We start from the raw sequence: 62371 nt of genomic DNA on the forward strand, positions 1-62371 counted from the left end.
TAAAACGAAAAACCTTCAAAAAATTTTATTTGCTAAGAAAAACATAGGACAGTAACGGTATGATCACACATGAATTGTGGTTACTCAATTCATATGTGGTATTTTTTTATTTGGGTCAAAGGTCATTAAGGGGTCACCACAACACGGCTGTGTTCGTGGTCTTAGACCACAGCTAAGTCTAGTTTATTTTGGGTCAAATGTCATTAAGGGGTCACTTCCGGTCTGAGACGAAAACCTTCAAAATGCCCCTTCTGCCTCAAGTAACATAGTAAAGTGGTGCCACGTGCACCCATGCATTGACATTAGCCAATGTCTATGGGTGTTTTCATATATTTTGGGGTCAAATGTCATAAGGGCTCACAACACGGCTGTGTTCGTGGGTTAGACCACAGCTAAGTCTAGTTACACAGCCGTGACGGCTGTGTCTTTTTCTTACAGGTTCTTCTTTACACAGCCGTGACGTTAGTCACGGCTGTGTCTTTTTTTTTACAGATTCTTCTTCTTCTTCTTCTTCTTCTGTCAACCATTACATTTGCTCTAGCACTCACACGCTTACATCGATTTTGACCTAACTTGGTCACAATAATTATTGACCGTGCCCCTACAGGTCACATGAAACTTGTGGGGTCAAAGGTCACGCAAGGGTCATAGGGGTCAAAACGAGATTTCAACTAAAAATGCATCTTCTCCCACAACTTAAGTATGACAGCAACGCCACTTGCACACATGAATTGTTATTAACCAGTGTCTATGTGGTGTACACAAATTTGGGGTCAAAGGTCATTAAGGGGTCACTTCCGGTATGAAACGAAATACCTTCAAAAATTTTTATTAGCTAAGAAAAACATAGGAGAGTGGTGGTATGTTCACACATGAATTATGTTTACCCAATGTATATATGGTTTTTTTTTTATTTGGGGTCAAAGGTCATTAAGGGGTCATTTCCGGTATAAAACGAAATACATTTAAAATGCATCTTCTCCCACAGCTTACGTAGGGCAGCGGCCACACTTGCACACATGGATTGTTATTACCCAGTGTCTATGGGGTGTACACAGATTTGGGGTCAAAGGTCATTAAGAGGTCACTTCCGGTATAAAACGAAAAACCTTCACAAATTTTTATTAGCAAAGTAAATTATAGCACAGTAACGGTATGTTCACATATGATCTGCAGTCACCCAATGTATATGTGGTATTTTGTTATTTGGAGTCAAAGCTCATTAAGGGGTCAAAGGTCATTAAGGGGTCACTTCCGGTATAAAACGAAATACTTTCAAAAAATTTTATTAGCTAAGTAAAACATGGGACAGTTACGGTATGTTCACACATGATCTGCAGTCACCCACTGTATTGGTGGTATTTTTATTTGGGGTCAAATCCCATTAAGGGGTCACTTCCGGTATAAATTGAAATACCTTTAAAATGCATCTTCTTCCACAGATTCTGTAGGACAGTGACGCCACTTGTACACATGCATTGTTATTACCCAGTGTCTGTGGGGTGTATACAGATTTGGGGTCAAAGGTCATTAAGGGGTCACTTCCGGTATAAAACGAAAAGCTTTCAAAAATTTTTGCTAAGAAAAGTTGCTAAGAAAAACATAGGACAGTAACGGTATGTTTACACATTAATTGTGGTTACCCAATTCATATGTGTTATTTTTTATTTGGGGTCAAATGTCATTAAGGGGTCACTTCCGGTCTGAGACGAAAAACCTTCAAAATGCCCCTTCTGCCACAAGTAACATGGCAAAGTGATGCCACGGTCAAAGGTCATTAAGGGGTATCATGATCTTTTAAATGTCATTTGTCCATTAGAAAAGGTCAGTTTTCTTTACAAATGACGAGACTCGAAATTGGGTCTAAATTTCGAGTCTTAATTATAACTCTCTAGGAGGCAAAATTTAATTAGTTATTTTTCGCCTACTTTATATTAATTTTTTCCAAGAAATATTATGAGTGGCTTTTAAATGTGATTTGTCCATTAGACAAGGTCAATTTTCTTTAAAATGACGAGACTCGAAATCGGGTCTAAATTTCGAGTCTCGATTATAACTCTCTAGGAGGCCAAATTTAATTAGTTATTTTTCGCCTACTTTATAATCATTTTTACCAAGAAATATTATGAGTGACTTTTAAATGTCATTTGTCCATTAGAAAAGGTCAGTTTTCTTTAAAATGACGAGACTCGAAATTGGGTCTAAATTTCGAGTCTTGATTATAACTCTCTAGGAGGCAAAATTTAATTAGTTATTTTTCGCCTACTTTATAATAATTTTTACCAAGAAATATTATGAGTGACTTTTAAATGTGATTTGTCCATTAGAAAAGGTCAGTTTTCTTTAAAATGACGAGACTCGAAATCGGATCTAAATTTCGAGTCTTGATTATAACTCTCTAGGAGGCAAAATTTAATTAGTTATTTTTCGCCTACTTTATAATAATTTTTACCAAGAAATATTATGAGTGGCTTTTAAATGTCATTTGTCCATTAGAAAAGGTCAGTTTTCTTTAAAATGACGAGACTCGAAATCGGATCTAAATTTCGAGTCTTGATTATAACTCTCTAGGAGGCAAAATTTAATTAGTTATTTTTCGCCTACTTTATAATAATTTTTACCAAGAAATATTATGAGTGGCTTTTAAATGTCATTTGTCCATTATAAAAGGTCAGTTTTCTTTAAAATGACGAGACTCGAAATTGGGTCTAAATTTCGAGTCTTGATTATAACTCTCTAGGAGGCAAAATTTAATTAGTTATTTTTCGCCTACTTTATAATAATTTTTACCAAGAAATATTATGAGTGACTTTTAAATGTGATTTGTCCATTAGAAAAGGTCAGTTTTCTTTAAAATGACGAGACTCGAAATCGGGTCTAAATTTCGAGTCTTGATTATAACTCTCTAGGAGGCAAATTTTAATTAGTTATTTTTCGCCAACTTTATAATAATTTTTACCAAGAAATATTATGAGTGGCTTTTAAATGTCATTTGTCCATTAGAAAAGGTCAGTTTTCTTTAAAATGACGAGACTCGAAATTGGGTCTAAATTTCGAGTCTCGATTATAACTCTCTAGGAGGCAAAATTTAATTAGTTATTTTTCGCCTACTTTATAATAATTTTTACCAAGAAATATTATGAGTGACTTTTAAATGTGATTTGTCCATTAGAAAAGGTCAATTTTCTTTAAAATGACTAGACACGAAATTGGGTCTAAATTTCGAGTCTCGATTATAACTCTCTAGGAGGCAGAATTTAATCAGCTATTTCTCACCCATTTTATAGTATTTTGACCAAGAAATAATATATGTGGGTTTTGAATGTCATTTGTCCTTTAAAAAAGGTCAGTTTTCTTAAAAATGACGAGACTCGAAATTGGGTCTAAATTTCGAGTCTTGATTATAACTCTCTAGGAGGCCAAATTTAATTAGTTATTTTTCGCCTACTTTATAATCATTTTTACCAAGAAATATTATGAGTGACTTTTAAATGTGATTTGTCCATTAGAAAAGGTCAGTTTTCTTTAAAATGACGAGACTCGAAATCGGGTCTAAATTTCGAGTCTCGATTATAACTCTCTAGGAGGCCAAATTTAATTAGTTATTTTTCGCCTACTTTATAATAATTTTTACCAAGAAATATTATGAGTGACTTTTAAATGTCATTTGTCCATTAGAAAAGGTCAGTTTTCTTTAAAATGACGAGACTCGAAATCGGGTCTAAATTTCGAGTCTTGATTATAACTCTCTAGGAGGCAAAATTTAATTAGTTATTTTTCGCCTACTTTATAATAATTTTTACCAAGAAATATTATGAGTGGCTTTTAAATGTCATTTGTCCATTAGAAAAGGTCAGTTTTCTTTAAAATGACGAGACTCGAAATCGGATCTAAATTTCGAGTCTTGATTATAACTCTCTAGGAGGCAAAATTTAATTAGTTATTTTTCGCCTACTTTATAATAATTTTTACCAAGAAATATTATGAGTGGCTTTTAAATGTCATTTGTCCATTAGAAAAGGTCAGTTTTCTTTAAAATGACGAGACTCGAAATTGGGTCTAAATTTCGAGTCTTGATTATAACTCTCTAGGAGGCAAAATTTAATTAGTTATTTTTCGCCTACTTTATAATAATTTTTACCAAGAAATATTATGAGTGACTTTTAAATGTGATTTGTCCATTAGAAAAGGTCAGTTTTCTTTAAAATGACGAGACTCGAAATCGGATCTAAATTTCGAGTCTTGATTATAACTCTCTAGGAGGCAAAATTTAATTAGTTATTTTTCGCCTACTTTATAATAATTTTTACCAAGAAATATTATGAGTGGCTTTTAAATGTCATTTGTCCATTAGAAAAGGTCAGTTTTCTTTAAAATGACGAGACTCGAAATCGGATCTAAATTTCGAGTCTTGATTATAACTCTCTAGGAGGCAAAATTTAATTAGTTATTTTTCGCCTACTTTATAATAATTTTTACCAAGAAATATTATGAGTGACTTTTAAATGTGATTTGTCCATTAGAAAAGGTCAGTTTTCTTTAAAATGACGAGACTCGAAATTGGGTCTAAATTTCGAGTCTTGATTATAACTCTCTAGGATGCAAAATTTAATTAGTTATTTTTCGCCTACTTTATAATAATTTTTACCAAGAAATATTATGAGTGACTTTTAAATGTGATTTGTCCATTAGAAAAGGTCAGTTTTCTTTAAAATGACGAGACTCGAAATCGGATCTAAATTTCGAGTCTTGATTATAACTCTCTAGGAGGCAAAATTTAATTAGTTATTTTTCGCCTACTTTATAATAATTTTTACCAAGACATATTATGAGTGGCTTTTAAATGTCATTTGTCCATTAGAAAAGGTCAGTTTTCTTTAAAATGACGAGACTCGAAATCGGATCTAAATTTCGAGTCTTGATTATAACTCTCTAGGAGGCAAAATTTAATTAGTTATTTTTCGCCTACTTTATAATAATTTTACCAAGAAATATTATGAGTGGCTTTTAAATGTCATTTGTCCATTAGAAAAGGTCAGTTTTCTTTAAAATGACGAGACTCGAAATTGGGTCTAAATTTCGAGTCTTGATTATAACTCTCTAGGAGGCAAAATTTAATTAGTTATTTTTCGCCTACTTTATAATAATTTTTACCAAGAAATATTATGAGTGACTTTTAAATGTGATTTGTCCATTAGAAAAGGTCAGTTTTCTTTAAAATGACGAGACTCGAAATCGGATCTAAATTTCGAGTCTTGATTATAACTCTCTAGGAGGCAAAATTTAATTAGTTATTTTTCGCCTACTTTATAATAATTTTACCAAGAAATATTATGAGTGGCTTTTAAATGTCATTTGTCCTTTAGAAAAGGTCAGTTTTCTTTAAAATGACGAGACTCGAAATCGGATCTAAATTTCGAGTCTTGATTATAACTCTCTAGGAGGCAAAATTTAATTAGTTATTTTTCGCCTACTTTATAATAATTTTTACCAAGAAATATTATGAGTGACTTTTAAATGTGATTTGTCCATTAGAAAAGGTCAGTTTTCTTTAAATGACGAGACTCGAAATTGGGTCTAAATTTCGAGTCTTGATTATAACTCTCTAGGATGCAAAATTTAATTAGTTATTTTTCGCCTACTTTATAATAATTGTTACCAAGAAATATTATGAGTGACTTTTAAATGTGATTTGTCCATTAGAAAAGGTCAGTTTTCTTTAAAATGACGAGACTCGAAATCGGATCTAAATTTCGAGTCTTGATTATAACTCTCTAGGAGGCAAAATTTAATTAGTTATTTTTCGCCTACTTTATAATAATTTTTACCAAGAAATATTATGAGTGACTTTTAAATGTGATTTGTCCATTAGAAAAGGTCAGTTTTCTTTAAAATGACGAGACTCGAAATCGGGTCTAAATTTCGAGTCTTGATTATAACTCTCTAGGAGGCAAAATTTAATTAGTTATTTTTCGCCTACTTTATAATAATTTTTACCAAGAAATATTATGAGTGACTTTTAAATGTGATTTGTCCATTAGAAAAGGTCAGTTTTCTTTAAAATGACGAGACTCGAAATTGGGTCTAAATTTCGAGTCTTGATTATAACTCTCTAGGAGGCAAAATTTAATTAGTTATTTTTCGCCTACTTTATAATAATTTTTACCAAGAAATATTATGAGTGACTTTTAAATGTGATTTGTCCATTAGAAAAGGTCAGTTTTCTTTAAAATGACGAGACTCGAAATCGGATCTAAATTTCGAGTCTTGATTATAACTCTCTAGGAGGCAAAATTTAATTAGTTATTTTTCGCCTACTTTATAATAATTTTTACCAAGAAATATTATGAGTGACTTTTAAATGTGATTTTTCCATTAGAAAAGGTCAGTTTTCTTTAAAATGACGAGACTCGAAATCGGGTCTAAATTTCGAGTCTTGATTATAACTCTCTAGGAGGCAAAATTTAATTAGTTATTTTTCGCCTACTTTATAATAATTTTTACCAAGAAATATTATGAGTGGCTTTTAAATGTTATTTGTCCATTAGAAAAGGTCAGTTTTCTTTAAAATGACGAGACTCGAAATCGGATCTAAATTTCGAGTCTTGATTATAACTCTCTAGGAGGCAAAATTTAATTAGTTATTTTTCGCCTACTTTATAATAATTTTTACCAAGAAATATTATGAGTGACTTTTAAATGTCATTTGTCCATTAGAAAAGGTCAGTTTTCTTTAAAATGACGAGACTCGAAATTGGGTCTAAATTTCGAGTCTTGATTATAACTCTCGAGGATGCAAAATTTAATTAGTTATTTTTCGCCTACTTTATAATAATTTTTACCAAGAAATATTATGAGTGACTTTTAAATGTGATTTGTCCATTAGAAAAGGTCAGTTTTCTTTAAAATGACGAGACTCGAAATTGGGTCTAAATTTCGAGTCTCGATTATAACTCTTTAGGAGGCAGAATTTAATCAGCTATTTCTCACCCATTTAATAGTATTTTGACCAAGAAATAATATGAGTGGGTTTTGAATGCCATTTGTCCATTAGAAAGGGTCCGTTGTGAATTGAATTTGAATTTCATTATCGTGAAAATGCACGTTTTTGTGAATGTGTGTGTTAATATGTATGTCTGTGAATATGTTGTGTGATTGCTTGTTTTGTTTGTTTAAATACTTTTTTGTATGACTGGAAACTCGATATTATAAAGTCAAAACCTGAAAATTTGACACTCGATATTCGAAATTTGAGACTCGAAACTCGATATTATAAACTTGACTCTCGATTCTCGAAACTCGAAATATAAGACTCGAAACTCGAAATATGAGACTCGAAACTCGAAATACAAGACTCGAAACTCGAAATACAAGACTCGAAACTCGAAATATAAGACTCGAAACTCGAAAAATTTAACTCGAAACTCGAAATATGAGACTCGAAACTCGAAATACAAGACTCGAAACTCGAAATATAAGACTCGAAACTCGAAAATATAACTCGAAACTCGAAATATGAGACTCGAAACTCGAAAATAAGACTCGAAACTCGAAGTATAAAACTCGAAACTCGAGACTCGAAACTCGAGACTCGAAAATTTGACTCGAGACTCGAAACTCGAAGATAAGCAACACACCCAGAATGACACCTGTCTATTGGTGTTAAGAGTATGCAACACTTGTCCTGTGTTGTCTACTATCTGTACGACATTACCATAATCACTGATGACAATTGTGTCATGTGTTGTAGCAGCCAGGTAGTCGGGGCGTATGTTTAACTTGATACTGGCAATGTGAGATCCATCTTGTCTATGTTTGCTGATATACTGAGGGCTCACTACTTGACCTACCAACAGGTGACCATTGCTATCTATTGTCAGACCACACAGCCGTTTGTTTTCAGAGTCAGAGGGTTTGTTATCAGGAGACATAGCTATCCATCTACCTTTGTACACACACTGTGCAGAATGCATCAGAACATATTTATTACTAGTCATATAGACAATACCATCAGCATTGACAATGATATTCCACGGATGTAGTGTCACTCCAGTATTCATCCTTTGCTTGAGGTTCAGATAGGTTTTGTATAACCCTTCATTACTAAACATACATACTCTATCAGTGAAGTAGGACACTACTGCTATGTCTGCATTGGGACACACTTCAATATGTTTAGCTCCCTTCAGCTTCCCAGGCCCATCTTGATTACCAAACTCATTCTCAAGCTCCCAGGGTCCAGAAATGAACTGAGACTGCTGTTCAGCAGATGCCAGCTAAGAGAGAAGGGAAACAAGAGAAAAGAAAATAAATATATAAAATAAAATCACTATCATTATAGTTTTCTGTTTGTGAACAATAAAAATCAATAAACCTATTTTGTATCGTCTGAACTATGCTCAGTGGGAGACTTGCTCCAGATTCCAGTAAAATACAGCGCAAACGTTTTGGGATTAAAAAAATATTATATCACTGGAATAATATTATCCTGTTTTGTCAAATAAAACATAGCTCAATCCTAATCCTATATAACCATAAACTGGTAATTAAAATGAAATTTTAGTATGTGATCATTTTTTGGAAATATGATCCAAAAACGTGCATTCTAGGGAGTCTTTTGCATGCTATAACAATCAAGCCTAAAGACTTGTGCAACATCTAATATCAGTCTATGCACTCTCAGTTTTAGCAAACATATTTTTCTATTTTAAAACCAATTATTTAAAATGACACAAAATAATATTGAAACAGATTTTAATTTAGCACCCCATTGAAATCAATGGTCAGTGAAACATAGATTTAACTACATAAGTCAATGAGGACCATCTCTCATTTTTCTGAGAATGGGCAAAATGTAGTTAAGTCTTTGTGTCACTGACCCCTCGACATGAGCATTTTTATAACTGACTGATTTGTTAAGGACAAGCCGAAACCTGAAGAAAGGTGGAGCCAAACATATAATTACATTTTACCTCCATGCGATCCTGTCTTGCCGTTCCTCGTCCTTTCCGAACTTTTTTCTCTTTCTGTTGTTTATTTTTAGTCGTTGGTACCTCTTTCGTTGACTGTTTCTTCTCTTTCTTCCATTTGTTTCCAGTCGTTGGTTTCCCTTTTGTTGCCTGTCTGTTACCCGTCTTCTTTCCATCTGATCTCATTCCTAAGACGTGAGAGAATAAAAAAGAGTTACCACATCTAGGTCTACATGTACGTAGTATTGGTTTGAAGAACCAGCAGCTGGTACCGGTATATCGTCCAGACTTTCTCATTACGTTTCACTACCTGGAGAGAATTGATCAAAAATTGAACTCCCTCCTGAGGTTTGTATCTGTCAATGAGTTGACCAGATCACAAGGATGTCAATATAGTTAGAGGCAGTATATAACACAAATGGGTCAATGAGTTACATTAAAATGACCTTGTGTGGTATTTAGTTCCCAGGAAGTGAGTTTTGCCTGAGGTAAGTTGTGGTCAAATGTTGATCCCTCACTACAAGATTTATTACCGTCGATTTGGTTGAAAAAAGGAGGTGAGATATGATCAAATCTCTCCAGGTAAAAAAACGTAATGTCAAAATTTGATGAGGGAGGCCCTTTTTATTTGTTAATTTGTTACGTATTTACTATTCATTTTTTATGTAAAATTGCACACATTTTCCAAAGGCTTTATCAACACATCATAAAAACGGAGAGGCCCCTAATATTTTTGTTATTTCCCCAAAGCGCTACCCCTAGCTTGAAGAAAGTGTTTGCAATGTGTTTATAAATGATTACCGGGAACTTCCTAATATGTCTTTTCATCACAACAGTTTTAGAAACAAAGTAAAGGCAAACTAGAAAAATAACAAAAAAATTTGAAAATCTCCAAAAATCGGTGAGGGCGGGGACGACATGCATGTTATTTATTTTACTTGGCCTTAGTAGGTTATTGTTACTGCACGCATCTCGCCAACAAAGTCTCAACTTACGCATGCGGAAATCCACAAAAGCGTGCATCCGTCAAGAAATACGCAACAAGCGGTTCGCATAGGTGGTGCGCCTTGATCGATCCTCAATCCAGGCCACTGATAACCGACGATGGCTATGTGGATATAGCATGGAGCTATCTCAAAACGCGTCATTCGATCAGAATCATTGAAGCATGACACCATGTAAAGCAAGGGGATCAAATCAAAACTCGACCGCCGGTTGCCGCCGGTTCCGGGCAGTTCCGTCCGGTTCTAAAATATACATAGTAATGAGGTCAGTCGTCACACCCTGGTTCATATGGCCGGTTGGTATCATCGAGTGAGTGAGTGGAGTGATTTCAAGTGGTTTTTTTCAAATTTAGTACAATAGGAATAATCGATTTTCCTTCTCGGAGTTCTTCTCAATCAATGTAGCTACTTTTAGCATTTTATTTATTTTGATCAAATATAAACAGAGACTTGGTCTATCTATTTCTAATTATTTTACATCGTGACAGGTTAGACAAGACCTATTTTAAAGTTTCATTTCCGAGGGGAAAACGCAAGGGTAATACATTATAAACTGTGTTTATAATCGAAAGTAAGAAAGCATAGGCGTAGATCCCGGGGGATGGGGGATTTATCCCCCCCCCCCAATATTTTGGCAGGGGGGATGCTCCATACAATCATCCCCCCAATGTTGACACCTAAATATAGGTTTCTGACCAAATTAACCTCATATTTGCCCACTTTAGCCCTAAAGTGCAAATGTTCGCGCGCTTCGGGCACATTTATTCCACTTTTGCACCATATTTCACCAGTTTAGCTTCAAAATAGCACAATTTGTAACATAAACTTATTTGGTCGCCACAAGGTGATGGATTCACTATACTTCAAGATTTTTTTTCCAACTCCATCCCCCACCCCCAATGTCAAAAAGAAATCTACGCCACTGAAAGAAAGCAAAAAAGAATCAAAGAAAGATAGAAAGATAGAAAGATAGATAGTAAGAAAGAAAGAATGAGAGAGAGGGGGATAAAAACACCCCACACTAAGTTCGTAATATGGGCCATATTAGGCCGGTATATTGGACCTACAATGTTGGCTAGATTCGTTGAGGCAATGTGCAAGAAGAACTAATGATTTTGCAAGATGCATAAAATATATGCGAATCCTTTTTTTGACGCCGACTTTTTGTCCCTATTGATCCCTATTCCGAAGCTCCCATAGTATTAAAATGCCAAATTGCCATGCGCTCCTATCTCGGTAATGCCATTCTGTGAGTAGATTTGCGAGAATTCCCCTTGAAAATTCCTTTTTTTTTTAAATCTCGAATTTGAACACGAATCTCAAAAATGAGAGTATAATCATAAAATCATATGAGTGCTAGATCAGCTCCTCTGATATAATATTCTTGAGCTGGATCAAAATAAGCCTACCGGGACTAAATTAACCAAAAGTTGTAAAAGGCCTATGCAGCTTCCTTTGGCACGAGTTTAGGACATGATTGTCCTCAATTTTGTTCATTTTAGCATTGAAGTTGCAATGTTTTTGCATAAATCACAAATTAGAAATCCCCAGTTGAAGCACAAAGCAAACATGGCAAATGAGTCAATCAATATCACTTCAACTGGGGATTTTTTGTGATTTATGCACGCATCATGTCTTCTGGAGGCAGATTTGAACTAATGACCTTTCGTGAAATCGCCCTACAGTAGTATATAAATAATAATTGTCCATCACCAATACAGGCCTATGTGATTCACAAAATAATAAATTCACAACTTCTAAATTACTTAACCTATAGAAATCATTGAAACACTGTTCTGAACTGAAATTAACTGATCTAAACAATGGTGATATATTCAAGCAATTTTAGCCATAAACAAGGAATAATTTCCAAAATTAATTTTCTTTGGTGACATGCCAATAGACACACGACTAAGAAAAATCGATCACCGTGAAATACTTTCAAGTATGCGGTATTGTGACCGTGAAATTTCAAGTATGCGCTATTGTGATCGCGAAATAAACATATCGACATTGTTAATTTCTCCGGTTATGTGCTTAAACCAACCGGCGGTTGCTACTCATGCATTCTTGAATATTCATATACCAATGACTTCTGCCAACCGGACGGAACCGCCCGGAACCGGCGGGCAACCGGCGGTCGAGTTTTGATTTGCTCCCCAATAGAGATTCGAAAGTAAACACACCGATCATGACTGGTATAGCGCCCGAAAAAGTTGCTCAAATGGCACATCGGCGAATTGTTAGCATGGTTAATCTCTTAAAAATTAGCAAATATTACTCTGAAGATAAGTCATCAAAATAAATTTCAATAACATTATACTTTCAATACAGTTGAAAATGGGCGACGATTGTGTGACTGAAGTATTTATAGTTCCACGCTTTATCTCTATCTACATAACAGTAACTATCGTGTTGTCATGGATCGTAGATAAGTATCTTGATCAAGGTGCGCTAAGCTGTCTGTACGCTATCAATCCTCGATGTTATGAATCCCACCTACATGTATTATTACAAGCTGATCAGAGTACCGGTACATACTAGTTTAAAGCCATATTATAACATTTCTGTAAAAATAGATTAGTACTTATTTTCCATAAAATGTTAGCTTTTACTGTCAGATATGTCCCCTTTTAATTTTGAGCCGAACAAGTGAGGTAAAGCATAGAAAATTGGAATTTACTATTAGCGCCCATGCATGTTACTCCCGCGGTTGTAATACGGTACGATCCTCTTGGTGTGTGTGTGTATGTGTATCCCGCACGCCGTGTACGTACTGTGCATACGTGTTCTTCTAATATTTCCATCGTAATAATAAAACGCCGGTTCCATCGTTTTATTCAAAATCTCGGATTTTGACAAAACTACAGCACCTAAAGTCTTGATTTTAAAGATGAGTATCTTTATTGACTAAAGTATATTACAATCGTGTAAAAACAAAATTTAAAAAAATGTTGAGGGCGTTCTCCTCAGCAAATGTTATAATATGGCTTTAATAGATATAACATTAAATATGCAAATTAGACAAGATAGTTTAGTCTAAAAGAGTGGACCGTTCCTTATGTAAACAAAATCTTACTTGTTCTCTTTGATGCTGATGTGCCAGTAGAAGTACTTGGTATTTCCCGGATGTCAGTTGTCACACTAGGACTGGAGCTGCTGGTGGCGGTGGCTGTAATTGCTGGTGTAGCCTTATTGGCTCTTCTTTTGGTTGTTGTTACGTAGTCCTCAAACCATGATGGCTTTTTGGATTATGTTTTAGGTCTATCCATTATAATTAGAACTAATTAGAACTAGGAGATCCTACTAACGACGACAGTGGACACTAAGATACATGTAGAACAAAGGGAGTTATGCATATTCCATGATGCAGGCTCAAATAGTGACAAAATAACAATGTTTAAAGTTAAAATCAATTTGGTATGTCCTTAAGGGCGTACTACACCCATATATTGGTTTGATTGGTCTAAAAAATATTTTTCATTTATAGCTAGGCGATATATGCACGGATCATGTGAAATTAAAAAATTATGAAAAAACATCGTTTTTCACCTATTTGTCTTAAAAGTTGATTGGTTGATAAGGACGCTTATTCATCCCTTTTTAAGGGATTTTTTATTTAGCGAGAGTACGTAGTCAATCTTCATAGGGATGGGCGATACCAGCTTTTGGTACCCATTGTCGAACTAGAGCAGTCAGGGGGTTTGGGTCGAATTTGTAGAAAAAATAAAACAAAATGAAAAAAAAATGGCCGCGGGAGCTAGCTTGCGCGACGCAGGGGTTGTCTGAGGGAGGTGTTCCCCCTCAGAAAAAAAAAAAAAAAACGTGTGCAAAATGAAGATCTAATTGAAGCGATTTGGTGGACAATTTTGGCACTATTATGCCAAGGCCTATATACTAGTGTAAAATTTTAGTTTGGCGGCCGAAAATTTGTGAGAGCCTTTCGTGGACAAGTTTCGAATTCCCTATTATCGTAGGCCTATAAATTGTTTTAAACATAAATCGGCGAAAGCAGAAGCGAAAATGGCCACTTGTAGGCCTATATCGATTACGCAGGGAGGGTAAAATGAAGACTAAATTGAAGTGATTTGGTGGACCATTTTGGTACTAGTGTGTAAAATTTTAGTTTGAAAAAGCCGCAAATTTGTAAAATGATGGTCCATGAAACCTTCCTTGGACAAGTTTTCCCTGTAAGCCTATACCGCAAATTGGGCTTAAATTTGCAAATGTTGGAAGAAGAGCGAAAATGATCATATGTTTATCCACTACGCAAGGGGAGTCTGAGGGGGATGTTCCCCCCTGAGAAGTTTGAAAAATTTGCAAAATGAAGGTCGAATTGAAGCCATTCGGTGCATTGTTTTTACACTACTATTTGAATCAATTGCTTTAAACAGAAAAAGGGCCCGAAATCAATTTGCAAAACTTGAGATTGGCAATTACTAAAGCATGCATAAATCGATGAAGTCGTTATGGAGTCCGTCTTAATTTTTGACTTTGGTGGCAAAATGTGAGGGGCCCTGCATATCGGCGGACCCGCAGTAATTTTCACGTGCTTTTAGGACGAGGACCCGCCTTCAAGCAATGCCTAGTCGCAGGCCTCTATAGGACCTACTTCCAATCGTCCCGACTGTGCGGTTATTTACACATGGGCCTACTACTCAATTATATACGTGCAATTTAGTTTCTCTCCTCCTTTCCTCCATTTTCTCTTCTCCTTTTCTCCTTTCTTCCCCTTCTCTTCTCTTTATTTATTTATTTGGGGGGGCGTCAGCCACCTGAATCCGCGCCTTAATTGAGTCCATGTGTAGGCCTATGTTGGGGATTGGAAGCTATTGGAAGGGGGTAGGCCTACTGAGGCTACCACATTTAATAACGAACTTACTTACTCTTTGTGGGATTTCGAATCGCAACACAGGTAATAATAAAACCAGTAGCAAACTTCACTTTACCAACAAGATACAACAACTTTACAACTTTCTTTTTAATTAATGAAACAAAGCTTATTTTTGACTCAGAGTTTAAATTTAAGATGCTAGCCGAAGTCAATAACTTTGCACATTCTTCGGGTTCCTTTGTTTCCACTCATGTTAAAAGAAGACATAAAACCTGATGATCAGCTGACTCTTTCTGTTGACAATTTAAGTTTAAAACATTATTAACACAATTTTTGTGTTGAAATTAATTGTAAACATTAAACAAAACCAATACATTGGCTATAGTTTCAAATCTTTCATAACATATAACCGTGGTGTTTGTAAAATATTTTGTAAAAGATTTGCAATTAGGCCTACTTTGATTGGATTCGAACATTGCAACTTTACAATGCTCAAGAACACGAAAACTTCGGGTGTGTGAAACATTGTTAAAATTGTATGAAATGAGGATTCCTAGCGTAAACTAGTTTCTATACACTTTTAAATGTGAATGATAGGAGGTCTGTAGGCTAAAGGGGGCCCCGAAAAATTTTTGTGATGAATTTTTTTTGCTTCAGCCTCCCCCCCAGCAAGTGTTTGTGAACGGTCGACGGTCCCTATAGGCCTACACACACAATTTATTCGCTACCTGAAGTCGCTAATAGAGAATGAAAGATTTTTTATTTAATATTTGTTTTCAATTTTCGAATAATTATTTTTGTTTTCAATAGGCCTACGTTCCATAAAAATAAAAGTATTGTATCGGAAATTGACCGATACCAAAATGGTATCGAATCGCCCACCGCTAGAAAAACCAAATCATGGCGTCTAGTACAAAAATGTATGCGGAAGTCTTTCGGCAAGCGAATACCGTGAGTTTCATGGATTTATACTGGATTTATAATGGATTTTCTTAAAGTGAAATGATTTCAGCATGCGGTACAGGTAAGTGACGAAACTGTTAATACACGTGAACTAGTAGGGTGTCCCATTTAGCTGTTATCATTGTGAACATACCGATTCACATTACAAATGCATTATAAATCATGTTTTGTAAGCTTCCCGTATTTCCTCAGAAAACTGAGCAAAAATTCACCTAATACTGAAAACCAAGGCATTTACTGTTCTTTAATTTCAACCTTATCAAACCTGAAACAAATATGCTGCCTTGCGAACACAAATTTTGCATATCATTGTCAACTAAAAGGGGGAAATAAGTTTAATTTCATTGATAACATGAAATTGATGCATATTAATGTTTTCAAAGCTGTGCATAATTAATTAATTTCCCCAAAAATTATTTTATACTTTTAGCGTCTGTCACAAATGCTTAACAAGTGTGAGTGATTGGATTAACGGTATCAATTCTGAAATTCTAAAGAAACTCGATTTTGTGAATCGAGGTCTATATACCTCTTCCGAGCTTCTACCTTTAAAAGCATGTAAGCTACATTGATACCGATGCCACCAATAGAACGAGAAGATTTGCCCCTTCATTTTGCATACCACTTTGACCAATTTTTTTTTCTCATTTCTCCACAAAATGCAGAAAACCCGCAAAAAAATCCAATGGGTGTAGTACCCCCTTAATATGTGGACGTATTGTGGTTATAACTTATGAAAAAGTAACTGGTTGATTCAACAAAAAAATCACATGTCGCCAGTCAAATATGGAGCAATAATACTAGGCTGTGATGCAGGCTACTCATATTGATAAGAATTTGCCATTATGTTTACTTAGATGTCATGGATATTGTACAATGTTGTGGACTTTGTACTCTGTATTATACTGTGCACGTAATGCGACGAGATTTGGGCACCCCTACCTATAGTACACACAGTCACTCTGTAAAACAGCGTTTTCTCACTTTTCTGGCATACCATAGAAGTGTGAACACTTGATGTCCCCACTTATATTTCATGTCCCCACTTTGTGAGTGAAAATCCTTTTTGCTCTCACCCAAAGACCCCATTTTAGAAAAGGCCATATTCTCACTCAATGCCTCTTAATTTAGATCCAAACCGTTTGTCTCTCATCCCATGACCCAATATTTTGTACATTTTGCTCTCACCGAATCCCAAAAATCATGCTCTCACCCAATGACCCATATATTTTGCTCTCATCGAATGTCCCTTACGAAAGTGCCAGCCCTACACCTATACCTTTTTCCTAATACATTAAATCAGAATGAAAAATGAGTTAAATTTATATATGTTGATTTTAATGCATACAAAAACCGATATAGAAAAGTGTATCTTTTGTTTGTGTATACAATTTCTTAAATGGCTATGTGATTTCTCACTGAGCTTCAGTTATTTTAATCAAAACAAAAAAATATAGAAACTTTTCTTTTTGATTAATTTGCTTGAAGTGAAAGAGGTCTGAAACAAAAAGTGATTAATAAAAAGCTTATGAAGAAAAGTGCAACTTTTTTTGTGGCCGAAAATTTCATAAATGGCTGTTTTTCGCAGTGAAGATGATTAAGGATAACATCAAAACCCCACTTACTTGATGCGTAAATAATCAGTCTATGTTCCAAACTTTAAAACAAGAGAATCGATCAAGTATTTTTGGGTTATACCAAAATGTCTTAGAGTGGACTACTTTTTTGGAACCGTTTATATGAATCATGAGTAAAATACTTGACGAATGAGCTAATTTGCACAAATGCTAATTAATTATGCAAATATGCAAATTAGGAGGCGGCTTCACTATATAATACATTAGAAACACTTTGACCAAGTTTCAGGGAAAAAGTATGGAAAATAAAAGTTCCAAAGTATCAAAGAAAACTGCAGTATTGATAAAGTTGAAGCCCCATTCAAATACATGTAGCTAATTTATATACTGTCAGTATATAAATTACAGATTCGTGTAAAATGTCTTATTTTGTCTTAAATACACAGCTTTCGGCTGAACCACTAGCAGGGTATGTTAGCACATCTATGACAAAGACAAAGGTACCAAAATCTGAATTGATGCTAACGATCGCCCGGATGCGCAAATCACTAAATGGCCCTTTAATAACAATGCGGCACATACCAATTACATGGACGGCCTCTTCCAGGAATTGTTTCATAATTATCACAATAACCTTGGAAGTCTAATCTATTAATTACATAATCAAGCTGTATACAACTGCCAGGTAGAAATATAAACCTGTAATTTCAGATCGAGTATCTCGAGCTATATAGTTGAAACTGTTTTGTATGTGCAATGGCGAAAGTTATAGCAAAAGACCGAGGGTGGGCATGGATGATAACTCTTTCATCATTAATTTCTACGGGTCTCGGGAATGGTACAATGAAATCCCTCGGTGTCATGCTACCAACACTTCGTCAACAGTTTTCTACAAAAACATGGGTCATTGGATTGAGTATTTCATTTATTACTGCTTTCGGAGCCGTTACATGTAAGTACGATAATTAAATTTTACTTGTTCAAAATTGCCGTAGATTTATTGTTTTGATTGTTAATTTTCTAGGGCCATTTGTCAATTTGCATGGGCCTGAACTGAAATGTTAATGGTAAAAAATAACTCACACCTAAAATTATAAAACATTTCTTTGCTTATATTTATGTTGTTGATTTGAGAAATCTGAGAGGAATATCTTATTATCTTCCCTCACAAAGTTTTTTCTTTTCAAAATCATTGTTCTTTGGCCATTGTCGGCCAATAGAAAAAATGTGGTACTTTTTATTTTTATTTTACAATTTTAGCCATTCGAAGCCATAAAAAAACAATAATCATAGAACTAGAGATGCCCCATAAATAAGCTCAAAAAGATATCATATCTTATTATATTTTCTTCACCAAAATGCTCTTACTTTAAAACGTTTCGGCCTTTATTCCAGTATCAATTTTATCTTAAAGTACCCCCTTTCAAAATGATCTCAGAAGGACTTTTAAAATACAATTAACGGGTGCTATATAGGTCCACGATAAGGCATGCCCCGATACAAATATTACTCTCTAAATTCTAAAGAGTGAAAAAGTCAATCCTTCTCGGAGTGACTCTTCGGGTCAATCGAAAAGATTGACATTTCAATCTACCAAGAGTGAAAATGACATATTTTTCTCCATACGAGTAAAATGTTCACTCTGCAAAGAGTGAAATTTCAATCTTTTTAGAGTGAAATTTTCAATCTTTTCACAGAGTGTTCCTCAGCACAATCTCTCTCGATTGAAGTTTATTTATGTTTATTAAATTTAAACACAAAACTGAAGCATCCTCGGTATAAAAGAAAATATGAATATTAACTGCACATCATATATAACGATTCGTGATACCCAATTGTGGCACATTTGATGTCGTTTATGAGGCAGAGAATTTTATTTCAATTTTATATGCGCCAAAAAGTGCGAGAATGGCGATAGAAAAAACGTTGAAGATTCCATGTAAAAATTACATTAGACCCCGCCAAAGTTTACTGTTTCGTTTTATGGTAATCTAATCTTTTATTTCCTGAAATCAAATTAGGGGTCTTGTTTGTTTGTTTTGTTTGTTTTATTTCTTCTTTTGCCTGGGTTACTCATTCAGTGGATGTTTTAAGGTATCCTCTGTTCTTCCATGAGGCCCAGGGGTCACATTAAAATATACATCAAAATACACAGTAAAATATACATAAAAATACATCAAAATAATTTAACAAAATATTTAAATACATAGGATCCATAAATATATATAGGGATACACAATCATGAACTTAAAATGGGCAAACTAACCCATATTTACAATTTTAAAATAAATAACCAACACCGCTCATCAAAATTGAATACTTTTATCAAAATTATAAAATTCAAAATTCAGAAATTGCAAGCAAAATCCCAAACAAAACTAGGGGAATTTTTCAACAAAAGAAAAGATTTCAGATTTCCAAAATACTGCATAAAAGGCATGTTTTTTGAAACAAAATAATCAAACAGTTAAAAGATTTGAGACAGTATAGTATTTATATAACAGGAAAATTCATCATTTAGTATTTGAAATAAATAAACACATTTCACAAATTATAAAACAATTAAAGATTTTGAACATAGGGTCAGTCCATGTTAAAACAGATTGAGTGTACACCCACCCTCTTGGATTTTGCTCTCCTTTGGCTTAGGGGTACCTTTCATGGATCCCTAGGTGAGGTCACAAGAAAAAAATTCAAATTCCATTTCGTTTGCGAATGGCGGGCCATCAAAGTTTGGCGACCTTGACCAAAATTGGGAATTTAAGTGCTCCAAATGACAAAGTGCTCAAAAGGGTAAATCCTGTTTAGGCTATGTTTTGAAAATCACTAGTCACGCATCAATTAGCGTTTTTTGTTTGATTTGCATCAATTATCTTCGTAATGAGTACCAACTCTATAAGACACACACACGAAATATAATGCTACAATATTGAAATCTAATGGCACAATAGTGAAATAATTGAAATGGAGTTTTTGGCTTGAAGAATTTTCGGGATGAAATTGAAATGTCTTTTGTATAAAAATCAATGACACAAGTGCGAAATACTCTGGGAAACCTATATTTACACAGTCATTACATTTTCCTTTGTTTCATTTTGGAGATAATTAAAGTCATTTTTAAAACTGCCTTTTTATTCTTACTTTAAAAATTATTATATCTTGTTTTAATTTTCGATATAAAGGTCCAATTGCTGGAGCGATGAGTAAACACCTAACACCCAGACACACCGTCATGACATTTAGTTTAGTAGCGGTAATTGGACTCATTTTGGCATCTCTAGCAACATCGATACAATTTCTGATGATAGCTTTACTTATAATAGGTAAGGAGGCAGAGAAGGAGCTGTGCAATAATTATGAGAGCTGTGCAATAAAAATGTGCAATAATTATGAGCCGGGGGTAAAATTGGGGGTGGGGCAGAAGAAAATGTTTTTGGCAAGCAGGGGAGGTGCAAGCAATTTCTGGCAGGCTGAGAGAGGAGGAAGCAGTTTGTGGCACTAATTTACGGGGCACTTTTAAATAAAAAAAGAAAACAGGAAACACTACAAAAACGTTCAAATTAATATTCAAAATGTCCTGGTCGCTAAACCATTCAAAGTTTCCAAATTGGAACCCACAAATTTGTCATGTGCAAAGGGGAGGTGAGGTGAGCAAATTTTGGCAGGCCGAGAGGGGGAAGCAAATTTTAGCACTTCATTTAAAATATTTACCCCCGAGGCTCATAATTACTGCCCAGCACCTAATTTTCGTAGCAGCCGGCGAATAAAATATGTATCCGACGGGACAGAGCTAGAAATGGGTGCCTCAAAGTTATTTTCAAAACAAATCTCTCTTTTTATTTTTAAACGGGCAGTACAACAGCAATAGGGGGACAATTATAGTAGCAAGCTTTTCCAGTAAACTTTCTGTCCATTTTTGTGTCCGAATTCTTCAAAACAACTTTATTTATTTGCCCTATAGGCCAAAATGAGCATGCGTTATAGAGTCGATTAGGGGCTGTGATAAACTTATGAGGCCGGAGATAAAATTTCCAAAGAGTACAAAAATTGCTTGCCCGACCCCTTTGAACATGCAAACCTTACATGGACTAGGTAATATACAGTCATGGACAAAAGTTTGGAATATTTTTGTATCAAATGCAGTTTTCAATCATATTAGGAACAGGTTTATTGTTCTGGAGTAGTGCTCAGTTGAATTAAATTGAAAGATACAAATGTCCTTTGATGTTTACATCACACAGTTTGTCAATTAAACAAGAAATTACATGAAGAAGCGCATTACAATGGGAGGATCACACAAATGTAACACTTTTGGCGGTATCTTTATATCACAAAATGAGATTAAAGACACTAGCCAACTTTATTGTTTAAACAAAAACTTAAACTTTCACTGTGACATGTTCAGATAAGTCTCTTGCTTGAGAAAACACAACTCAATATTTGCCAGCTCAAGGTCATGTACGCGACGTGACATTCCCTCGACCAGGGTGATTGTTTGGTTGTCCATGTTACCTAACCTGCGGGATATATCTGCCCATTAGTTCTCAATAGGGTTCACATCCGGGCTCAAAGGCGACCAGCCCAGGTTATCTACATTCTCATTTTCAAGGAATTCCTTCACGCGTAAGGCTCTGTGAGCTGTGGTGTTGTCATCTTGGATCACGAAATTGTTCCCGAGTCTCTTCTTCCAATCGGAAGCATAACCGTATCAAGAACATGCAGGTAATGGTCATGGTTCATGTGTCCTTCCAGCAGGTAGCGATGCAATTTCGACCTACGGTGAAATGCTCCCCATACTGTGTGCACTTATGTCCACGGCAAATTCACCGTGACCTTTCCAGTCATAAACCCGCTTAGTGAAGATTAAACCGAGATATGCAGTACTAAACCATTATATCGATTGTCCAACGCAAATTTATTACCACGTGATAATATTAATCCAATGAGCGATCCAATTGATAATGAATGACGCTATTGACATGTACGGTCGAAGCTCCACTGACTGAGTTTTGGGGTATTTTTCACGGGTTTGCTGTCATTTACTCATCAAGGCGGTCCACCGTTATTATAAGGTCTATGCTAATGATTTAAAGATTGACATGTAGACAATAACCATACTTGATTGACAGAAAGTACTAAATTTGTACCTAATACGGTTTCGTGACACGCCTCTTGCAAATGTGACCAAGCCAAGGCGGCCCGGTGAAGCAAAATGTGCATTGGAATAACACGGGAGTTTGGATATAGATGGTATATTTCTTTCTCATAAAAATGTATGCTCCCCCGTTATAAAAGCTTGTACCGGGTTGAAAATTCAGATATTTTGAATAAGTAATTGAAACATAGAGAAAGTACTAAAATCATAGCTTTTATACTTTTTCATATATGACGCTAACTAGTTCATCTCGTATAGCTACAACACAGCGCTACCAGTAGGGTTCAACTGCCTATTGTGAGTGCCCTGTGTTGTGTGCATACATGTAGTTAACAATAACTGCATGATGCCTGGACTCTAGGCAGGATACAATCCTCGAGCAGGGCTTGACCAACCTGTCTTCGGACCTTGAATCGGTCATCTAGTTTGTAGATGAGGAATCGGTCCTGATCACTGAAGATCATATTACGCCAGTGGCTTACTGTCAAATTCGTGTGTCTCTGTGAACAAAGCAAGCGCGCATGCCGATGTCTTTGCAGAAGTATCGGCTTTCTTATTGGTCGTCTTGCGGGAAAACCTGCATTAACCAGTCTATTGTTCACAAGTTTCCTGGTAACAGGGGCGTTTATGGACCCCAGCCATTCTGTTCGTAGCCGAGATGCAAGCTTCAAGCGGCCATTGCGGCAAAGTCACAGGAGAGATTGGTCTTCCCTGGCGGTTGTCTTTCGGGGCCAACCTGACCTTGGTCTAGATGTAGTAGTTCCGGTCTCTCGACGTCTTTTCGAAATTTTAGGAACTGCACCTTATAGAATTCCTAAAACGGCACCAATATCTTTCTGTTTGTAGCCGCGATTACGTAAGTCAATGACGGGGGCGTACAAATCTGCGCTCAATTCGCACCCCATGATCAGAAATATCGTATACATCAGACAGATGCAACAAAGTAAAGCTGGTTCTTCACACGGTAATGCAAAAGCCAATGTAACCTTATGAATCATGTCGCTAAAATAACTGCGAAAAGGATGCCCGATGGTTCATTGGTCAGGCATGAGAAGCCATTGTCCTACATTACGTATTGTGTGATATGGAATGGTACCTAAGACACCCGTGATCCATTTGGCTTATTTCCTAATTCGCAAGCTCAATCGGAAATAAACAATTTCCTATTGCGCCTGCTTCTGGTTTTTGACAAACATGACAAACACAGTTTCTCAAACAGGGGAATATCGCTCGTCAGCTGTGAGTACGGACGGACACTCCGCCCTACTAAGGGCAAATAGACTACCTAATGCTAAAAGAAGCGCGTAGGCCCGAGAGGCCCATAATTTCCGCAAAAAATTGAACCACAACCATACCTACTTACTTAGGCACGTACCTTAAAAAGACTGCAAACCTCAATATAGAGTCTATTGACTTCACTGAAAATAATAAAATATATTATCTTACCTTAAGCTTTCCTTTAACAAATACTACAATATGTTCCTGCCTGCCTGCTAGAAACAAATTAAGGATGTCATGCTTGACTCTTGAAACTTGACCTGACATGACCCTTCCTCTTCCTCACAAGCCCTTTTTTGCAGACTTGACACTGTTATAAAGATAAAACCTTAAAACGTTAAAACATAAATTGACAAATTTACTGTCCGCACTGGCCGAGCTGGCAACGATCACTGACTAGACCAACGCCCAGCTAGACCAATTTGAGCTTCGCGCCAAATTGCTAAAAGATCGATATAGATCGATACCATCATCCGGCTCCAAAAGGAAATGTAATTATTTCCTAATTCGCAAGCTCAATCGGAAATAAACAATTTCCTATTGCGCCTGCTTCTGTTTTTTGACAAACATGACAAACACAGTTTCTCAAACAGGGGAATATCGCTCGTCAGCTGTGAGTACGGACGGACACTCCGCCCTACTCTTATCACGAAATAAAGAACGGGCGAATAAATGAAAGGCAACAACAAAATATATTTCTTAAACTTCACAGAATCACATCATTATTATTCTTAATCTCATTCTCTTTTAATTAATTAATCAATATCAATAATTTTATAATTACGTACAACCAAATGCGCGCCAACCACTCTTGAAATTGCTTACACTACAATCCTAATTGCTTAGAAACAGAAAGAAGGTTATCTAAGGATTCCTTCACGTAACCGTCTTTCGAACCTTCTGACTTCCATCTTCCGTGCTTCTTAAACAACCTGTCTGGCACCCCCCACTGAAGCCGCTGCTGTAGCGCCCCCCGCTCTCAAACTATGCAAACTAAACTTTTTTGCGTCTACGCCTACGCTATCTAACGCTTCCTTAAATAATTCTCTGCACCTGCTATATGTCATCTTACCATCCCTCAATTCGTGCACATTCTTTGATTTGAAAAAAGTAACCGGTCTAAATAAAAATTTCTCACTGCCTGATATACAACCTAATTGCATATATCGTTTTAACATCTTAACAGGACATGTTATAGAGTCCGTCTCGGCAATAACAACCCAACTTCCTTCCCTGTATTGATCAGTTTTACTCTTTACAAGAAAAATTCTGACAAATGAAGAACCGAACTCCACATCACATTCTCGAATATTTATCAATTCATCGTTCCGTAAAAAACCGGCATATGAAGTTAAACAAATTGCACACAAACGAATATGCATGAGGTTGGAACCCATTCCAAATCTGAGAACAATCTTATTGAGAATGTCTGGAGTCACTGGATCCTTCTTGGAAACTGGTTTTGCTTTTAGACGCTTCAAACCTTCCAATAAACATCGGAGAAATTTTGAATCACATGGATTGTTATTTACTTCAGGATTGCAATCATGATGCCATTTCAAACTGTAAAAAGCAGCCTCTATTTTAGAAAAAGGTGCTTGATCAACGTACAAATAAATAAAGTACCTTGAAATGTCATCCTGACTGGCCGGCATATGAGAAACTCTGTGCACCAAACACCACTCTTGCCAAGCAGAGAAAGCTTTAGAATACTTGTTTGCTGTACTAGTGGCACGAGACGCCTTTAACACCTCTCCCAAAACACGCCTATACTGGTCATCCCTGCATCAAAATATGCAAAAAATATTATGTCAACTAACATATATACAATCTTGTATATTACACAAAGCTGCACATACTTACAGTGTCCAAACGGACTTAAAGAAAAACCAATCGGTTTTACATTCTCTAACCCAACCATGCGGTAATGGGAAAACTCCCTGAGTGCAATGCACTACTAATCAATGGCTCTGCAGCCTAATGCACAATACTGCGCTTATCATCTTAGAAGTACCAAAAACTGAATTAGAATTCTTCCCTTGTACAAAAATGAACTTTGGATTACTAAATCTGATCACTTCAGCAACCATATGTCTGAAAGGGCTACTGCTGGAAAAAAGTAAAGGCCAAAACAAAGCCGAAGTCCACTCTGGCACTACCAAAGTCCCTGTCGCTTTGCTAGCCTGAAGATGTTTAATCGCCTCGCTGACTAAACACACTGGAGGAACCAACCAATTGTTGACCCCTGCCCAATTTCTCGCAAAAGCATCCACTCCGCTGGTACCAATGCACCAAAATTTTGAATTAATAATTGGCAATTTACAATTGAAATTATCCGCAAAACGATCAATTCCATGTGGACCCCATAACTTGTCCATGAAACCAAAAAAATCTTGCGAAACTCCCCAATCGTCAAAATCATATTGTCTACTAAGACAATCCGCCACTGTATTTTCCTCTCTAGGAATCCACTGCACTTGCAGGCTGATACTGTGCGCCTTGCAAAACTCAAATAAGGATAGACTTAACTCTTGCAATTCATAAATCATGCTACCTTTCATAATAATTGATACCACACTCTCATTATCTGTATGCATCTTAACAGTTTTACCTGCTAAAGAATCAGCAAATGCTTCAATAGCAAGTGCTACACCTTTCAGCTCACGCCAAGCTGAACGTTTACCTTCCTCATGTTCTTCCCAATTCTGGTGAAAATTCTTACCACCACAAACCACTGTCCAAGCACCACAACCTGATGCACTAGCATCTGAATAAATAAGAACCTGCGGTACGGAATATGTGAATAACATGCGTTTATTCAGATTACGTAACTGAAATTTCCAAAAGAACAACTCTTCTATCAACCTGTTATCACTAGATAACGAATACACCCGATCCCATTGGACTCGTTTCAAGATTTCCATGTGCAAAAATCTAGATTTTAACATTACAATTGATCCTACCACTGGAGAAAGTGAATTTATCATCCCTGTAATGGAAGCCAACTTCCTGGCTGAAACTTTAGGCAAACTATCTTGCAAGATGCAAATGGAAGCCAATAAATCATGTACTCTTCTCTGAGTAACTCTCAAAGAACCCTCACATGAATTCCATGAAAAACCTAACCAATCCAACTCCTGCGAAGGACACCAAATTGACTTCTCCGTATTTGGCACCAAACCTGCATCAATCAAATCTCGCTTCACTCTCTGCGCTGTATGACGGCACTTCTCCTCCGTATCCTCTCTACCCCATCCATCATCTAGATACAAAACTACGAAAATACCTTCACTTCGCCAATACCTGACCAAAGGTCGCAAGCACTTAGAAAAGATGTACGGCGCGGTGGTTAAACCAAATGGTAAAACTAAAAAACAAAAATATCTAACTCTGCCTGAAAATTCCCATGCAAATCCAAAAAACTTTGTGTGCTCATCAAAAATATCAATATGGTGATAACCTGATTTTAAATCAAAGGCGAACATGTAATCACCTTTCTTAAAATATTTTAAAGCATCTGACCAATCCTCAAATTTAATTTTGTCTTTCCAAATATATTGGTTGACAAATCGCAAATCTAAAATCAACCTTTTCTTACCAGAACTTTGCACTGCCACAGTTAACGGATTAACAATATAAGAAGGTGCAAATGACTCACTAATCAAATTCTTTGATAAAAGATCTAAAATAGCTTCAGCGACAAAGTCTGAATTCTTCAAAGCAGATTGATTGTTCTTAAGAAAGGCTGTAGGAGGAGTATCCACAAAAGGTAGCTTATAACCAAATTTAATAACACTTAAAACTTCAGGATATGCATGAATGGTGTCTTCCCAAAAGTCAATAGACGCTTTAAGCCGACCTCTTACAATTGGTTCCGCTGATCCTTGCTCATATTCATAAAAGTTCTGATAGTAAAATTCAGTATCGTACCCTGTCTCTTCTTGTCCCGAAACAACTTCTGAATCTGTGAATGCACCTTGACCATCTGCTCCTGCATCAAGGAAAATAATTATGGGAGCATTGCCAATTACACCATGATAAAATAAGACCAGAAAAAACTAATTCAATATACCAATTTGTCAATGTCAATAAACAAGAACACCTTCCTGACAGTATAATAACTCTGAGCATTGTTCGCAAAACATGAAAACTACACATCATTACAAACATGTCATGTGATGTATACTAGAAAAACTGCACTGTGAATGTGATGCCGTGTAAAGAACTTCGCTGAAGAACCACCCTCAGTCGATGAACGCCAATAAACAGAACCCGTTTCTACTCGAAATAATATCTGACAGCTCCAGATCATATAATCAAAACAATACTTGCACAACATTTTTATAATATCATACAATTCATCGATTTACCTTTACCACTGCTGGTGCTGGGAAACGCCATGTGCGCCGCCATCTTTGACACTGGACGTTTGTTTGTACCCTCCACACTCTCTCCTCCAGTGCCCCACTCCTCCGCACCTAAAACACATGTCAGAGGGCTTCGGACCTGAGCCGGCATATCCTCCTGCTCTAGCATAACCAGATCTAACTGCCGGTCTATAGCTTGAATTGTAGTAGCCACGAAAAGAAGACTGATTACCAAAACCACTAGCATTTGAATCGGAATATGGCTTAGAATATGGCTTAGACCTGGGCAAGCTTGATGTCTTCTTCTTATTCTTAGCCGCTGCCCTAGATTGAGCCATCCTGATGCGTTTCTCATCATCACTGTTTTCAGCTAGATCGTCCTGCAGATATTCGTCCACCACGGACCAACCTACCAATAAACAACCAATTATAATCAAATACCAAATTTCTTATAATTGTGCGCTTGAAAACCCTTATATACCTACCCGTAGGCCTACTCCCCGATGAGTCTCAATAAGGCTGTAAACCTTCAGCTGTATCACACCCAAGTTCCTTTTTTACTAAAATTAAATTGATTTCTTAGCTTCATCCCGTCTACTGACCATTGATAAATCGATCTGCGTATCCAAGCGGACAAGCTACAATAATGTAATACTAATTATGCTAGGTTAAATCATTCGTAACACCTATTAAGATCAATTCTGAAACTAAAACGAACCATTCTATGATATCTTTGCATTATATCTATGGCCTACATATAAAAAACTCACCTCCTTCCGACTTGTCGGCTATACGGACCAACTTATTCCTCTTGGTAACTTCGTTGGAAACCGAATTTAGACTTTCACTAGCCGCTGCAAGCGAACCTTCCACAATATTCTCCTGGGCTTCTCCAACCAACTTTAAAACAGATTCGTTAAACTCGAATTGAGCTTTATTGCCCTTGAATCTAAATTGTAATCCTGCTGATTTCTTTAATGACTCCACCTGAGATAAGGCCTTTTCACTCTCCTTCTTCTGGGCGTTTATAGCCCTGTCAAAATTCACTTGAAAAGAACCCAACGCTTCAGAAACCCCAGCTTTTACAATCTCCGCCACTTGTTTGGCTGATAAAGCAGGATTAGGCCTATTAATTGAAGATGCTCCTGCAACACCTTGCTCCTGATCCTGTACACTCATATCGCTGTAAATTCCCAATCTCCTCAAACGAACTCCCGACAACAAATTTACTGTCCGCACTGGCCGAGCTGGCAACGATCACTGACTAGACAAACGCCCAGCTAGACCAATTTGAGCTTCGCGCCAAATTGCTAAAAGATCGATATAGATCGATACCATCATCCGGCTCCAAAAGGAAATGTAAATGGCTGACGGGTCATTGATGGTAAGAAATCTGCACTTAAAAACAGATCTATGCAAAAAATAAAAATATTCCAAACTTTTGTCCATGACTGTATAATGTGAGCGTAAGCTATTAAGCATTTTTAGAATGTGTATTTAAAATGTGCCCGTAAATGTGTGCCCAAACTTGTTTGCCCCTTGCCCTTTCGACCTGCCCTTTCTCTTCTGGCTTGCTAAAAATGTCTTGCCAATGTAAATTTTGGAATATATCGCTCAGTGTGATATCAACAATTGTTTTGACCTATTGCTATGGTAATTAATCCTTTCCCAGCAAACACAAAACGTTTTCGACGTCATTCGGAAAAGGTTATAAAATGTTGTCAGAAAACGTTTAAATGTCGGGTTATATAAAGGGTATATTAAGGGTATAAAACGTTTTCATAACATTGAAAAACATTTTTTGATAATCTACTGCCCAACAAACACAAAATGTTTTACAGAAAACGTTTAAATGTCGGGTTATATAAAGGGTATAAAAACGTTTTAATAACATTCCAAAAACATTTTTGAAAACATGATACAAAACATTCTAAACAGAATGTTATTTTGGGGTTGAAAAAATATGTTTGCCCAAAATATTTGCAATAACTTTTTAAAAACGTTTTTATGACCTTTATATAACCCGACATTTAAATGTTATTAAAACGTTTGGAAGAAAACAATTTAAGAACATTTCTGTGTTTGCTGGGAGCAAATATTTTAACATAATATTATTTACGTGTTGGCAAAATATTTGGCAAAAATGTTTGCAAAAATAGTTTACAATAACATTTTTGAAAACATTTTGCTGTAGTGTGTTTTCATACAAAACGTTTTAAAACGTTTTCATGACCTTTATATGATCCGACATTTTAATGTTATTAAAACGTTTTTACCTAAACCAAAAGCAAAAATATAACTTATTTAAAACGTTTTAAAAACGTTTTTGTGTTTGCTGTTTTTTACATCATCACTTTTTTTGGTCACATCCATTCTGATTAGCTCGTGGAACGTAACTAGATATATGCAAGAAGTTTGATTTTGAATCAGCATGTCTATGTAATCAAATAAATAAATGTGTTAAAATAAATTTGATTTGATTTGATTTTGTAATATAAACGTGATAGGGCAGCGTGATCCAGGTCTTTAACGCTGGTACAAGAGGCCGCCAGTTCCTATCAGGGTAACACCTGGCTGTCCGTACACCCTCCTCTGGATATCATTGGAGAACAGCTATGTTAAATAAGAAAACAAAACAAAACCACATGGAACCTATAGCTTTTGATGGTGTATTTTTATGATGAAGTACTTCGTGTTTTTATTTTTCTGTGCATACAAAGGGTTTGCAGTCGGAGCTGACGCAGTCGTCTCAGCCGAAGAAGCTATCTATTTTGACAAGTATTATGACATATCTATTGCTATTTCCCAAGTAGGACTTTCCCTCGGAATCATGATAATGCCTCCTATGACGCAGTTCCTCCAAGACATCTACGGATGGCGGGGTGCCATGCTACTATTAGCTGGCCTCAATCTTCATCTTATCGTGTGTGGAGCTTTGTTAAAACCTCTCAAAACGGATGCGGTTGAATTGGAAGACAATGAAATCTTCAAAAGTTCAAGGAAACAACAGTTACAAGAAAATTCTGTAATAACAAATCTGGTTCATTATCTAGATTTATCGTTATTCGCCGATGCTGATTTTGTCCCTATGTTGGCTTATAGTTTTGGTAGTGCTTACTGCTTCATGGGTTGGCTAATATATTTAGTTCCTCATGCAATGGAGCTAGGCTTCCAACCCTATGAATCGTCACTTCTGGCGACAATTGGGGGATTTGGTAACCTCTTAGCAGCCATTCTGTATCCCATATTGAAGATTTTCACACCGGATAAAACAACTCTATACTTGACAACATTAATGAGTACTTTTGCATTAGGCTTAGACCCGCTGCTATCCAGGTACCATTCTTACATTGGTCTAGCATTTTTATCAGGCATATTTGTTCTTGCCAATGGAATGGGTATTTTAGGTCTGTATAAAATGATTAAGAATGTCGTGCCGGATGAAAAGATGACAAATGCAATGCTTTGGATGAATGTTGCAGAGAGTATCGGGACAATTTGTAGTGGATTTTTTTCAGGTAAGACGACGTTTATGAATCCTATGAGAACCTGCCGATTAACAAAACGAAATCCAAAATATAACATATTTAAAACGTTTTAAAACGTTTTGTGTTTGCTGGGTCAGTAATATTCAAATAATATGTTAGTAATTGTTGTATTGATTAGCACACTGTTATCGCAGTTAGAGCAAAATAATTATTACCCTTTTGAAGAGAACATCATAATGCATATAAATTTCCCAGCAAACATAGAACGTTTTACAGAAAAGGTTTATATGCCGGGTTATATATATTTACATTCATAAAAAACATTTTTGAAAACGTTGTGCAAAACATTCTAACAAAATGTTATTTAACCGTTGACAAACTATTTTGCAAAAAGAAACATTTTCTTTGTACAGCCCGACATTTAAATGATATTAAAACGTTTTGAATACACGTTTTAAGAATATTTTTTATGTTTGCTGGGTTATTTTGTAAGCGCAAATAGTAACAAAAACACGAGAGTATCAAACAAAACATTATGGTCAGTTTTAGTTCTTATCAGATAGATGCGTCCAAACAAATCCATTACGAGTAAGGGAAATCCATTAACAAATCCCTAAAGAAAAATCCCTTAAAACTTGTGTAAGTTGATAGGGGTATGGATGGTGGCTGAGAGGCTTTGAATCCTAAGCTAGATATTGATTTCGAGAGATATAGCACTTGAGATGGCCAGAAACACCGATTAGATGTATTGTCATCAAGTGGCTGTGGAATCAGAGTTCTGCACCATGATCAAAATGATCGCAATACAAAGTCTATAGCATGTATTACCAATTTCAAAAGGTGCGTGATAGCGAATTGACGAATTGATCTTTGTCATGCACTACGAGTCACCCATTATGATTTCTCAAATGGCACTTGATGGTCGTAAATAATTGATTTCCGAAAGAGTGGTAATTACAAGTTCGATAACGGATTCCTTAGTCAAGTCCGTGAATATATTAAGGATTTGTATTAAGTCGTAGTGATAAATCTTATTTTCAAACCCCTAAGATTCGTTTCCGTGTCTCTAACGCATTAGGGATTCTACTTCAGGATGTCCCTTACGGATTAGGGTTTTGTTTGGACGTTTCACCTTATTCAGTAGAATGGTTACTCTGAATTGATCAAAGAAGTAAATGAACATTTTTTTTCAATATACAAAAACACTCTGCCGAGTCCCCAACGCGAAAACGCACCATAAAAATCAAAACTATAGAAACAACCAATACCGTAAAATTCCGTCTACAAGCATATATATGCCTCTAAACGAGGTTTTTTTGACACAAGAGACAAGAGGCAGACACTCTTAACAAAAACGTTTTTTGGAGAAAAACTATATTACTGATAAAGGCGGCTGTACAAACATGTATATTTGTAAGACCAATCTATTGCAATGTTTTTGAGAAGGGTATTGGCCTTTCATATCTTTCGTTTAAAAAACTACTCGTTTAGAGGCATATATGCTTCTAGGCGGAATTCTACGGTATATGCATAGTTCTTGTGGTATTTTATAATGTTCTGTTTTGAATCTTTATTTCTCATACTGTATGGTTAACTTTCTTTCTGTTTCTTTCACACACGCAGGATGGACTTTCGACGTGACCGGTAATTTTACCGTGTCATTCCTGATACTAACTGCAATATCACTTCTTGCAATATGCCCACAGTTCATTGTGGATATAACACGTGTGTGGACAGCTAGGGAACATGCACCGCTTTGAAAGAGAAACAATAACCATCATAATATCAGTATTACCTGAGGAATCCATCATAGGCAATGTGAAATCTTTGTAATGGAGACTAATTTTAATAAAAATTCCATTCAAAAGGGAAAGTTGGCCTCACAATAATGAGAAGAGGTCTTTTATCTTTATATTCGTTTTGATGGTCTATGTCACCTACAGGCTTGACATTATTTTAATATTTAAATATTTAATATTAAATTCCAAGACTGGTCTGGAAGGGGTGTGCATAAACCGCACGGACTAAATATTAATCGGGGTGTTTCGGGAAATTGCGAAGAAATGAGCGATTACATAACGCAATTCACTTCATTCCAAGTTTGAAAGAAAGGTCACTCCATACAATGCGTACTATTGGTTAACATGTCAATAGGTTTTATATTTTGCAAAATATTTTATAGGTTTTATTCAAATTTGAATTCTATTAAAAATGAAAGCCTGCATGTAAGATGATGCGCGGTACTTGTAAACATTTTTCGTTAATGTTAATATAACTATTGCATAAATTATTGCATAAAGAATTCCAGCTGGCTAAAAAATTACAGTTTTGTTACACATTGATGTTTTTGGAATATTTCCAAGAAATGATAATGCAAAATTTAAAATGTCTTAAAACATCGACATAATGTTGCATGATATAAAAAATCACACGTTAAGCTGTAAGCACTTGATCATCATAATCATTGTTATTCTTGGCTCAAACGTTCTTTTGAAAGTTAAGTATTTTTTCTTTACAAGTTGATTGAGCAACATACATCAATTGGATGAGTTATCAATGAAATACCGTAAAACCTCGTCTACAAGCATACCGTAAAATTCCGTCTACAAGCATATATATGCCTCTAAACGAGGTTTTTTTGACACAAGAGACAAGAGGCAGACACTCTCAACAAAAACGTTATTTGGAGTTTGAACAACTATATTACTGATAAAGGCGGCTGTACAAACATGTATATTTGTAAGACCAATCTATTGCAATGTTTTTGAGAAGGGTATTGGCCTTTCATATCTTTCGTTAAAAAAACCCCTCGTTTAGAGGCATATATGCTTCTAGACGGAATTCTACGGTATAGTGTGTTTTTGATGACATCTAAATTAAAACGAGACAACTGTAAATATGCCAATACAATAGAGTTGTCTTACAATAGTACTTGTTTGTATATGCTTATATCGGTAATTAATTTGCTCAAATTCCATAATATTATAATTTTGTCGGTGGACGGCGTCTGGATTAATTTAGCTTTCATCAAAAACACTCCATATGCTTGTAGACGAGGTTTTACGGTATATGTGATACAATGTAATATCTTTTAAACTCAAGGAACATTTGGCGCGGTCAAACACAGAGTTGTTGGGTGAATTTATATAAGACCAGAACTAGAGTCGGACGCACCGAGCCAGTTTTACACAATATTGGCGGGATGTCATCACCCAAACGTGAATGTGGTGAAATTGAATCGACGGAACACATCATCGATATCTATCCCATTTACAAGTCCCCATCTACAACAGAGGGTTTTTCTGGGTTTTTTAAAACAAAATATTTCTTCAAATTGGACATTTGAAAGTCCATTATTTTAAAGAAATATGAGATGCGCCAAACAGTGATGTTTCTTTAAGGCTACACTCATAGAAATTGTTCGTTGGCATTACTCAGTAAGTTGATGTAAGTCGTTGCGTCAACTTTCCGAGTAATGCCAACGCGTACAATTTGGAGTAACGCTGACTCGATATCATTATGTTGGTCGCACTCATTTGCACTTACTTTATTGAGTTGTTACAATTCAGAAAAAGAAACTAGCCTAGGTTAGCATAATTAAGGTGTGCTATAGTATACAAAATTTTGCACTGATTACAAAAATAAATATTTGAATACTGCTAATTGTGCAGAAAATGATCCAATTACGTGAATTAAGTAACAAAGTACCAAATTGGAATATATAACTCAAAACAATAAGTACCAGTAACTTAATATGAACGAGTTACATCAACTTACATGTTGAGTTACAATAACTCAACTAATTGGTTCTTTGAACCTTGTTTATTTTCTAAGTTCCCTGAACTTGAATTCAGAAGTTACTTAAAAGTTGACGCAACAACTTACATCAACTTTTTAAGTAATGCCAAAAGTTGATTAGTTGACGGAACTTTTGAGCTTTTTCAGCATTTTTAAGTAAAATGAATTTTGTTTTGCCAACTTTTACACTATTTTTGAGTTGTCCAAACTTACTCCTTTTGAATTGCACCAACAAGGCGAACAAGTCATTTCTATGAGTGTATGGAAACATTATGTGTGTTTATAGTATTGCTTCTATTAAATATGTTCAATGTGTTAAAATAACCAGGGCAGTATTCATTGCAATTATTGTTGATACCGCTCTCGCCAGACACTCGCGTGGCATGATACACCTGTCCGCCTCGCATGTGCCGACGCACATACTGATAAACGCGTGACTCGCCAATCATTGTACGCATTGTACTCGTAGGATATTGTTACGAGTCGTACTTGACTCAAGGCCAAAATCACCTTTTTCCCGAACTCACACGAATGCACAACACAAATACACTGTTTGTTTAAGCTAACAAAATCTAAGTCTTTAATTGAAAACAGAGTATGATTGGTACATATAATAACAATATCGCATATACAATAAAATCACACAATGACAGTTTTACTATATCAGTACTTAACCAGCTGTCTTCTTGTTGATGATCCTAGAGTTCTTGCAATGTTCTGGACGACTGATGTAATATATCCTTATTCACTTGTCCTGCGAAAATCAGCGAAGTCCATAGTACACTTGCTTTTATAAATCCTTGCGTATAAAATCCTCATACGAAAATGATGATGCTTCCTCCAACCTCCTTTGTGCTGCTATCTCCACAAATATATCTCCTTGCGCTGCTTTCTCCACAAATATATCTCCTTGCGCTGCTTTCTCCAAAAATGGTGTTTCGTTCACCAATCACTCTTTTCCAGGGAACAGGTTTCTTTAACACAGCTCCGCTGTTTTTTGACAGATGCGTGGCCTTCACAAACCCAGCAAACTCCAGCACTTTGACAGAAGAACTTTTAATCCTTTGATGAGGAAGAGCACTTTTGTGTGCTCGCTGTCTTCTTCGTTGCTGTATTAATATTAGCTCAATTATTGGCTATATAAACTGGTTAAAATGTACTTCTTTTTTTTGAAGCACGAAGACCATCACACACATGTGGAGTTTTCAATCTCCCATGACATTCTGTAAAGTCCCAACAAAAGCCTCCAGCTTTTTATATCAGTACTCATGCAAAAAACCCATCATCTATTAATAAACTATTACTTCAATCACATTTTCACAACATTGCTGCAATCTTGGGATTCCCCAAGATTAATTATACACATTCACATTACATCACTTCCTGGGTTTTTTTCCTGATGGTGCAATAATGAACTGGGGCTTTCCAAATTCCAAACATAGCTCTGACTTTGTTTACAATAATTTGGGGGAATTCCAAAACGACACACAAAAAATCCACATCATTATCTTGCACGTACAAGGGGGTTTCCCATCTCATGACATACTTTCAGCTTGTAAACAAAGTTAAATAATTAAATTAAATCAAATTACTCAGGGCACATCACAATATACGTGAGTGATTACACATAAATACGCACATCCGCACCTGTGTACGCACATATGGATGACCAAGTGGTGTAAGGTAACACGTAATATTGCATCTTACACGAAGGTTGCATCTTATACGCGTAAGATTGCATCTTAAAGTGCGGATAGGTTTGCGCCAAATTCGGCAGCAACAAGCCTAGGTGATGCGATTTGATTGTGATGATTCACCATGGCACAGCGAAATTACAGCGCTTTAAACCCTCCGAGATCTGGGAAAATGCGCTATATAAACGCCGAAATTATTTTTTCCATGGATTTGGGTGGGTTTTGTATTCAGGTATTCAATTGTCCATTACTTCCTTTTGTAGTCAGTGGTAGGGCAGACTCATAGTTTAAAGTTACGATGAAAGGATTGTTGCACGGAAATAAAATAATTTTCGTGCAGCAGGTACAAAGTGCGAGTTTGAAAAAAAAGAATGTGATAGTATAATTCACTTGAGCTGCTGAGTCTGAACTTGAAAGCCAACGCAAATTGTTTAATAGTATATGTAGGATTGACCTTGGTATAGTAAATGCAGACCAAGTTTAGAGATTGTGAATGAAATCAATGATCCATACCATATTGTGACAAAGTATAGTTGGCTATACGCCGTAGAAGTGACGTAGTTAATCGGGTTAACTACCATAGCGATAGTTGAATACAATTTTGACTATACCGCCCTGCACTACAACGTTCACGCGGTACCGATGCATTGAACCATAGATGTCAAAGAAAGGCTGATCACTCGCACCTGTAAGATAAGTATCTTTGAAAAGAGCGGTATTGTATTCAATCTATGTTTGCTGACATACACATGTGATTAGTGCAATCTGCTTGTAGTGCAGGGTGGTCTATTCAAAAATTGTATTCATATATTGCTATGGTAGTTAATCCGATTATGACGTCACTTCTATGGCGTATATGCATGCATATAATTTATAAAGGCAAAGACGGACCTTCTTTGTCAAAAAAGGTATAATGGGTGTACATACCACCAGTCGGAATGCATGTCATTTGTAAAGTCTTGCAAATTGCTCTTAGCACTTACGTACAAAAGTAGACATTGATAATAATTGAAACCATGATGAGGATTCAATCTTTGCTGCACGTGTTATTGGTTATTACTGCTGCTGTAGCTGTAAGCTGTAAGTTAATCAATGTTAAGTTCAATGGTACTTAAATCGAGTATTGAATGCAGTGTATTATAATACGTTTACGGGACCTTTGGACGTCCAACCGATCGATATGAACGTACCATTGGTGTGAAGAGGACGCATTTCTGTTGTGTTTCTTTGTTGTTGACTGTGATTACATATAATGCGTATTATAGGTTATCTCTTGATCCAAAAATGTGCAATTGAAGACCTGAGCGCAAGAAGGCCGTAAGTCCACTTGGCCCCTCAACATGTATACGCTAAAGCTACGTATAAAATTATAAAAAGGCGAAGGGCACAGAGGGTACCGGCTTTCAGTAAAAACCCAGTCTTAAAACTTAAAACTAGCTTTATAGAATTAGGAATTCTTCCGCTGAGAATTTCTAAATTATGAATTAGAATAGCCTTATTAGTTCAAACCTTATCTTGGTTTTTATAAAAGAAATATTTATATATAACCAATTATTCTTTTGGTCCAGGATACTTAAAACTATAAATATCCAACAAAAAGATTTTACCAATCTTAATTATCATTTTTTAAAGTTTTGGTGGCTCTGAAAAGAGCCGTTCATTCTTTGGTTTAGGGAACCGTAACTGTCTCTTATTAGAAACTATAAAATTTTATTAAGTTAACTACTTAAATTATATGACAACTGTCAAATCTCTTTTTAGAAGTTTTGGTGGCTCTGAAAAGAGCCGTTTGTTTTGGGTTTACTGCCGCTTGTTTTGGCTTGGCTTATTCTGCCAGGACCTTTTCTTCTTCTGCTGTTGATGACGATATTGATGATGACGAGGCCGTTTACTTGGCCTTCTGGAATCTTCTTGCCGTTCTGATGACTTTCTCTTTTTTGATGAAGGTCGCCTTTGCTTCAGAAGTTCTTCATCTTTCAGAAGCAGGCTGGCTGCTTCTTCATCGAAGTAGTTCACTGCATCCGTCGCCTCTTCTTCGTTGACTATACGCCTGATTCTTCTTCTACAGCACTCCAGTGCGTCCTCCAAATCTTTATAGGCTTCTGGGATGACTACCCCAACTAAGTCTTTCAGTAGCATCTCCACATACTTGCGGTCTTGCTCTTTTACCAATTCGTCGATTTCTAGTCTAGCTTTTGCTGAGAATTTATAGAGTGGGCCTAAGCCTGGCCAACTTCTAACTGCACTGAGTTCTCGACCATTGCTTGAAGCTTTAGCTTCTTTTCCTCAAGGATTGCCCTAGCAACAACTTGTTTCTCAATAGTGAGAAGCTTGAACTGTTAAGAATTACAGAATGTCTCTGACATAAGATGAGTTTGTTTTTAACAACTTTTTAAACACAGTTACATTTTTAGCAGTTCTAATATAAATAGGCAGTTCATTGCATGGACGTGGAGCTGCAATTGCAAATGATCTGTCACCCCATGTGCGGTTGGATTTTTGTTTCTTGAAGAAGTTGCATGTTTCCAGATCGAAGCGTACGGGTAGGAACATAATGTGAAAGGAGTTCAGATAAATATGACGGAGCAATATCATTAATACATAAGTTTAAAAACAGTTCTTTATGTGACAGGAAGCCAATGCAATTCCTTTAGGATTGATGTGATATGGCAATATTTTCTGGTGAAAGTAAGAATTCGAATTTTCTGAAGGCGATAGAGTTGGTTTGCTGGTAATCCATAAAGAAAACTATAATCCATAAAGAAAACCATTGTTGTTATCCAAACGAGAAGAGATGAATGAGTGAATAATTTGTTCAGTAGCATCGCGACTTAGGTATTTGCGGATCCGGCTGATGTTACGTAGTTGAAGCGCTGAACAACGAATGACATTAGAGATATGAGGTTGCATGGTCATGTGTTGGAAAATATGGCAATTTCAGAGTCACCGACACTTCCGGTGTGATTACCACAAATCACTACATTTTTGTTCACACCATTTAAACAAAAACATCTCGGGCGTTAAATATCACTGGGATAATGAGAAAAATATAAACTTTCTTCTGATACCAAAATCTCAATTTTTGACGAAGTTGGAGAGCATGAAATAATACACGAAGAGAAAAAAACGGGAAAATTTCTTGGGGTAACGTTACCGCCTCTATATTTCTATCAGCAGAACTTTGATCAATTCGCCTTTTTGCTATATATTCATTCCAACTTCTACAGCACACTTTTACATCGATACGAACAACAGTGACACATCTGTGACCAAAGACATTGGAACTGCTCAGTTTACTGTCAAAAAATGCTGCTACTGTCAGTAAGTCATTGAAAGGACGCAGTACCCTAATCAGATTAAATAGCTGTAAACAGTGGTTTGTCTTTTGCGGAAAACTGAAATGTACATTTCGACCAGAGCAAATACAATATTATTGCAACTGTCGTTGTGTCGGGAATATATATACCCGGAAAAGCCTTTGTATCAGGGCAGTAGAATAAGAGTTCCCTATTTTCTTATTTTTCGGTCCCAAACCGGGGGTCCCAATTGGTATGGTCCTCGGAAGTAATGTAATGCACACGCACCCCACACACCGAGGACTTCGTTAACGAGGACCTAAACACACGTCCTAGCTACGGAAACCTCGTTAAACGGCGAAAAATGCGCTACTGCCCCCTCTGTGTAGCTTTACGTACTCACAGCGCAACCGTTTTAGCACTTGTTCGGTCAGGTGGTGTATGACGTGCAGTCCCTAAATTCAGTAAATTTTCATCGTCAACCGTGTAATTGAATGGGATTATTTTGAAATTTTAAAACGCTTGAAAAATCACAAACAAATAGGCCTATGTTGATAAATAATATAAATACAAGCTAAAACCGTTGGGGTTCGATAATGAACCCCACAAAACTAACCGAGTATATGGAAAATGCCATACGGTCGGGAGGTTTCACGAGTTGCCGGCTCGATCATGTCATCCGCCGCCTGGTTCGGTATGAACAACATCTATTTTCATTTTAGACTTTTTTATAGTCTATTTTTTCTTCATTTCAGCTTAATTTAGCAGTTGTCATGGTTGTGTGTAAATTCCTATTACTATTAGATACGTTGTAATAAAACACGATTTTAAATATTTGTATATTAATTTTCTCTGAGGGTTTGCAGCAAAATTGATATTTTATTTTCCTTGGTATGGGTTTCAGTTGTGGCTTAGAGGTTAATAACTGCGCATCGGTTATTTGGAGGCATTGTGAAAAATCTAAACATTTTGCCTTTTGAACCGAGGAATATTACGCCCCGAGGGATATTCCGAGGTCCAAAGCAAAATGTTTAGATTTTTCACAATGCCCGACATATTACCGATGCAAAGTTATTAACCTCATTCATAACCGTCACTTTAATCTCTTCACCTTACAAAATAACACAAAATTTTGCTTAAAAGTTTATAAAAATAGATGATTTTTACATCTTCCCTTGCCAAAAATCGATCAGGCTAAAACAGAACGACCAATAACAAAAGTGCGTATCACAATCTGTGCAAATATGGTAGCGCGCAATCCAAATACGGCAGTCAGCGCGCGCTCAGTTTGTTGGACGCACAATACCGCGCACGCAGAAGTCAATTGTGTGCGACATTGGAACAATTACGCATTTTGCGGTCAATTGTGAGATATTAATGACCTCGATTTGCGTTCGCGTTTTCGCAAATAATAAAATATGATTGGATCGCATGCATCGCGTTTATTAATGAGGTTATGAATAGTAGTCAGGTAATGATGATGGTGATGATGATGATGATATGATGATGATGACGACGACGACGACGACGACGATGATGATGATAATGATGATGATGATGATGATGATGATGATGATGATGATGATGATGATGATGATGATGATGATGATGATGATAATTAATACACAAACGACAAAGAGGAACAAACATGCCTAGCATGTAATTCTATTTTAACATGGAAACGTTTGACCTCTTATCTTCTCGCAAACTAAGATTATGCATATCTTATCTCTTCAATAAACATTGTAAAAGTCGATTTGGCCTTGACACGTAGGGCTTGCCGAAAATGTGAGCATGTCTACTATTTCCATGCTGTGAGTGATACCATAGAAACGTGCTCTTTGTTTAACCATTACAAGTAACATGAGTGGCAAACATTAATTTTTCATATTGCTTGCACACCCCCCCCCCCCCCAAAGCAATGTTGGAGCCAATACTAGACCAATTGTCCGTTCCTGTCTCAGTATCAAAACAACATTGACTGGTGGGTGCGGGAGGGGGTTGAGAATTTCATACTAAATTAAATCCTCATCACTGCCATCATCGTCACCATCACGACTCTAATAATCATCTGACATCAGTTGTATTATCCATCATCATCATCATCATCATCATCATCATCATCATCATCATCATCATCATCATCATCATCATCAACAACAACAACAACAACAACAAAAACAACAACATCATCATCATCATCATCATCTAAACCATCATCATCATCACCATCATCATCACCATCATCATCATCATCGTCGTCGTCATCATCATTTACACTATAGCCACACAAATAGAAATCTTACATTAACTGCAAGTCATCAGAAAAACAAAATATTTTAAACAAATTATTGTTTTATTACTGTGCGCACAGTTTGCAACAATAACATCAACTGCTAGATTATGCTCAAATGAAAAATAAAATAGACTTTCAAAAATCTATAATGAAAAAATATTTTGTTTATAGTTTAAAGGATCATAAAGCCTCTACCAGGTATTTATTATGGTCGCACTTACCCCAGGGTACTAGGCCGGTAAGATTGCTGGAACAGAATGATCACAAAGGACACGGATAGTCACACAATTATCTCAAGTCATTTAGCACATTATTCAATCCATTTATTGTGTTGAACAAGCAAAGCAAAATGCTATACTCAGCATCGTTCAATTAACTAAACTGGGATAATGTATGTTTCCATTTAGAAAGTCGATTGGTGATTGGTCAAAGGATCTAATGTTTACTGCGTGTATGTTCTATTTACAGCAAAGCGTTTCTAGTTTCTCGTTTATTTTTCTAAAATTTAATACGTACACATTAGAGAATGAATTTGGAGAAAACCTTCTGATAATTACAAACACTCGCTGAGCAGCAAGACCTTCCCTCTAATGCTGGTTTCATACTTTCCTGCCGCTTGCCGCTTTGCCGCTCTGAAGATGATTTTACTTCACTGCGCAATCTCACTAAAAACGCTAGCGGTGACCAGCGGCAAGCCGATATATCGATCACTCCACCGCTTTGCCGCGGCGGCAGCACCGCTGGGAGTTGAATTCAAGTCAACTCGGAGCGGTGCCGCTCTGACGTATGAGAACAAAATACGATGTTGGAGCGGTGCTGAGCGGCAAGAGTAGCTTTCAGAGTCATGCCGCTGCCGCTTAGCGGTGTGCCGCTCCGCTTGCAGAAAAGTACAAGCGGCATGATGAAGCGTCATGCCGCTCAGTGGCAAGCGGCAGAAAGTATGAAACCAGCTTAAGCTTTTAATCCGATAAGCTGATTATCTATTTGTTTTCATGAATTGGAAGACATTCTTTGATGTATTACTGAGCTCAATCATCTGAAATTACTGGAACGTGAACCACCCAGGCTAGTGGCTCAGCATAGTATTTTATTAACAGAAGGTTTTCTCCAAATTCGTTTCCTAATGAATAATGAGCCTTTTTCATTATTGATTCGTTTTCCGGTTATGGCAATTCATTTTCATTAGTGCAAGGGATGCTCAGATAATAATTACATGGAGCCATTTGGCTGTTTGTTTAAACTTTTTACGTGAAGAAGAAAAAGCGGAAGGGGACTACCCCCTTGGTTATTATTTTACACTTTTATATACTTACATCATTCCTATTTTATATAGTCTTTCAAGAGCAATATATGTTTTTATTTCATTTTCATCAACAAGGCTCCTTCCATTTTATAGCTGCTTTCATTACGTACATTTAAAGAAATTACATCAACTGCTTTAAAGCAAGTAGTTTTTTGTTTACATTATTTACGTCCTCATCTGTTTATATCATTACCTTTTTGACTACGTTTTTGTCTGTTAATGCAAAATTTAACTCTTCTTGCTTGATTTTGAAATTTAGAACTCCACTCTTGAACTAATGAAAGAAAACGACGACGGCTACTTTCGCAATGTAGGATTTAAAAAAAATTCTTTTTAATGTATACCACAATAAAAGTAAGTAAAAATTGCACCAATATACTGTAACATAACTAATTCATCAACACATTCTTATATACTATATAGGGAAAATAAAATACTTTTTATTTTATTATAAGCTGCAAAGTTTCGTGACTACATACAACAACGGTCGAACACAGCCAGGTGCGGTGGTGAGGAAGAGACTACGTTCAACAATGGTCGACCACAGCCTGGTACGTGAGGTGGTGAAGAAGAACATTACGTCCAACAATTGTCGAACACAGCCTGCTGAACATAGTGCAGTTACTGTCCGTTTTCCTATACACAATACACAGTGCTCTTTCCCATTGACGCGTGACCTTTACAAATAGCCCTACGTTAACAGTATGGGGATATGACTAGTTAACGTCGCTGTGTGAAAAATAACCGGCCAATATTAAAAGTACTCTTCTAAAGTTCTAGAAAATATATTTTTTAACATGTCCTAAATTTTTAGCTAATTTAGATGTTTGGAAATATTCGTACTTTGGTGTTTTAGTTAATGTTATAGGTAATAGTACATTGCCTAGTTAACGTCGCTGTGTGAAAAATAACCGGCCAATATTAAAAGTACTCTTCTAAAATTCTAGACAATATAGTTTTGTAACATGTCCTAAATTTTTAGCTAATTTAGGTGTTTGGAGAGGGTCGTACTTTTGTGTTTTAGGAAGGACATGTAAACGACAGATAACACCAAAAATATGAAGAAATTATTTCCAAACCGTGTTAAGTCAAAAATCATTATGTTGCTCATTTTCAAGAATGCTGGTTTAAAAAAGCACGCCATTGTCTGATTTCGTGAACAAAGCCACACATAACATTGTTTCCTTTCGTTTCCTTTATAATCGGTTACCCAACTGAAGCTATGAATACCAGCTTTATTGCGATATCGCACATGAAAACAGTCACTTGTGCACAACCAGAGAAGATCCGATTTAATCAGTTGAGCTGTTTCAATGAGTGTTATCTTGATTTAATAGCTTTTAATGGGGTTAAGTCCTGCAAAGGTCGAGATGAATTCTACTGTAGACATGACTGCATCATGTGTACTGCCATTCAAAACAAACTCATAAAAATACAGAATGTGCATGCGCCTAACCTACAATTTTCGATCTCATTTGAGCTCGATTATCGTAATGTATTTTGAATGGTGTATCAACGAAAGTTGAGGAATATCACCTAAATCGTATGCAAGTCATTTCGGTGAAATTAAATAGGGAAGCATCGCATTTCATTGTGGTCAAAACGATTTTGTAACATTAATTAACCCTAACCGAACCAGGTCTCGCTAAATCTCACTATTAAAACCAGTGAACGTGCATGCATTCCATGTGATGCAATGACTTAATCAGCTTAAGTCATACCTAGGGAAATGGGTAAGTACAATAGCTGCCATGTGTAGATGACTACAATATTTGTGTTTAAATTGCCAAATATTCACAGGGCAGCTATTGTACTAACCCACTTCTGGCACTAAGCAGTCGATTTAGATCCTGCTGTGATCACTTCACAATGGCTGGCATCTGATATCTTTTCCAAATTGGTTTTATAACAATTAAAATGGCTCCCACAGCTTCTAAGCCTGCCAGTGTGAAAAATGCCTGGTAAAATGTCCCTGTTGTCTCATAGATCCAAAAAAAAAAAAAAAAATCAAAATAATGTTATATAAAAACTACTCTTGGAATATATTTATAAATATTCAGCAAATATCGTTCCGCAGAGTATTTTAACGCCGGCTTAGGGGTGGTGCAATAATTATGTGTACCCCCCCGGGGGTGAATTATAGGGGGGCAAAGATTTTTTGGCAGGCCAAAAGGGGGGCAAGCATTTTTTGGCAGGCCAAAAGGGGGGGTCAAGCGATTTTTGGCAGGTCAAAAGGGGGGCAAGCGATTTTTGGCACAGATATTTTGGGCACTGTTTCTATATTACGCCCTAAAAAGGCGTAGGAAAACGTTAGGAACACGTTCAAATATGCAAAATTTCCTGCTCGCTGCGCTCGCACTATATGATAAGACAATTTAAGGTTTTAAATTCGGGTTCCCCAAAATCTTGCATGTGTAAGGGGGGGGCAACGATTTTTGGCACATCAAAGGGGGGCAAAGGTTTTTGGCACGTCGAAAGGGGGGGGGCAAAGATTTTTTTGGCACGGCCAGAGGGGGGGGGCAAGCGATTTTTGGCAGACCATTTTGAGAATTCACCCCGGGGTACACATAATTATTGCACCACCCCTTATATAAAGGGTACATTCAAAATCAGTTTGAAACTTGCTGCAAAATATTAAATCATGGCTGCAAGTTATTATAACTTACCCGTCAAAGGACCCCCAGCAAACAGGCCAACTCCTCTCATCATAAAATGAAGACTGATGGCTCCGGAAAAATCCAAATAGTTATTGGGAAACATTTCCTTCAACAAAGAAATGTACAATGGCGTGAAAGTACCAAGGAACAAGCCGGTCATAAATGAAATGATGGCAAGTGACCAATAAGAGGTAACAAACGGATATACCAGGAGATTAACACATCCTCCGAAAGTAAAAAGCCCGATTTGTAAGTGTGCTGAACATATGCCACGGTCAAGGAAAGGACCAGCTGAAATGCGGCCAGCTAGCGTCCCTACCCCACCAGCTGATGAGAGAAATGATGCGACTTGGCTGTCAAATCCTATTTTCGATGCATAAGTAAAGAGAAACAGCATCCAACCTGTCAGTGCAGCTTCTTGCAGAGTAAAAGCAAATAGGTAAAGTACCAAAGGAGGGTTGTGGACTACAGTTGAAAATCCTAATTTGTCCAAAAAGCCTGTGAAGCAGTTAGATCTGTGTTCAGAAGAATTGCCTATCATATTTTGACTAGCAGTACTTTTGTAGGAAGTTTGCGTCTCTCGATATTCATCGTCGGAGTCTGATATATCACCTGTTGATTGAATAATGTTGTAATCTTGTGCATTCTTAGGAGGTTCTATAATCTTTGCCCGTTGTTTCATAGCAGCCCCAGCAACACAGATATTAAAGCTGACAACGCTGGATACCAACAAAGCTCCACGCCATCCATAATATGAAATAGCTAATTCAACAGAGGGGGGCAAGACGATCATTCCAACTGCGCCTCCAGCAAAGCCAATGCCATTCGCCGTGTTAAAGTTATCTTCGAAGTACTCCGTTAAGATTAAAATTCTTGCTGTTAGTGGTAAACCAAGTCCAATACCTGTATGTGATTTAAATCATTGGAGGTTTTATACATTTCAGAAACAAAATATATGTGCGGATGTTCTTTGTGACGATCACGAAAAAGCAAAAAATAGAAAATTTGGTTCTTAAAACACCTACCCCCAGCAAATTCCACTAAACTTAACACGGTTGTTTGATGGCATGTAAAACTGAGTCATTTTAAAGAAAAGTTGAACAATGATGGCGCTACTTATCTATAATTTTGTTTGCATCTTTACAAGGGGTATAGACATTTGTAAAATGGTATTAGAACATCAGCAAATTGACTAACAAATGACAAGGGAATTTTCAAAAAGCTTTTTATCATGAAATGTAAGGTATAAGTCATATTATTTGGCTAATTTAAATTAACAATATATGTAAATAGCGCCCTCAATTTGCAAACGAAAGTGCAGTTTCTAGAATTGAAATTACCACAAAAAAGCAGAAAAAGATGAATAATTTGATATAGAAACGAAAATTTATGTTAAAAATTGCTACAAAATATATGTGTATATGCAGATAATTAGTGTGAAAGCTGTTGGTATTATTCAGGTCTAGAATTGAACATTATAATAATGTTTTGTTAGAAAAATTAACAAATGATCACATGAAACAACCGATATCAGAGAGATTAATATGTAGGGATTCCGACACTGGAAAGTCCTAAGCTCCAACAAATTCCGAATTTTCACCTTAGTAAGAAATCTTTAACTTCAATCAAATTAAGCTATTCCATTTAAAATCCACACTACCCCTGTGGAAGATTTAGCTAAAGTCTACCACAGAGGGAGTATAAGTTTTGAATACAATAGACAATAAGTAACTTCCATTTGAAATAGGTAAAGCCACAGGAGAGTATGTGTTTCAAAATTATTAACCCTGACCAAATTACATTTGAAAAACATACTCCACCTGTGGAAGAAATCTTCCATAGGGGTAGTGTGGACAGTGGCAACCTAAACACAAAAAATATGTATAATTCCATTTGTTTCAGAAATTGTAAACATTTTTTTTTTTCAATTTTCTGCCTTTTATCTTTAATAATTATTTTTGCAGCCCTTTCTTCTTCTGCCACCCCATGCATCCTTTGTGTTGCCCTCTGCTTTTACCCCGGGATGATCGCGCCCGAAACCGCCACCCACCCCTCCCCCATATACGTGCATGGTGGATTTCAACTGAAACAGCGCGAAGGAAAACACATGAAGAAACACATTATTGCAACAGAACCCATTTTGGTATTACAACATTATGGCTCCTACATATTCTATAGGGGGTTGCCATAAAAGGTGTACACCGAAGATTGACATTTCCTATGATCAAATAACCAATTTGGAATGAGTTCCAACAAAATCTGAGCATTCTGAAACAGATTCCCAGGTTGACCCTTAACCTTTCTAATCTTATTAAGTTGGTATGTTTTGCCACAATCATGAGCATTTTCTATATTTATCCCTTGTATAAAACCTTCACCCTCTTTCCGCTTATTTTATTTGTTCTGCTCTCAATATAATGGTAGGTCTTTGATATGTGATATAACTGAGCTGGGTTCTAAGAAATAAAGAGTAAAACAAAAATAACTACCCTTTTCGATTTGTTTCTATATTTTAAAAAGCATTTCTTCGAATGAAAATATTTTTGACATCATCCACAGACTCATATCCTATTTAATATACCCAGTAGTTCTAATCACACAGGTGTTCTGACGCGTGTGTAATTACTAATTGCTGATTACAAAAGTCGCAAAAATGAGCACCGGTATCCTTAACCAGGCAGAATCACTATGTGCATCCGCTTTCTATCCCTGCAGCTGATCGTGTTCATATTTGCAATCGGGCACTTGCATTATAATTCCCGGGTTATACTCAGGCACCCGGTATCAGGAAACTGTGCATTATAATCGATTTTTTGCAACTTTAGTGAACTCTTTTATTTAACGTGTGCTCATTCAAGCATGAAGTCAACTACAGGTATGAAATCGGTGTCTTTGATGCTATGAGTGCTGATGATGCATGCCAAAAATCTTTTCAACTGAAGAAATACTTGTCAAAAAATAGAAACAAATTATGTAGTTATTTTTGTTTAACTTTCGGCAGCGTAGATGTATCATTACCATAAACGAATCTCCTTTCTAGCTGTCTCGCATAATTTGGTATAATATCGTTATGAATTCGGCAGACGGCCGAATCCGGATTCGGCCTTTGGTAAATTCATTTTTATTACGCATTGATTACTTTTGAATTTGAGAACAAGGGATCAATGCTGTACATATTAGAGGGCAGTATATCAATTTTTTAACGGAATGATAACAGCATAGTAAGTATTCAAAAGAGGGCGACATACAGGGTTAGCTAACGGTGCATGCAGTACGGTCAACGACGATAACCGTTAAAAAGTCGATATGCTGCCCTCTATAGGTAAAGTATTGATCCCTTGTTCTCAAATTCAAAAGTAATGCGTACGTAAAATGAATTTACCAAAAGCCGAATCCGGATTCGGCCATCTGCCGAATTCATAACGATATAATAAATGAATGAAATAAGGGATAACACCTACTCAAAATGACCATGCTGATATGAAGGTGTAGAATCGTCGTTGAGAAAGACATACAAATAAGACCAATGCCTGACATTAATCCACCACAGACAGTAACTAAACGGTTGCTTGATATCAGTGTCAACATGCCCCATATTGGCGCTGCAAGATATAAAAATGGAATTCATTAAAAGGGCATTTCGTGATCCACAGCCTCATCCCCCACTTTATTTTCCTTTCCTTTTTTTTTTAAAGATTTTTATACCACTGGAATCCCCTGGCTACATAATGTTTATGTACCAAAATTTGGGAATAAGCTGTTTTCGTGGATATCAACTGAAAAATGTCATAAAAAGAGGATGCCAGGATCACGAAAGAAACAAAGCTAGCACAAACTTTGCAAGAGTGAAACCCGAAACCAATAAACCCAAAACCAATAATAAACCTAAAACCAATAAAAAAAACTCTGCCATGATGCAGAAATGATTCAGTGCACTTTTAACATGCTTAAACCATGTAAACAGCTGGATTTTTATAGGTTGCATATTCTGATGATTTCATGTATATATGTGACCATCCACCACAACTGAGCCCGGATGTCTCCAGTGCCACTATTGAGATATGCTCTATTGAACTTAACAATGAACAATAGGAAACAAAGGATTTATTGACTGTTTTATTGATTTTTCACTACTTAAATGTCAAGTACTATAGACATGATATACATCATTTTAAAGCTAATTTCAAGCAGAATATTTTTGTTGAAAATCTCAAAACTGATGATTGGCGACTTCAGGGCTCAGTTGTGCTGGATGGTCACATATAACTCTACAGACTTTAATGGTATAGGCCTAATGGATGTTTATAAGTATAACGAAGCTCTTCCAAAAACGTGATAATTAAAACCACTACAATAGTTCCTATATACGAAAGCATAAAATTTTCGAAATTTGTAAGAGTAACTTTTAATAAAAAGTAAACATGGTAAATGATGGCAATTATTCACAAAAAAACAACAAGAAAACACAAAATGAACTTCAAGTTCGCAGCCTATATGTGACCCGGCAGCACAAATGAGCCGTAAATTCCCTAAATTGTATTTTGAGTTACGGTGTAAAATGTGTACGAAGGTCATATTCATCGGTAACTTAAGCTGGCCCGACATCCGTCTCATTTCGATAGTCAAAAACTAATCAATAATCCTATTGTTGAAGTGGATAATAAGCTTCTACCTTAGATGGCTATAGAACGTTTAATAGCTCTGGTCTTTGTTTGCTTATATTGCTAAATCCTGTTCAAGTGGTGGGTTACCAGGCATTGTAACAGGTATGCATAACCAACAATTAACAATGAGAGAACTTTCTTAAACCTCGTTGACTTGGGGATGATTTGAAATGACCGCCAATTATGACTGTTTGATATTTGTTGCCAACAATGTGGAAAAAGAGACACATGTAAAAACGTAAAAAGCTATAATTTTGTTGAAGGAGCAAAGTTTAACAAACCATAACCCCGCTTCTGGATATCGTTTGAAGTCAAATGATATACCATTTTTAAGTTTATGATGTTTATTTTTTCAACACGAAATAAAACAAAATTTACCGGGGGAGGAATTTACGGCTCATTCGCCGTGGACGGTCACATATAATAAGAGAGTAGATTGCACGGGCGTTCGGCATACGCTTGGAAATCGCAATCTCTCTATGTCCGTATACGTACGGACAACAGTGCAAATGACGGTCCATCCCTTTGATTTGTGATGATTCTGAAAAACGGGAATAAGCAAATTGCACCATAGTGTGATGATTGTATTTAGCAAATTCAGTGGCGTAGATTTCTTTGACATTGGGGGGGGGGGGGTGGAGTTTGAAAAACATTCTTGAAGTATAGTCAATCCAGCACCTTTTGGCAACAGAATAAGGTCATGGTACAATTGCGAAAAATGTGCTGTTTTGAAGCTAAACTGATTAAATATGGTGTAAAGGTAGAATTAATGCGCGCGAAGCGAGCGGAAATTTGCACTTTTGGGGCTAAAATGCGCAGATATGTGGTTAATTTGGTCAAAAACCCATTCATATCAGGCGTCAACATGGGGGGGATGATTGTATGGACCATCCCCCTGGCAAAATATTGGGATCTACGCCTATGAGCAAATGTGACCCGTTCCGACAAAACCAGGAACAAGTCGCATTTTTGGCATTTCATGATTTGAATAAAAATGTAAGCACGGGACAATAAGCTTCAAAATGATACCAAAAATATATATATAGCAGAAGTACTTTTCAAGATATGGATAATTTTGTAAATGATACCTTGATATTTTTGCCAAATAGTTAGTCTGAGTACTGTGCTAATGGTGCTAATTACTAGTTTCCTGCCTTACACAAGATTGAATAGGGATTATCATAGTTCAACTGTCAATTATTGATTAAATAAGCCTCGCTTTAATAAGTACTTTCAAGGATTAGATAGTCCACTTAGTTCCAAGGTTTTTTTTATGGGATGTCATCTTAAAAGGCCTATAACTCAAAAACATGCTTGGCGACTTGTTCCGGGTTTTGTTGGAGCTACTCACAAATTCTAGTGGTGCCTTAAGGGATGGGATATGAACGTTTGGACAGTATTTTATTGTGGGACATATACATTAGAGCAACGTCTTGCAGTAATAATGAATTACCGGGCGTATTTGATGGCTTCTTTACACTACGTTCCAATATTCATAATTACCAAACGAGAAACGCAGATAAATTCAACTTAATGAAGAACAACAAAACATTTACTGACCATGCCATTCGTACTGCTGGTCCAATATTATGGAATTCATTGCCAAATTCAATAAAAACGGCAAATTCATTGAAACATTTCCATAAGATATATAAACGTGACTTGATCTCAAAATATGATTAATTCTTGAGCATTGTGTTTCTCGTTTGTTTGTTATGCTTTGTTTTGTTTTTTACTTCTTTTGATGGTAACATTTCTTTGTTAAGGGGGGTGACTTCCTCTGGCCTTACTGGCCTTCTGGTCATCCCCTCCATAATTCGTTTGTTTGATATTGCCTTTGTTTTTTAAAATATATACTGTGTGATTTCATGTGAATTATGGGAAAATAAAATATCTTGTATCTTGCTGTAGTCAAAGACCACGACATCAATGTCAACATAAATGGTGTTAAACTTCGTCAGGTACACAACTGAAACATCTTGGTGTCATTGTAGATGATAGTATGACCTGGCATGATCAGGTAAACAACATCAGGAAGAAAGTTCTTTCAGGTCTATACATGCTCAGAAAATGTAAGAATGTATTACCATCAGAAACAATGTCTCTCATTTTTAAAAGTGTTATTGCACCTCACATAGACTACTGTGATGTAATATGGTCTACACCAGGCACAAAAAGAAACTCGTCAGTCATATTCATCCTTGCAGTTCAATAACTTGATAATTTTGGATTATTCTAAAATATACATTTTGTTATACGAGTGGATATTCATACGTAGTGGTAGATAAAATGATTAAAGAGTTTAACTTCAACACTACACTATTTTTCGCTCACCTGGAACGTTTTCACTAGTTCGACTAGCGTCTTCAGCAGATGGTGATGCTGTGATGGTTAATTTTGTTAATTGGACTTTTCTTTCTCATTTGACACCCTGTTCGTGAACATTGAGCAGAATTGACCAAGATATGCGCCTCAAACTCTCAAACCTCAAAATGAAAAGTTGCAATTTTAACGATTCAATTGTGCCTGTTACACTGTGTGCTTTATTGATTGGCCCGTGGTGCTTGTGTGCAATACAACGATGCGTGCCCATTGAAAATCGTTGAAAATGCAACTTTTGATTTTGGGGTTTGAGGCTTTGGAGGCGCATATCTTGGTCAATTCTTGTTCGCTTTTCACGAACATGGTGTCAAATGAGAAAGCAAAGTCCAATTAACAAAATGTATATTTCAGAATAATCCAACATTATCAAGTTATTGAACATTATCAAGTTATTGAACAGCAAGGATGAATATAACTGACGAGTTTCTTTTTGTGCCTGGTGTACTTGTAATGTTAATGATATGGATATTGTTCAAAAACTCCAGAACAGAGCTGCCAAAATTATCACTGGCGCTAAATGGTCTGATTCTAGTTCAAACGCACTGTCAGTTCTAGGTTGGGATTGTATTAAGCAAAGGTGTGATTATCATGATGTTGTTACAATGTTCAAAATTATGAATAACGACACGGCACCCTATCTAAGTGATCGTTTTAATATGAGAAATAATGAGAGATATAACCTTCGTGGCTATCGGGCGCTACGCATTCCAAAACCTAACACAAATTTTAAGAAGAGAAGTCTAAGTTACCGGGGTGCTGTGTCTTGGAATGCGCTAGATGACCATCTAAAAGCTGCCCGTAATGTTAAACATTTTAAATACTGCTTTAACCATGTTGATAGTATTATATGAATGTTTTTTATTTATGTGTCATAGAAATTCAACCTTTTACTGGGTTTTAAAAATTTAAAAATATTATATACAGGTTCTTATGCTTTCATAATTTTGTAATGTACTGACTTTGTTTTAATAATGTTTTAATAATTGTACGTACTAATTTATAATTCTGTTACTTTAATGTGTATATGCCACGGACATGTGGAAGAACAATGACTTTTATATTGAACATGTTTTACCGTGAATAAATAAAGATATTATAGCACATCAGACATATCAATCAATCAATCAATCAAATTTATTTCCATCAAAAATTAAAACATACAAATAACAAACATGATAAAAAACGATGGAGGAGACACAACTAGAAGCAAAAGCCTGTAAAATGTTGTGCCCCCTGAAACACTTAAAAGAAGGGCCTAAATATATAAACACAGATACACAAAATGAAAAAATACAATATACCATGCCTGAAAGGAAAACAAAAGATAATACACTTAATTCTCACCTCACACTCACACCAGGCACACCCCACCACAAAAATATCATAGGCATGTAATAAAAAGGTATACACATAAAAATAAATTTATACGTGCAATACATTTATTTATATCAAATTCAGTAGTATTAACCAAATGTTACCATATCATTGAATAAACATAATTCTACTTGTAAATATCAAAAACAGATTTCAAGTTTGACTTAAAATGGCCTAAGGTTGCTGACATTTTAACATTTTTTGGCAATGCATTCCAAACTTTTGGTCTAACCGTTAAGATACTGTTGATTTTGTGGATAGGTATTTTATAATCATTCCTATTCCGTGTATTATAGTTATGATTTTCTTGGTGAGTCTGGAAGAAATTTTCAAAAGATCTAGGTAACATTTTGTTATTATACTTAAACATAAATATAGCAACTTCCTTATTGAACATATCAAAAATATTTAATACCTTAAACATTTTGAAAATTGGTTCAGTGTGACTAAGATAGTCACTATTGGAGATTACTCTCATGGCACGTTTTTGGAGGCGGTACATTTTATTCATGTGTTCTTTATAATTGCATTTCCCACAGTAATAAACCGTAATTAAGATTAAGATAAGGTAATATTAGAGTACAATATAATTTATACATGGCGTCTCTTGGCAGGAACAATTTAACTTTGTTTAGTACACCAATATTTCTGGTACAAATTTTACCAATACTTTGAACATGTTTTTTCCAAGTCAAATGCTCATCTATAGTAATTCCTAGAAATTTTGCTTCACTAATTCTACTTAATTTACACCCATCCAAGATGATATCAAATTCTTTGTTATTTATTACACTACTAGTCTATGTAGTACGGGTACCAAGATACATTAAATTTGTTTTCTTTGCATTTAATGACAATTTATTTGATTTAATTGTATTTAAGATCTGTGATGTGTTGCTGATGTCATTCATATACAAAATGAATAAAAGAGGACCTAGTATTGACCCTTGTGGAACACCGCAAGAAACCATTTCATGAGGAGATTTGCTGTAGTTATATAGAACATATTGTTTTCTATTAGAAAGATAATTTCGAAACCAGTCATTAGATACTCCCCTAAAACCATATCGAAGAATTGCATTCTGAATACGAAGAATGTCCTTCTGATATCAAATAATTTTGATGTTTTGAAATTCGCAATGTAATACACATTTTATGGCAAATGATTAAAAATTGATATTTTTGATATTTAACAGTACTCGAAGTAAACTTTATAAATCTGATGATTTATACTTAAATCATAGGTGGGATGGGGTGGAAAGCCGACGATCAATTTAAAATTTTGACCTTTCGTATTGAAGATATGGATTTGTTTTCCCAAAACACCAAAAAAAATTAGGTCTTTTGGGGAGAAAATCCATATCTTCAATATGAAAGGTCGACTTTTCCTCCCAGCTACATACACTTTAAGAATATATCATTAGATTAATAAAATTTCCTTCGAGGACTGTTATATATCAAAAATGTGAAAAATATCAAATTTTAATAATTTGTCATAAAATTTGTATTATATCGTGAATTTCAAAAATGAAAATTATTTGATATCAGAAAGACATTCTTCGTATTCAGAATGCAATTCGATATGTCTGATGTGCTCTCATGTCCCATAAAAATACTGTCAAAACACTCATTCCATATCCCTTAAACTGGTGGATTTGTTGTACGCCTTTCAACTTGTTGTATTTACCTAGAAGTTTGGCTATAGCAAGGCCGATCCCGGCACTGAGTCCAGCCTCTGTCACGCTTATATCCAATTGTTCCACGAAACTGGGTAAAAGCACACCAAGAGCTTTTGTGCAACCCAATGTGAAGAATGATACCGTGCAAATACTCATCATAATCACAACTTTTCTGCCGTTAGAAAGAACGGTTGATTTATTTGAATACATGCTGATTGGAAACTTGTCCGGTGTCCAATTCGCAGCAGAGGAGAAATAACTACGGTATATATGGTTCCGATTCGAGCAATTTGCATTACCGGACGTGATAAGTTCTGCAATCAGTACACAGCCCGGGGTGCATAGTTCCAAATATGCATACTTGCATATCTATAAATGATTTTTGAATGAAACTCATACTGAACAACTTGAATTAATTTATTTTCAGCAATAGGGCCTAATTATTGAACTGTGTAATTGACTATGACATCATTTTTCCTCTGGGTTATTGCTACACCTGGCTAATGAAATGCCTTATATTGAACAAAATATATAAATATATTGTCGGAAAATTTACGGAAAAAAAAAATAAAAAAAATAAATATATATATCACCTCATAAACTTGTTTATTTGTTATTATTTTTAAGTACTACTTAGTATTTAAAAACAGCAAAATCATGGCACCTGGTCGATCTAAAGAATGTATTAGGCCTATTAGAAAATTAACAAGAGATAAAAAAAATATTTCATTAAATAACGTATTTTAGTTACTTCATCCTCTGTATACTATTACACACAGATCGGCAGTCAAGGCTTCTGCTACGTCTTCCGGTTTCAGCAATAGCCACTTCGTCAACACTAATATCAGCAACAGATAGCTATTTCAGCAATACTATAAAGATAGCTACTTCGTCAATACTAATATCAGCAGTAGACCCAGAAGGTCACTTCGTCAATACTCAAATAGCAGTACATATCTACTTCATTCATTCTAAAAGCAGCTGAATATATAGTTACGTCATGAGTTCTATAATTAGCAACATTATAACTACTTCTTAAATAACAAAATCAGCAGTAGATAGCTGCTTCATTAATTCTAAAAGTAGCAGAATATAGTTACGTCATGAGTTCTAAAATTAGCAACATAACTACTTCTTAAATAATATAATCAGCAGTAGATAGCTGCTTCATTAATTCTAAAAGTAGCTGAATATAGTTACGTCATGAGTTCTAAAATTAGCAACATTATAACTACTTAAATAATAAAATCAGCAGTAGATAGCTGCTTCATTAATTCTAAAAGTAGCTGAATATAGTTACGTCATGAGTTCTAAAATTAGCAACATTATAACTACTTCTTAAATACTAAAATCAGAAGTAGATAGCTGCTTCATTAATTCTAAAAGCAGCTGAATATAGTAACGTCATGAGTTCTAAAATTAGCAACATTGTAACTACTTCTTAAATAATAAAATCAGCGGTAGATAGCTGCTTAATTAATTCTAAAAGTAGCTGAATATAGTTACGTCATGAGTTCTAAAATTAGCAACATTATAACTACTTAAATAATAAAATCAGCAGTAGATAGCTGCTTCATTAATTCTAAAAGTAGCTGAATATAGTTACGTCATGAGTTCTAAAATTAGCAACATTATAACTACTTCTTAAATACTAAAAGCAGAAGTAGATAGCTGCTTCATTAATTCTAAAAGCAGCTGAATATAGTAACGTCATGAGTTCTAAAATTAGCAACATTATAACTACTTCTTAAATAACAAAATCAGCAGTAGATAGCTGCTTCATTAATTCTAAAAGTAGCTGAATATAGTTACGTCATGAGTTCTAAAATTAGTAACATAACTACTTCTTAAATAATATAATCAGCAGTAGATAGCTGCTTTATTAATTCTAAAAGTAGCTGAATATAGTTACGTCATGAGTTCTAAAATTAGCAACATTGTAACTACTTCTTAAATAATAAAATCAGCAGTAGATAGCTGCTTCATTAATTCTAAAAGTAGCTGAATATAGTTACGTCATGAGTTCTAAAATTAGCAACATTATAACTACTTCTTAAATACTAAAAGCAGAAGTAGATAGCTGCTTCATTAATTCTAAAAGTAGCTGAATATAGTTACGTCATGAGTTCTAAAATTAGCAACATAACTACTTCTTAAATAATATAATCAGCAGTAGATAGCTGCTTCATTAATTCTAAAAGTAGCTGAATATAGTTACGTCATGAGTTCTAAAATTAGCAACATTGTAACTACTTCTTAAATAATAAAATCATCAGTAGATAGCTGCTTCATTAATTCTAAAAGTAGCTGAATATAGTTACGTCATGAGTTCTAAAATTAGCAACATTATAACTACTTCTTAAATAATAAAATCAGCAGTAGATAGCTGCTTCATTAATTCTAAAAGTAGCTGAATATAGTTACGTCATGAGTTCTAAAATTAGCAACATTATAACTACTTCTTAAATAACAAAATCAGCAGTAGATAGCTGCTTCATTAATTCTAAAAGTAGCTGAATATAGTTACGTCATGAGTTCTAAAATTAGCAACATTATAACTACTTCTTAAATACTAAAAGCAGAAGTAAATTTATTTTCATAACATCTTCTATTCCCGTATAGTATAGTGGTTTGTTTCTCAATGTATGTTTTCCGTCCATGTGGCAGAACACCACCGGATACGACTACCTTTTTATAAGTACCATGTCCGGCTACTATGCAAATACCAGTACATCCGACTGCGTTAAAATGGAAATAATAAATTCTTGTATTTGTATTGTAATATGCACAGTTTTTGAAAACTATTAAAATCAACAACTAAATCGACCCATTGTTTTTAAGCTTTTAAAGGGCAACAAACCAACTTGAGGGAAACAATAATGACCTCAAAACAGCGTATATCTTCTCGGGGTCATCTTGAGCAGCAATCTGTCATGGGATCCAGTTGTCAGTAAGTTGGCCAAGACAGTTGCCCAGAATTTGTGACCTCTTCGGAGAGCAGCCCCTACATACTGCCTAAGCAGTCCCGTACATCCTGCCTACCCAAAAAGCATTTGCAAGGCCATGTTTCATTCTAAGATTAAGTATGCCAGGCTGTACCTACCTCATAGTCCTGCTTGATTCATCCAAAACAGCTAAGCGAACCAGTGGACTTCCAGAGAGGGTGTTCCAGGACCTTCGCATTTCATCAAAGCAGCCAACCCTCCAAGTCACATTAGCGAGCGTAGCGAGCAAAAACATAGATGTTTTTATGCCTTTTTGCTACAAAAAGATCAAATATTTTAGAAAAATGTCCACTTTTTTACAAAAAGGTTCACTTTTTCCAAATCCGTCTCCCCTTAAGTCCAATTTTTCAAGATCAGCCCCCCCCCCCAAAAAAAATCCTGGGTACGGGCCTGCCTGACGCTCGTCTTTCTCTATCATCCCACACTGAATTGTATTTTCTCTAAACCACTGAACTGGAAAACTGGGCAATAAGTTTCTTGTGTCCCTTAATCCGTTCGTGAATTCGTCGATTATCGTAAATTTGATCTAAAACCCCCATTAAAATATTTTTTTTTACTATGTAACACAAAGGTAACACAAAGGTACCCCAGGTTGTGACACAGGACCATAACTTTGATAGTATTGGAAATATCTGCTGTTAACATACCCATCACCTTTATCTAACGTTTCTTTAAAAGAAACACGTTGGTTGTCTTAAATTCAGTAAAACTTGTATAAGCTTCTTGCTTTTGTTTAATAAGGTTCGTGCTCAAGGTACAAAATGTCTTCTGCTGGAGCAGTATATCCTTTATATCAACTTTTACGGGTTATATTGGCCGTAGTTTAAGATAGCATGATGTAGTCATGTCTACAGTAGAACTCATCGCGACCTTTGCAGGACTTAAACCCCATTAAAAGCTATTATGTAGTAGATAAAGGGTGAGAAACAGACCATTACCATAGATAATCGGTGTCTTGTTGAGGTATGGTGAGCATGTTAGTCGAACCATACCTCAACAAGACACCGAATATTTCTGGTAATGGTCTGTTTTGAACCCTTTATCTTACATATACGGCGAGCAAAAATAAACGAATTTGTTGTAATAGTTACCAAAAGACAAAATGGAAAAGCTTATTATCTTGTAAAAGTTTAGGGTTTTTCCCAAAATAAAAACACCCTGAGACAGTGTAATATTCCTTCCATGTGTCCTGCGTACGAGTCTATGGGTCTATCTAGTGACAAATGCAAGTGATTTAATCAAATCAATACAGAATTGATTCAATTGATTTTATGGGAGATTCTATTCAATTCACTTGTGGTCCTATCCCACTCGAGAGCCTTATTAATTTCTCATGTAAATAGTTAATTTTCAAAGGTCAAATTACCAAAGTGGGTGGGTTTTACCTAGACAACTCTTTTAACACCATAGAATATATATTTATCTTTAATATACTTTTAGAATAAATGTCCTGAACCAAATCAACGCATATTCCTGGGTGCACTCCTCGACCCATTTTGGTTGGGGTTAGGCCGCGGATTGTTGTAGGTTTCCTACATCTAGTCTTGTGGCCTGTAATGTACTGCATTTTAGGTGCACAAAATATCCTTGGTTGAACTGATGTAAGACCTCATGGCTCTTGTTTTGTAACCTAATTTGTCGGAATCTGCGGTTTGTTGGGAGAGGGGGGACAAAGGTAGACTGACATCCTCGTCCTAATTATGCAGGCTCAAGAGACATAATACAAACTAATTTGCATTATTCAATAGAGGTGTTCTTGGTGTCATTCAATATACCATCTTCATTTACATATAATATGCATAAACTTGCATAACAATTTATGCTGATCATGTAAAATATATAAATTCAAAATTAGAGCCCTCTATAGTTTGATCAATTCATAATGTACTTTGATGCAATTTAAGTTTGTTGAAATGTCCAAAAAGTCAAATAATGTGCCCAGTGTTTCTAAATGCGAACTTGTACTTCTCTTGTTCAAAATTTATTGACCTGACCAAGATTATCTTGACCTGACCAAGATTATCTTGACCTGACCAAGATTATCTTGACCTGTCCAAGATTATCTTGACCTGTCCACATTACTTGATATAATCGACAGTTGACCAGACTTTTAACAAAAGAAATACAATAGATAATGGAACAAAAGAAGAGGGCTAGACGTATATACCAAGATAACACTCATTGAAAACAGCTCAACTGATTAAATCAGATCTTCTCTGGTTGTGCACATGTGTCTGTTTTATATGTGCGGTATCGCAATGAGCTGGTATTATAGCTTCAGTTGGTTAACCGATTATAAAGGAAACGCAAGGGAAACAATGGTATGTGGACCTTTGTTCACGAAATGAGACAATGGTCTGCTTTTTGTTAACCAGCATTCTTGAAAATGAGCAACATAATGATTGTTGACTTAACACGGTTTGGAAATAATTTCTTCATATTTTTTGGTGTTATCTGTCGTTTACATATCCTTTCTTAAACACCAAAGTACGAATATTTCCAAACATCTAAATTAGCTAAAAATTTAGGACATGTTACAAAACTATATTTTCTAGAATTTTAGAAGAATACTTTTAATATTGGCCTTT

General features: G+C 35.9%; 2 protein-coding genes across 2 annotated transcripts; one reads left to right on the forward strand and one right to left on the reverse strand.

The window, feature by feature from the left end:
- Window positions 1-18103: 18103 nt before the first annotated feature.
- LOC140167838 (monocarboxylate transporter 13-like) lies at window positions 18104-33395 on the forward strand. Its single transcript, XM_072191129.1, has 4 exons — window positions 18104-18299; window positions 20530-20670; window positions 30868-31665; window positions 33259-33395. The coding sequence occupies exons 1-4, from the start codon at window positions 18104-18106 to the stop codon at window positions 33393-33395; spliced, it is 1272 nt and encodes a 423-aa protein (XP_072047230.1).
- Window positions 33396-39346: 5951 nt separating this feature from the next.
- LOC140167839 (monocarboxylate transporter 1-like) lies at window positions 39347-56934 on the reverse strand. The gene is made up of 3 exons (XM_072191130.1): window positions 56787-56934; window positions 46999-47582; window positions 39347-39463 (listed from the first exon to the last, which is right to left on the reverse strand). The coding sequence occupies exons 1-3, from the start codon at window positions 56932-56934 to the stop codon at window positions 39347-39349; spliced, it is 849 nt and encodes a 282-aa protein (XP_072047231.1).
- Between the last annotated feature and the right edge of the window lie 5437 nt (window positions 56935-62371).

Source organism: Amphiura filiformis, chromosome 13, assembly GCF_039555335.1.
Source record: "Amphiura filiformis chromosome 13, Afil_fr2py, whole genome shotgun sequence".
In the NCBI taxonomy this organism is placed as follows: domain Eukaryota; kingdom Metazoa; phylum Echinodermata; class Ophiuroidea; order Amphilepidida; family Amphiuridae; genus Amphiura; species Amphiura filiformis.

What these genes read in the sequence shown, in the direction of transcription:
- LOC140167838 (XM_072191129.1), top strand. Translation starts at nt 18,104, where the DNA reads ATGGCGAAAGTTATAGCAAAAGACCGAGGGTGGGCATGGATGATAACT. An exon ending in GATAGCTTTACTTATAATAG is followed by an intron (nt 20,671 to 30,867) that starts GTAAGGAGGCAG and finishes GTGCATACAAAG; the next exon opens with GGTTTGCAGTCGGAGCTGAC. An exon ending in TTGTAGTGGATTTTTTTCAG is followed by an intron (nt 31,666 to 33,258) that starts GTAAGACGACGT and finishes TCACACACGCAG; the next exon opens with GATGGACTTTCGACGTGACC.
- LOC140167839 (XM_072191130.1), bottom strand. Translation starts at nt 56,934, where the DNA reads ATGAGTATTTGCACGGTATCATTCTTCACATTGGGTTGCACAAAAGCT. An exon ending in TGCTATAGCCAAACTTCTAG is followed by an intron (nt 47,583 to 56,786) that starts GTAAATACAACA and finishes AATCACATACAG; the next exon opens with GTATTGGACTTGGTTTACCA. An exon ending in TTCTCTCATCAGCTGGTGGG is followed by an intron (nt 39,464 to 46,998) that starts GTAGGGACGCTA and finishes AATTCTTAACAG; the next exon opens with TTCAAGCTTCTCACTATTGA.